Source organism: Heterodontus francisci, chromosome 19, assembly GCF_036365525.1.
Source record: "Heterodontus francisci isolate sHetFra1 chromosome 19, sHetFra1.hap1, whole genome shotgun sequence".
Classification (NCBI taxonomy): Eukaryota; Metazoa; Chordata; class Chondrichthyes; order Heterodontiformes; family Heterodontidae; genus Heterodontus; species Heterodontus francisci.
In genome coordinates, this window is record NC_090389.1 from 77,710,382 (window position 1) to 77,761,883 (window position 51,502).

General features: G+C 40.4%; 1 protein-coding gene across 4 annotated transcripts; it reads right to left on the bottom strand.

Moving 5' to 3' along the window:
* Positions 1 to 9,498: 9,498 nt before the first annotated feature.
* On the bottom strand, positions 9,499 to 51,122 carry LOC137380224 (RNA-binding protein 5-like). Of its 4 annotated transcripts, none has more exons than XM_068052048.1 (26): positions 51,014 to 51,113; positions 48,775 to 48,940; positions 45,581 to 45,656; positions 44,056 to 44,266; positions 41,938 to 42,093; positions 40,274 to 40,346; positions 35,877 to 35,950; positions 34,264 to 34,341; positions 32,500 to 32,560; positions 31,925 to 31,987; positions 30,666 to 30,826; positions 29,462 to 29,559; positions 28,652 to 28,739; positions 27,774 to 27,854; positions 27,020 to 27,113; positions 26,115 to 26,188; positions 25,693 to 25,786; positions 25,497 to 25,588; positions 23,104 to 23,274; positions 22,621 to 22,767; positions 20,693 to 20,779; positions 19,580 to 19,771; positions 18,818 to 18,892; positions 17,588 to 17,685; positions 15,951 to 16,080; positions 9,499 to 9,848 (listed from the first exon to the last, which is right to left on the bottom strand). In XM_068052048.1, the coding sequence occupies exons 2-26, from the start codon at positions 48,782 to 48,784 to the stop codon at positions 9,723 to 9,725; spliced, it is 2,610 nt and encodes an 869-aa protein (XP_067908149.1). In that variant the 5' UTR covers positions 48,785 to 48,940; positions 51,014 to 51,113; the 3' UTR covers positions 9,499 to 9,722. The 4 variants fall into 4 exon arrangements, with proteins under 4 accessions (XP_067908149.1, XP_067908150.1, XP_067908148.1 ...); XM_068052049.1 differs by having other exon boundaries at positions 25,693 to 25,771; positions 34,264 to 34,344; XM_068052047.1 differs by having other exon boundaries at positions 34,264 to 34,344.
* Between the last annotated feature and the right edge of the window lie 380 nt (positions 51,123 to 51,502).

Here is a 51,502-nt window from a genome sequence, read left to right on the forward strand (position 1 = left end):
TAATGGGGAAAGTGGTGGCTGTACCGTTGGGATGGTCTACACCTGAACCGTGCTGGGGCCGATGTTCTAGCGAGTTGCACAACTAGGGAAGTAGAGAGGGTTTTAAACAGAATAGTGGGGACAAGGGATCAAATTTAGGAAGATATGGTAAATCAAGGAGTAGAGACAAGGCAAGAGAGAAAGGTATTGATATGGAAAATGATAAACAGACTGACAGGAAGGCACAGAGCGTAAACACCTAAGAGTAAATCAACAGATAAGTCTAGAGGTTACAAAAATAATAAAAAGACAAAACTAAAGGCTCTGTATCTCAATGCACATAGCATTCGAAACAAAAAACAGATGAACTGAGAGCACATATAGAAATAAATAAGTATGATCTGATAGCCATTACAGAAACATGGCTGCAGGACAACATAGACTGGGACCTAAATACTGAAGGGTACATGGCATTTAGGAAGGACAGGAAGCTAGGAAAAGGTGGAGGGATAGCTCTGTTAATTAATTATGGTATTAGCGCAATAGAGGGGGATGACCTAAGTTCATGAGACCAGGATGTAGCAGTTTGGGTAGAGATGAGAAATCATAAAGGCAAGAAGTCACTTGTGGGAGTGGTGTAGAGGCCACCTAACATTAACCACACTGTAGTTTGAGGGAGAAGAGTGGGTCCAAGACTAGTATTTTAAACTTAAATAAGGGCAATGAGGATGGCATGAAAGCAGAGCTAGCTAAAGTGAACTGGCAAATCAGGTTAAGGGATAGGTCAATAGAGATGCAGTGGCAGACATTTAAGGGGATATTTCAGAATACACAGAATTGATACATTTCAACGAGAAAGAAAAATTCCAAGGTGCGACCTGCCATCCGTGGTTAACTAAAACAGTTAAAGATAGTATCCTACTGAAAGAAAATGCCTATAATTGCACAAAGATGGGAGGCAGGTCAGAAGATTGGACAGAATATAAAAAACAGCAAAGAATGACGCTAGGAATATAAAGACAGTAAGAGTTTCTATAGATATTTTTAAAAGTGTTAACAAAGTGAGTGTTGGTCCTATAGAAAGTGAGTCTGGAGTATTAATAATGGATAAGGAGATGGCACATGAATTGAACAGATATTTTGTATCGGTCTTCACTATTGAGGATACAAGTAACATCCCAGTATTAGCTGTAAATCAGGAAATGGAAGGGAGGGAGGAACTCAAGAAAATTGAAATCACCAGGGAAGTGGTACTGAACAAACCATTGGAGCTGCGGGCTGACAAGTAAAGGCCTGCTCAGGTCAGGAAAAAGAACCCAACCCGAACCTGGCCGATCCACAGCGGACCCGAGCCTAACCCGGTCCGAGTCCCTCCAATTTTGCCTCGCACTCGACCCAACCATCCCTTTACTTACCTTCTGACTGAGAAGCACCATGAAGCTGCAGTGCATGTGTGATGAAGTCACTCGCTCACTGCGCAGACTTAGTTTTGTCCTGGACTCCCAGCTCAGATAAGTTTTTTATTTTTAATACTTAACGGCAGAGCACTTACTGTGTGTCCGCCCGACCCGAGCCCGACAGCCGGACCTGGAAGAGCGGCCCGACCCCACCCTGACAAGTCATCAGGTCCCGTTCGGGTCGGGTAGCAGGCCTTTACTGACAAGTCCCCGGGTCCTGATGGACTTCATCCTCGGGTGTTAAAAGAAGTGGCTAGTGAGATAGTTGATGCGGTAGTTTTAATTTTCCAAACTTTCTGGATGGCAAGATGTCATGAGTGGTGTGCCACAGGGATCTGTGCTGGGGCCTCAACCTTTTACAATTTATATAATGACTTGGATGAAGGTTCCGAAGGTATGGTTGCCAAATTTGCTGATAACACAAAGATAGGTAGGAAAGTAACTTGTTAAGAGGACATAAGGGGGCTACAAAGGGATATAGATAGGTTAAGTGAGTGGGCAAAGACCTGGCAAATGGAATATAATGTGGGAAAGTGTGAAATTGTCCACTTTGGCAGGAAGAATAAAAAAGCGTATTATCTAAATGGAGAGAGATTGCAGAGCTCTGAGATGCAGAGGGATCTGGGTGTCTCAGTGCATGAATCGCAAAAGGTTAGTATGCAAGTACAGCATGTAATTAGGAAAGCTAATAGAATGTTATCTTTATCACGAGAGGAATTGTAAGGAGGTTATGCTTCAGCCATACAGGGCATTGGTGAGACCACATCTGGAGTACTGCGTACAGTACTCGTCTCCTTATTTAAGGAAGGATGTAAATGCATTGGAGGCTGTGCAGAGAAGGCTTACTAGACTAACACCTGGAATGGGCAGGCTGTCATACGAGGAAAGATTGGATAGGCTAGGCTTGTATCTGCTGGAATTTAGAAGAGTAAGCGGCGACTTGATTGAAACATATAAGATCCTGGGGGGTCTAGTCAGGGTGGATGTGGAAAGGATGTTTCCCCTTGTGGGAGAATCTAGAACGAGGGATAACTGTTTAATAATAAGGTGCCGCCCATTTAAGACAGATGAGGAGACATTTTTTCTCGGAGGTTTGAGAGTCTTTGGAATTCTCTGCCTCAAAAGGCAGTGGAAGCAGAATCTTTGAATATTTTTAAGGCAGAAGTAGATAGATTCTTGATAAGCAAGGGGGTGAAAGGTTATTGGGGTAGGCGGAAATGTGGAGTAATCAGTTCAGCCATGACCTTATTGAATAGCGGAGCAGGCTCGAAGTGCCAAATGGCCTACTCCTGCTCCTAATTCGTATGTTTACAAAACAAGGAGCGGAAGACAGCCAGACAGAAGTCAAGAGACATTATTTAGGTGAGCAGGCAGGTGATTAGTTGATGAGCTTTAAGGTTTTTTTCTCTAAACTCAGGCAGTAGTTTAAACTGGGACTGGGAAAGTACTGTATTAAATTTATAGCTTAACTAGTTAAACTACTTAACATAGCTACAAATAATTATTGAATAAAATAAGGCTCATCTAAGATATAGCAGAGCAGGTTGTGTGTCTGGACTGCAGAATATGCGAGTTTGTGGATGGCAAGACCATCCTGAGCAAACACATCTACAGTCGATGTCTCCATCTGAAATCTACCCGGGTCAGAGTCATGACAGGGGGAGGAATTTCTGGATAGTTTTATCCAGAATATAGTTACACCCCAGAGGAAAACAGAGATTCAGGAAAGGGTGTGACAGGGAACCTGGTAGTGGGAATTTAGGAGAGGTTAAGAAGGAGGTCCTGCAGACATTGGTCCTGTCCAACAGGTACAATGTACTCATTATCTGTGAGAACAAGGAGAAAGACTGCAGGGAGAACAGCCACAATGCAGACCAAGGCACCGGCTTAAGGCTGTCCAAGGTGATTTGGGGGCGGGGGGTGGGGGAGGTGATAAGCAGAATAGAAATGTGGTAGTAACAGGGGACTCCATAATTAGGAGGATAGATAGTGTCCTCTACAGCCAAGAACGAGAATCCCAAAATGTGTGTTGCCTGGCAGCGGTTGGAGGGGAACTTGCAAAAGGAAAAGGTGAATCCAGTTGCCGTGTGTTCCATGTTGGAACAAACGACATAGGTAGGAACAGCAGGGGTGGGGGTCCTGCTGAACGAGTATCAGGAGTTAGGCACTAATTTTAAAAGCAGCAACTTGAGACTAATAATCCCTAGAATATTGCCCGAGTCATGTGCAAATTGGCACAGGAGCAGACAGATCAGGAGAATTAACACGCGACTAAAGGGCTGTTGTGGGAAAGAGGGGTTCCTTTTCATGTGACAGTAGCACCAGGTCTGGGACAGGAAGGAGCTGTACCAATGGGATGGGGTCTACCTGAACTGGGATGGGGCCAGTGACCTAGTGGCAAAGGCTTTAAACTAGTAAGATGGTAGGAGCGATCTACAAGAAATGCAAGTAGCCTAAATGTAAACGAAACAGGGAAGGAGAGCATAGGAAAGAATAAAGTAAAGGATGGCATTGATGGCAAAGGAATAAATATAGGACAGGAGTCTAAGATGGTTAAACAAATTGAGGAAATTCAATTAAAAATGAGTTAAAATGTCTGTACAGCACTGCAGCATCTGTAATAAAACAGGGGAGGTGGAGGCAATCATGCTTTGGGAGGAATCAGACATAGGAAGGATTATTGAGAAATGGCTACAGGAAAAATCAGGATTGGAAATTTAACATTGCAGGGTATAAAATACTTAGAAGAGATAGAGGGGCAAAAAGGGGAGGTGGAGTAGAGGGATAGTGACATAGTACTAATGTTACTGGACTAGTAACCAAGGCTACTACTGCTTTGGGGCCACAAGTTCAAATCCCACTATGGCACCCGGTGGAATTTAAATTCAATTAAATGAATAAATCTGGGATTAAAAGCTAGTCTCAGTAATGGTGACCATGAAACTACTGGACCGTTGTAAAAACCCAGCTGGTTAACGAATATCCTTCAGGGAAGGAAACCTGCTGTCTTTACTCGGTCTGGTCTAATAGCAGTGTGGTTGACTCTTAACTGGCCTCGGAAATGGCCCAACAAGCCACTCAGTTGTACCAAGCCGCTACAGGAAAGTCAAAAAATAATAAAATTGAACAGATCACCCATCGGTCTAGGCATCTGAAACGACAATGGTACATGCTGCCCAGTTGACCCTGCAAGGTCCTCCTAACATCTGGGGACTTGTGCCACAATTGGGAAAGCTGACCCAGACTAGTTAAGTAACAGCCTGACAGAGTCATACTCACTGTATTGTACCTTAGAGCTAATGTCCCAGACTCCTCCATCACTAACCGAGAGTATGGCCTGTCCCACCAGCAGGACAGACTTGCCAGAGGTGGCAGCACAGTTGTATAGTCATGAGGGAGTTGTCCTGGGAGTCAGCATTGACTCCAGACTCTGAAGTCTCATGGCATCAGGACAAACATGGGCAAGGAAACTTCCTGATTACCAACTGCCCTCCCTCAGCTGATGAATCAGTACTCCGCCATGTTGCACACCATTTGATGAACAAAATAGAGTATAGCAAGGGCACAGATTGTATTCTGGGTGGGGAACTTCAATGTCCATCACTAAGAGTGGCTCAGTCACATCACTAAAGGACATAGCTGCCAGACTGGGCCGACAGCAGGCAGTGAAGGAATGAACAGGGAAAATCCTGCTTGACTTTGCCCTCAACAATATACCTGTCGCGGATGCATCTGCCTATGACAGTACTGGTAGGAATGACCACCACATAGTCCTTGTGGACATAAAGTCCTGACTTCACACTGTGGATACCCTCCATCATGTTGTGTGTCACTATCACATGCTAAATGGGATAGATTCAGAGCAGATCTAGCAGCTCAAACTGGGCATCCATGAGGCATTGCGGGCCATCAGGAGCAGCAAAATTTTATTCAACCACTATCTGTAACCTCATGGCCCGACATATCCCTCCACTCTGCCATTACTATCAAGCCAAGAGATCAACCCTAGTTCAATGAAGAGTGCAGCGCAGCATATCAGGAGCAGTAACAGGCATTCCTAAAAATGAGGTGCCAACCTGGTGGAACTACAACACAGGACTACATGCATTCTAAACAGCAGAGGCAGCATGTGATAGATAGCGCTAAGCAATCCCACAACAGAGCAGATCAAAGCTCTGCAGTCCTACCAAGCATGAATGGTGGTGGACAATTAAATTAACCAGAGGAGGTGAATCCACAAATATCCTCCTCCTCAAGGATGGAGGAGCCCAGCAGGTCAATGCATGAGTCAAGGCTGAAGCATTTGCAACCATGTTCAGCTAGAAATGCCAAGCGGATGATCTATCTCAGCATCCTCCCAAGGTCCCCAGCACCACAGATGCAAAGATTCAGCCAATTTGATTCATTCCACAGAATATCAAGAAATTGCTGAAGGCACTGGATACAGCAAAAGCTATGGGCAATGACAACATCCTGGCAAGAGTACTGAAGACCTATGCTCGAGAACTAGCTGCCACCCTAGCCAAGCTGTTCCAGTACGGCTACAACACTGGCATCTGACACCTGACAAATGTGGAAAATTGCCCAGGTATGTCCTGTACAGAAAAGGCAAGACAAATCCAATCCAGCCAATTACCAACCCATGAGTCTACTTTCGATCATCAGCAAAGTGATGGAAGGTGTCGTTGACAGTGCTATCAAGTAGCACTTTACATAGCAATGACCTACTCACCGATGCTCAGTTTAGGTTCCACCAGCCACTCAGCTCCTGTCCTCATACAGTCTTATTCCAAACATGGTCCAGAGCTGAATTCATGAGGTGAGGTGAGAGTGACTGCCCTTGACATCAAGGCAACATTTGACCAAGTATGGAATCAAGGAACCCTAGCAAAACTGGAGTCAATGGGAATCGGGGAAAACTCTCCACTGGTTGGAGTCATACCCAGCACAAAGGAAGATGGTTGTGGTCGTTGGAGGCCCATCGCTTTTCAGTCCCAGGACATCACTGCAGGACTTCCTCAGGGTAGTGCCCTAGGCCCAACCATCTTCAGCTGCTTCATCAACGACCTTCCCTCCATCACAAGGTCAGAAGTGTGATGGAATACTTACCAATTGCCTGGAAGTGTGCAGCTCTAACTCTCGAAGCTCGACACCATCCAGGACAAAGCAGCCTGCTTGATTGGCACCCATCCAACATTCACTCCCTCCACCACAGATGCACAGTTGCAGCAGTGTGTACCATCTGCAAGACAAACTGCAGCAACTCACCAAGGCTCCTTCAACAGCACCTTCCAAACCCATGACCTCTACCACCTAGAAGGACAAGGCAGCAGGTGCATCGGAACATCACTATCTGCAAGTTCCCCTCTAAGCCACAAATCATCTTGACTTGGAACTATATCACCGTTACTTCACTGTCGCTGGGTCAAAATCTTGGAACTCCCTAAAAGCACTGTGGGTGTAACTACACCAGACGGACTGCAACAGTTCAAGACCACAGCTCACTATCACCTTCTCAAGAACAATTAGGGATGGGCAACAAATGCTGGCCTTTTAGGGATAACAATGGCATTAGAAAAAAAGGGGCGCAGCCATCAGCAAGATGCAAATAGAATCCACATGGATAGCGATAAAAGATAATAAAGGATCACTCACCCAAATAGTGGAAGATAGGCAGAGGAAGAAATATGCAGACAAATTAGGAAACTGAATAAAAGAAAATGCAGAATAATCAACAGGGATTTCAACGACCTGGATATTAACCGGACAGAAGAGGTAGGTGAAGGGAATGGAGTTCCTACAATGTGTATAGGGCTCCTTTCCAACACAATATGTAAAATGCACAACAAGGGATGATTCACTATTGGATCAAGTAATGGGGAAGTAAAAGTATAACATCTAGGCAATAGTAACCATAATATAATACGCTTCAAGATGTTAGAGAAGGACATAAGTATGATGGAAAAACAGGTTAATAGATTGCAGAAAAGTTGATTTTGAGGGGCTGGGAATAGAATTTGGGAAATTAAAATAGATAACAATAATGGAAAACAACGATGTACAATGATTGGAAACATTTAGTGTTCAGAGTGCAGGAAAAATATATCCCACTAAAAGGAAAGAACAAACAACACTAATGAGACTCCATGGATGAATAATAAAGGAGCAACTGAGTGTTAGGAAAGAGGCACACATTAAGTACATAGACAGTAGATCCATTTTAACAGAATACAAAGATTAGGAAAGATGTCAAAAACAATTAGGAAGGCAAAGAGGAACTATGAAGTTAAATTATCAAAAATCATAAAACAAAATATTTTACAGGCACATAAATAAAAAAGGGCCGGTATGGGATTAGGACCATTAAGGATGGAGAGGATCATACCACAGGCAACGATAGAGAGATGGCAGAAATATTATTTTGCTTTGGTATTTACCAGGGAGATAGAACAGGGAGACATGAGATGAGTAATGAGATAAGTGCATTTAAAATAAAAAAGGGCTGTATTGAATAAACTAAACAAACTCAATAAAGCCCCTGGTCTGGATGATTGCATTTATTTCTATAAAATAATCTAGGGAAGAGATAGCAAAGGCATTACTGCACATATTTAATAATTTGTTACAAATAGTGCAATGCCAGAGGACTGGCGGATACCTAAAGTAATTCATATATTTAAGAAGGGGGACTGAACGTGCCCAGGGAATTTATAGACTAGTCAACTTAACATTGGTGGTAGGAAAAAGAATGGAATACTACTAAATGAGCATAGAACATCTAGAAAAGAAAAATATGAATAGCCAACATGAATTTCAAAAGGGAAAATCTTGCTCGACCAACCTTATTGAATTTTTTTGAGGAGGTAACAAAGATAGACAATGGTAATGCAGAAGATATAATTTTTCAATCTGGATTTTCAAAAATATCGATAAGGTGCTGCATAATAGACTAATGAATGTCAGGAGACAAGTGGCAGAATGGATTGCTAGTTGGCTTCAAGACAGAAAGCAGAGTGGGAGTAAAGTGTAGTTATTCAGAGTGGCAGAAGGCGGGAAGTGGTGTTCCATACGAATCAGTGCTGAACCACTGCTGTTCATTGTTCACATTAACGATTTGGACTTTGAAATCAAGAACACAATTTCAGATGACACCAAATTTGGTGTTTGGAGTCGGCCCGGGGAGGAGGGGGGGGGGGGGGTGAGAAAGATATTCAATACTGAGTAGGACTGCAACAAGTTACAGGAAGACATTAATAAACTTGCAGGAAAAAAAACCAAGCACTAGGCTTTATTTCTCGAGGGATAGAATTGAAAAGTAGTGTAGTTATGCTAAACCTGTATCAAACCTTGGTTAGACCACACTTAAGTGCTGTTCTGGTCGTCATATTATAAAAAAGGCACTGACGAGGGTACAGAGAAGATTTACAAGGATAATATCAGAAATGCGGGGAATACCTATCAGGAAAGAATGAACAGACTGGGTCTCTTTTCTCTAGAAAAATGGCTGAGGGGTGACCAAATAGAGATCTTTATTATGAAAGGTTTTGCTAAGCGGAATGTTTCCAATTGTGGGGAACAGCATGACTAGAGGCCATCAATATGTGTTAGTCACCAAGAAATCCAATAGGGATTTCAGAAGAAACTTCTTTACCCAAAGACTGGAGAGAATGTGGGACTCGCTATCACGGGCGGTAGTTGAAGCAAATAGTATAGATGCATTGAAGGGGAAGCGAAGCAACCCTAAGAGGGAGAAGGGAACAGAGGGTTACAATGATAAATTTAGATAAGGAAAGATGCTTGAGTGCAGCATAAATGCTGGCATGGACAGGTTGGGCCGAATGGCCTGTTTCTGTGCTATGAATCCTAAATTCATGTTAAAAATTGAGATTTGGTTTAGACAAAATAAAACTACTTCTGTCTCAGCTGCCCATCACATCTTCTCTGTGCAATCCTTTAGGTTTTCATTTTTAAAGGATTATTTATGGTGTAAGAGATCGCTTGATTCCTTTTGTTCTGAAAATTATATCCTTGTAAACTACAAGCTATCTACAATGAAAAATGCTTGTATTCTTTTCAAAATTTATTCTGCAAAAGGAAACAGTAGATACATTATTATACACTTGATAGACAATACAAAATGTACATTGTACATTTAACATAAATAAGATTTAACCAAAGCATCAAAAAAATTACATTTCCTACAGACAAATTGCACTGTTTACTCAAGTACATACCCAGTAGCAAAAATTAGGAAAAAGTATTTACATATTTATAACCACTCCCAAATTACTCCAATTCATTAAATCTTGTAAACATAGCTTTTTTAACAGCGTCTTTGTAGGAATCTGAAGTAGTAACACCATATGAACTTCCTCGAGCTCCCAAACCAGCACCCTTCATCCTTGTTTGAGCCTGAAATTAAACATCAATTGTTACAACACTGAGCTGCATAGACATCATGCTGATTCAAGAGTGCTTAACTGTTCTCCATGCATTCCAAAACAAAAGGAGGGTACAACAAGCTCCCAGCACCCCGACTTTTATGGAATTAATGATCAATACAGCTCCCTGGTTCATTCACCCATCAGACAGTTCAGTGGGATAGGTAGAACTACTGCCTCTCCCAACTAGAACAAAATGGAAATAAAAGCAAAACACTGCACATGCAGGAAGTCTGGAATAAAAACAGAAAGTGCTGGAAATACTCAGCAGGTCAGGCAGCATCTGTGGAGACAGAAGCAGAGTTAACGTTTCAGGTCTGTGACCTTTCATCAGAACTTATGAAAGGTTTTGCTAAACGTACAGAATGTTTCTAATTGTGGGAAAGAGCATGGCTAGAGGCCAATATGTACATACGAATTAGGAGCAGGAGGCCACTCTCAGCCCTTCGAGCCTGCTCCGCCATTCAATAAATTCATGGCTGAACTGATTGCTCCACATTTCCACCCATCTCCGATAACCTTCCACCCCCTTGCTCATCAAGAATCTATCTGCCTCTACCTTAAAAATATTCAAAGACACTGCTTCCACCGCCTTTTGCAGAAGAAAATTCCAAAGACTCACCATCCTCTGAGGGAAAACATTTCTCAACTGTCTTAAATGAGAGATCCCTAGTTCTAGATTCTCCCACAAGGGGAAACATCCTTTCTACATCCACCTTGTCAAGACCCCTCAGGATCTTATGTTTCAATCAAGTCACCTCTTACTCTTCTAAATTCCAGCGGATACAAGCCTAGCCTGCCCAATCTTTCCTTGTAAGACAGCCCGCCCATTCCAGATATTAGACTAGTCTAGTAAATCTTCTCTGCACTGCCTCCAGCACATTTATATCCTTCCTTAAATAAGGAGACCAGTACTATGCACAGTACTCCAGATGTAGTCTCACCAATGCCCTGTATAGAAGCATAACCTCCCTACTTTTGTATTCAATTCCCCTTGCGATAAACAATAACATTCTATTAGCTTTTCTAATTACGTGCTGTACCAGCATACTAACCTTTTGCGATTCATGTACTGGGACACCCAGATCCCTCTGCATCTCAAAGCTCTGCAATCTCTCACCATTTAGATAATATGCTTTGTCTTTTATTCTTCCTGCCAAAGTGGACAATTTCACACTTTCCCATATTATACTCCATTTGCCAGGTCATGGCCAACTCACTTAACCTATTTATATCCCTTTGTAGCTCCCTTATGTCCTTTTCACAAGTTACTTTCCTACCTATCTTTGTGCCGTCAGCAAATTTAGCAACCGTGCCTTCGGTCCCTTCATCTAAATCATTTATACAAATTGTAAAAAGTTGAGGCCCCAGCACAGATCTCTGTGGCACACCACTCATGACATCTTGTCAACCAGAAAATGACCCATTTATGCCTACTGTTTCCTGTTAGCTAGCCAATCTTCTATCCATGACAATATGTTACCCCCTACACCATGAGCTATTATTTTCTACAATAATCTCTGATGTGGTACACTTTATCAAATGCCTTCTCAAAATCTAAGTACAATACATCCACAGCACATGTAACTCCCTCAAAGAACTCCAATAAATTGGTTAAATATGATTTCCCTTTCACAAACCTTGTTGACTCTGCCAGATTACCTTGAATTTTTTCTAAATGCCCTGCTATAATGTCTTTAATAATAGCTTCTAATATTTTCCCCAAGACAGATGTTAAGCTAACTGGCCTGCTTTCTGTCTCCCTCCCTTTTTGAATAAAGCAGTTACATTCACTATTTTCCAATCCTGAGGACCCTTCCCTGAATCTAGGGAATTTTGGAAAATTAAAACTACCGCATCAACTATCTCACTAGCCACTTCTTTTAACACCCTAGGATGAGGCCCATCAGGACCTGGGAACTTGTCAGCCCGCAGCTCCAACAATTTGTTCAGTACCACATCCCTAGTGATTGTAATTTTCTTGAGTTCCTCCCTCCCTTCCATTTCCTGACTTAGTTAATACTGGGATGTTACTTGTATCCTCAAGTGAAGACTGATGCAAAATATCTGTTCAATTCATTTTCCATCTCATTATCCATTAATTCCTCAGACTCACTTTCTATACGACCAACGCTCACTTTGTTAACACTTTTTAAAATATCTATAGAAACTCTTACTATCTGTCTTTATATTCCTAGCATCACTCTTGGCTGTTTTTTATATTCTGTCCAATCTTCTGACCTGCCTCCCATCTTTGCACAATTATAGGCTTTTTCTTTAAGTTGGATACTATCTATAATTGTTAGGTAACCATGGATGGTGGTTCCCACCCTTGGAAATTTTCTCTCATTGAAAAGTATCTATTCTGTGTATCCCCTTAAATGTCTGCCACTGCATCTCTATTGACCTATCCCTTAACCTGATTTGCCAGTTTACTTTAGCTAGCTCTGCATTCATGCCCTCAATTGTCTTTATTTAAGTTTAAAACACTAGTCTTGGACCCACTCTTCTCTCCCTCAAACTGAATGCAAAATTCAAAGCATATTATGATCGCTGCTACCTAGGGATGCTTTAACTATGAGGTCATTAATTAATCCCATCTCATTGCACAATACCAGGTCTAGTATAGCCTGCTCTCTGGTTGACTCCAGAATATATTGTTCCAAGAAATTATTCCAAAAACATTCGATTTACTCCTCATCTAGGTTACCTCTGCCCATCTGATTTTTCCAGTCTATATGTAGGTTAAAAGCCCCCATAATTATTGCTGTACCTTTCTAACAAGCTGCCATTATTTCTTCCTTTATACCCCGTCCTGGAGTGTGGTTAATGTTAGATGGCCTGTACACCACTCCTACAAGTGACTTCTTGCCTTTATGATTTGTCATCTCTACCCAAACTCATCCCTCTCTATTGCACGAATACTATTAATTAACAGAGCTGCCCCTCCCCCCTTCCTAGCTTCCGATCCTTCCTAAATGCCATGTACCCTTAATTATGCAGGTCCCAATTTATGTCGTCCTGCAGCCACATCTCTCTAATGGCTATCAGATCGTACTTATTTATTTCTATTCGCGCTCTCAGTTCATGTTTTGTTTTGAATGCTACGTGCATTCAGATATAGCCTTTAGTTTTGTCCTTTCATTATTTTTGTAACCTCTAGCCTATCTGTTGATTTACTCTTCGATGTGTACGCTCTGTGCCTTCCTGTCAGTCTGTTAATCATTTCCCATATCAATACCTTTCTCTCTTGCCTTGTCTCTACTCCTTGATTTACCATATCTTCCCAAATTTGATCCTTTGCCCCCTCTATTCTGTTTAAAACCCCCTCTACTTCCCTAGTTATGCGACTCGCTAGAACACCGGCCCCAGCACGGTTCAGGATTAGACCGTCCCAACAGTACAGCCACCACTTTCCCCAGTACTGGTGCCAGTACCCCACGAAGTGGAACCCACTTCTACCATTCCTGTCTTTGAGCCACACATTAATTTCTCCAAACTTATTTGCCCTATGCCAATTTGCATGTGGCACAGGTAATAATCCAGAGATTATTACCTTCAAGGTTCTGCTTCTTAATTTGGTGCAGAGTTCCTCATACTGACTATGCAGAACCTCTTTCCTTGTCTTGCCTATGTTGTTGGTACCTTCGTGGACCACGACAACTGCATCCTCTCCCTCCCACTGTAAGTTCCACTCCAGCCCTGAGCAGATGCCCCGAACCCTAGCACTGGGCAGGCAACACAGCCATCTGGACTCTTGCTGTTTGCTGCTGAGAATAGTGTAAATCCCCCTAATTATACAGTCCCCTACTACCACTACATTCTTTTTTTCTCCCTCCATTTGAATGGCTTCCTGTACCGTGGTACCAGGGTCAGGTTGCTGATCCACCCGGCAGCCCCCACTCTGATCCAAGCAAGCTGAAACCACAATTCTGTTGGACAATCGCAAAGGCTGAGGCTCCTGCACTCCTGCCCTCTGGGTCCCCTTACCTGCCTCAGCTGCAACCACACTCTCCCATCCCTGACCACTGACCAAATCAGAAGACGCAGTGCTAAGGGGTGTGACCGCCTCCTGGTACAAAATGTCCAGGTAACTTTCCCCCTCCCCGATGTGTCACGGTGTCTGCAGCTCGGACTCCGGTTCAATGACTGAGCCGAAGCTCTTTAAGCTGCAAACACTTACTACTGACGCGTCTGCCCTGGAGCACAATGGCATCCAGGAGCTCCCACATGCTGCAGCCATGACACATCACCTGTGCTGCCATCCTTAATATGCTTTAGTTAACTATTTATTTTATTCAATTATTTATTTTATTTTCCTTTTTAAAATATATTTTATTAAGCTTACCACTAGTTCCTTTACTATTTTAAACGTTAGGATTAGAATGGACCTTAATCACTTACCAGATACTCACCAAATAGTGAGTCACCAACTCACCAACTATTTGTGATAGTCATCAAGAAATCCAATGGTTCTGATGAAAGGTCACAGACCTGAAACGTTAACTCTGCTTCTCTCTTCACAGATGCTGCCTGACCGGCTGAGTATTTCCAGCACTTCGCTTTTAGAACAAAGCGGATGCACGTTGCCTTACAGAAAAGCTGACAGCTAGTTTTGGTTAAGACTGCTTTCAGCTTATACCATAACACATTGATTACAATTTTATGCCCACACCACAGAAATGCAAAAAAAAAAGTTTAAGCAACCATCAGAACTACTAGCCGAATCCTTCCCCAACATGGGCTAAACTGATTTGGTACAGGTCCGTCAGTTCTACAATTATGTCCAACCAGGATACATGTATTGTAATAAATTATTATAAATGAAAACAAATGAAAACTACTTGATGATTGATAAAATTAAGAATGCTTTGTGGAAGACAATCCCCTTTTGCAAAATTGCACAATTATTTCTAAACATAATTATTTCACAGCATCAGAGTAGGAAGTCAAGAATAAATTTTCCAGAATATGTTAAACAACTAGCCCCAAAACCTTTGATTAGCTGAACAGACATTTCCTTGTCGTCATGAATTATCATTTGTAGGTATTTGAAAAAAAATCTTTGAAGATTATCGAAATCTTGTTCTCTTTACATTCTGTTCCCATCCCCTACACCAATCGTGGATTTTTTTTTTTTTTGCAAGGTATGGTCTCAGAACATCTTGGATTACCCAGGCTGATGGGGCATTCAAACTACTGGCACCCTGGTCTTCAATTACCACTCCAACTGGCTAGATCCTGTGTTGCTTTCTTCCCTACAGGAATGTGTTTAGTCTCCAGTAAATACCTCTCCACAATCAGGAACCTACATATACCCATTTCATTGGGCAGCATACTTTGTACCGTCAGTTGATCAAGATGCAGGAGAAACCACATAAGCAGATACAAGTATCGATCACACAAGTGGGTGCAGATAATATCCTAACATATTCTCAAATCACGACTTTTCTAAGAAACCAAAAATTTTCAAATGTCCTCACTTACTCCGTTCTTGAGGGTGGTGAATTAATACAGTTTTACAAGCAACGCTGTTCAGTGTTGCCTATACAGAACATAGTGAGCATATTGCGACTTGATAGTGAGGGTATCACAATTAACTTCCACCCTACTCTCTTCAGAACACACTTCAAAGCAGGAGGTCACTGGACCACAAGCATAAGTAGGGACTCTGAACTCTTGTGCCCTTTTTTTGGATCAGGATTTCCAAAATGCTACCCTAGCCAAGAATGACAAATGCAGTGCTGTACTAGGGGTAGATCCTACAACTTTGCTGGCTTGTATGGCTTAAAATGGTGAATCTATTCATGGAGGGCACAATTTTTTTTTTATTGACATCAAGGCATTAACATCCAGAGTCAAACAATCCCTCAATGAATTCTGATGAAGGGTTGCAGACCTGAAATGTAACTGTTTCTCTCTACACAGATGCTGCCAGACCTGAATATTTCCAGCACTTTGTTCTCATTTCAGAGTTCCAGCACTGCAGTATTTTGCTTATAATCCCTTGTAATTGTGAAATGCATTGACAAATGAAAAAAAGTTGAGAAATAGAAAATATAAGCCACCATACCTGTATAGGTGCTGTAATACCTTGCTGATTTCGACCTAACCCAGAGCCTTCTTTCCAACCCATAGCCTGTAGCATCCGGCTCCCAATGTTGTCGCTGTTAATACCATTTTTTGTTGGTTGCTCAAAGTCACTGTTGCAACAAAAACATCGTATTTTGATTTCTGATCGTGATAAACATTCACAGAACTCAGTAACACTGCTGTCAGAAAGTAAGTTCAATGTGCTCAGAAAATTGTGCTAATCATATCACAGGATTTCCACACTGATTTTCATTTACCCTTTTCAGCAAATGCAATTTGATATACAAGCAGCAATTCGCCAGTGCTTCCTGCCATTAAAGATGCTTTAGGTACCAATAGAATCCAGAGCATTCCATAACAATAACCAACTTCACCTTAAACTGATCCAGTCTGGTACCAGACCAACATGAGACACAAGAACAAAAGAAATAACAGTAGGGGTAGGCCATGTGGCCCACTGAGCCTGCTCTGTCATTTAAGATGATGGTTGATCCCTGACCTCAACACCACTTTCACGCCTAATCCCCCTATTCCATTTGAATCCAAAAATGTATCAATCTCAGCCCTAAATATACTCCGTAAGCATTCACAATCCCTGGGGATAGAGTATTCCAAAGATTCACAACCTTCAGTGGAGAGATTTCTCTTCAACTCAGGCTTATATGGCCAATCTCTTATGCTGAGACTGCCTTGTTCTAGACTCTCCAGCCAGGATAAGAACATGAGAGTCAAAAGCAACATTGTTTGCTGGCACAATTAGAAAATACATCTACTGCTACAGTTTGCGTCAAGAGGCAAACACCTTCAGGAAAACAGAACATTCGCAATGGAATGGTATGACTTGTAGGGTCAGATTCATTCTTTACCACCATGTGGACCAAGTTATTTTATCAATTAATTTTAGATATTTAACCGTTGATTGCATTCCTCCATGGATCATCACTTCCCTAAAAATTCAGGTGTGTACCAAGCATCAGCTGTATGATCTGGAGAAATCTGTCATGAATTTGGCTCCCGTCTACTGTGCACCTTCATATTAAACCTCAGCTTTTGGTCCTTAATTTTTTTGAATAAAGCATTCTTCTGATCAATCAAAAAAAAACTTAGCATTAAAAGATTCGAATTATCCAGTAATTCAAATTAAGCAACTGGAACAAAACAAGACTTTAAAAAAAAAATTCAAATGATCTAGTAATTCTAATTAAGTAACAATTATCTGGAGCACGTCAACATGGGTTTCACTTCTGATACTACTGATTTAACAGGTGACTGCGTGCAGCTTCTGATTCAATTCTGCCCTAGTACATTTTATTCATGACTCAGCCATCAAGTACATTCAAAAGTCAGACATGCTTTGAGATGTTAATATATTAGATGACTGTACGTAACAATGCTAGGAAGAATTTAGTTCACAAAAAGAGGAACTAACATCAGCAATTTAGAATTAAAAACGCAATGAGAGAAAATTTTCTAAAACATAACGGCTAAAAGGAGTAAATGAGGCAAACATTCCGAACTCAGATCACAAGTTCTTTTCTAGCTTTGATCAGGATCGATCATTAGTTACCTATTTTAAGACAACTGAGACAACAGTTTTGAGAACAAGACTGCACTTACATTACAGCAGCATTATTAAACCGCTTCCTCTTGGGTTCTGGAGGCTCTGGGATTCCATACTTCTCTCTTCTTTCTGCTGCCCTGTCTCTGTATTTCATCTGTGAGGGTGAAAAGGCAGCGATTAAAGGAATGTTAGGGTACCAAGTCATTTAATATTGTTTTAAATATTAAAGTAATTTGATGGAAAACTAATGTCAAAGCCAGTCATGCATTAATCTCACACTAAACTTGATTCTACCCTTTTCAGCTCCAAAGTATTTCGAATGACAAGCAACTTAGATCCAGTTACTGTAATAAAAACTTGCATTCATATAGTGTCTTTAACATAGCAAAAGGTCCCAAAGCACTTCACAGGAATAAGAGTCATAGAAATAACTGGTTAGTCAGAGGGGCAGGTTTTAAGAAGCGTCTTGAAAGCGAGGTTTAGGGAGGGCATTCCAGAGCTTATGGCCTAGGCAGCTGAAGGCATGGTCACCAAAGGAAATTGGGGATGCGGAAGAGGCCAGAATTGGAGGAGTGCACAGATCTCGGAATGTTGTAGGTTACAGAGATAGGGAGGGGCGAGGGCACGAAGTGATTTGAGATGGTTGAGAATGTAAAATTTGAGGTAAATTTGAACCAATGTATATCAAGCACAGTAATGGGTGGATGGTACTTGGTGTGACTTAGGACCCAGGCAGCAGAGTTTTGGATGAGATGAAGATTATGGAGGATGGAAAGTGGGAGGCCTAATAGATAATTGGAATAGACAAGTCCGGAAGTAACAACAGCATGGACCAGGGTTTCAGCAGCCAATAGGCTGAGACGGGCCATATCTCCAAGGTGAAAGGAGCTGGTATTTGGGATGGAAGCTCAGTTCAAAGTCAAACAGGACATAGAGGATGCTAAGATTCTGGTTCAGCTCCAAAAACAGGGGGGAGGGGGAGAAGGAGAGAACGGAGTCTACAGCTGGGAGACAATGGCTTCTGTCATCCTGATATTTAACCAGATTGAATTTCTCTCACATCCAATACTGGATGTCAGAAAAGCAGCATGACAGATCAGAGATAGTGGAGGAGCAAGAGAGACGATGGCGAGGTAGAGCTGGGTGTTGTCAATGTACAAGTGGAATCTGATGTGCTTTTGGATGCTGTTGCCGAAGGGCAACATGTAAATGATAAATAGGAGGCAGCTGCATCACTGTTATCACAAGCTCTTCGCTCTTGTTGCTTCAATTATAAGTGAACTTACCTCATTTTCTGTTTTTTCTAATGCCTCGAGTTCTCGATCAGACATTCTCGACCTTCTACGGATCTCTAAATTTTGCTGTAAACGTAAAGAGTTAGTTATGGATAAGAAATTTAATACCTGGTTGCAGTATGAAGACTACTGCTCTCACTTTATGTCCTTACACACCATCCTCACCAGAGTCAGAAGGCGAGCTTAAAGTAATTTTAATTATATCTGTTGAAACTAGCAACCAAAAAACTGACTTCCCAACAGTGTGAACTTGATTTGAAAAGAAAAAAAAGCTCTGTAAATTTACTGAACCTCACAATGGCTACAGGGTACATAGAAGAACTTTCATTGAAACTGGCAGACACTTTCTGTACAGTTTAAATTTATGGCTTTTCACAGTTGCAAAATTTAAAGTTGCAGACAGACAACTCAATCCAGGGTGCTCTACATCTTGATATCTCCCCCTGTAAACCATCCCTGAAGAATATAAGAGTTTTCTTTTATCCTTTGGTCTCAGATTCATTTCAATGCATCTTTTCTAATGTAGATCAGAGTGGTGCATGATTTTTCATCACAGACCAAAAGAACCACAGACTAACTCTCAAGTGAAGTTATTGTAATAGACTCTGTCTAGGTAGCACACTGTAAACAGAGATCAAGAAATATGGAGATGGGAATTCAGCCAAAAGTATGACTGCTTCTTTTGTGTTCTGTAGCATGGACACACGTTACAATTACACTTGATTTTACAATTATTAGTTTTGCTCTCATTACCCTGTGCAGGTCAGAGAGTTGCTGATGTCGAGTAAGTGCCTCTCTGTTGGGAAACTGTCTTCTGCACAGCAGACAGGCTATTTTGTTCCAATCGGTCAGCTTTTCTTCCAGGTCTTGAATTGTCTCTTGCTCTTCGTCATCACTCTCTCCACTGTATGATGCTACAAGTCCCTGCAGTGGACTTGACTTTCTCTACAAGATAGATACCAAGGTTCAGTTTAAAAGATGCACATTTCAGACTAAGAAGTGTCACCTTTTCAGTAAAACCTCAATTATTCACAGTAGTGAAAACTGACAAGATAAACAAGTGGCCCCAAATGACAGTCTTACATAGTAGCACAGAAGTACACCAGACATGGAAATAAAGACAAGAATGTTACAAAAGTATTTTAAGATGAAGTTATAAACTATGAAAGAAACTTTGTGCAGTTTCTCACTCAAGGTTTTGTCCAACAAAACCCCTGGACAATTTCAGTGTCAACAGTTTCAATTCCAGCATCCACAAAACCGATTACAGAAGGTGCTCTAGAGATCACTCAAAACTCTCAATTGCACAAGCCAAAGTGATTGTTCTGTTAATCAAATCCACCTGGACTTCAAAAAATAACTACTGATTTCTTTAACTTGGCATCTAATTTCACTAAGGCTTTGTATTCTCTCCAGCTGCAAGCTGAGAAAGTGGAATTGGCTTGAATAGTTCATGTGGAAGTTATGGGTCAAGGAATCTCAATACTCAGCAAAATGGCAAAGATATTACTGCAGCATGCCATGGTATACAACAAAAAAATGATCTTTGAAGCTGCTGCTTTATACAATTTCACTTCCATTTCTACCTTCTGGATCAACCTCAAATTTCAGTTGGCTTCAAATGCATCAAACATTCAGAGTGGTGCACGGTTGTCCTCCAACACTGTGTTCACCTTTCTGGTACCTCTCCATGACCATCATCACAAAGAATGAAAACCAAAGGGAATTACCCGGCTCCAAAGAAATGCACTACTTAACAGGATTTATAAAAGTAGAGGGCAGCAAAATGTTCTTCAGCCAGTCAGCGCAGACAGCTAAGAATTGAAAACTTAAACAACAAAATTGAGACTTGAAAGAAATTCAAACCTTTAATGGACTTTCATCATCATCTCGTAGGTGTTCCACAAGACCGCTGAAAGGTTCAAGTACCATTGGCTGCCGTTCCATCATTCCCTGCAACAGATGCATTTAATTCCCATTAAACTACTGCAGGTTAGAAGAACATTTAGAGAGAGGAGACTAAAGACGGGAGCTATGGACATTCTCGAACAGAATCTGGCTGTGTAAAAATGTGCATCAAGTTCGTTAACAATGGAATACTTAGGTCAGCCACTCAAGACCCTTAGCTGACTACAAAGAATTAAATAGAAATTAGAACACAAACAGGATGTTTCTCCTATTCTTTCAGTCCTAAATATTTCACATTTAATCTTACATTTATGTTCCGTCAGTCTAGGTCCATTAACCACTGAAACAGCCTGGTTCCATCTTGTCACATCCCCATTATTTTAAAACAACTATCAAATCACACGTAATGTCTTCTGTTCTAGCAAAGACAGCCCCAGTGTTAAGTTTTTCTTTGCACTCTCTCCTAACAGACAGGATGTTAGTGAATCTAAACTGCATCCTATCATTGTCTCAACATCCTTCCCATTGTGTGGAATCCAAAACAACATAAAAGTATTCCAACTGTGGTTGTACTAAGATTTGATATAGATTCACTATTATATCTTGAATTCTATACGTCTTGCCATAAAACTCAGTATTCCATTACCATTTTATGGTCTAATCTATATGAAGTACTGCTTTTAATGACTTGCAAAACGGAACCCCCAAACCCCTCTGCTCTTCCATACCATCCAGCCTTTCCTTGTTCTAAATAGAACTTGTTCTAATAAATTAAAATGTACCACCTCAAACTTACTGAAGTTGAATTACATTTATCACTCATTTGCCCATTCCACCATCTTATCAATACCCCCTGGCAGCTTCCGTTGGTCGTTAGTAGTCACTATACCTCCTATTTATCATCCGCAAATCTGGGCATCGCTGTCTAGATCTATACCCAAATCATTGATGCACAGTGAACAGCTGTCCCAAACAAGAACTCAGACTGCTACCCACTTGCAACACTGTAAATGTTGCTATCCTTTCCCATAATTCCATAACCATTAATATTCTCCGATATGTTACCCTGTCAAAGGCTTTCTGAAAATCAATGTACATATCCACTGTATTACCCCCATCCACCATATTAGCTCCTCAAAGAAGTATCAGGCTTCAGCACAACAACCCTTTCTGAAATCAGTGCTGGCTGCTTCTAATTATTTTCCCTTACTCTGGATAGATAGCAATTTCACCTTTAACATCTATGATTGGGAAATGTTTTAAACTTTAAACTAACTGGGCTATAATTATCTAGGTTAGCACAGTCGCTTTGAAATGGGTCGTACAATAGCCACTCTCCAGTCCTCCAGCACACATCATTTACAATAGAACGCTGAAATATAATTTCTTGTGCCTCCACTATTTCTTCCATTTACTTCAAGATCTTCATATATATCCTATTAGGTCCCAGTACTTTGTCCTTTAATTTTATATCTTCCTTTGATTTATAACTTTTCTCGTCTCATTTTTAGAAAATAAATTCAGGAGTTATCTCCTCCACAATAGGCTTCTCTTTGGTAAACACAGAAGCTGAGTACTGAAACTTCAGTTTATCCTCTAACTGACTCTTCTCTCAGGGGTCCCACCTCACATTTTATAAACTCTTTGTACTATATTTGTAGAAAACTTCTTTTTTGCAATTCTGACCTCATTCACCCTCTTTACTTTCCTTATCCGTCTTCAGCTCTTTCCATATTTGAAGAGCAGTTCCCCTTTACTTCAGCTTAAAGTTCTGGTACCCAATTTACAGCGCACGTCCCACAAATGATTCAGGTATTTTTGCACAACCCCCTTCACCCCCAACCCTGCAACAAAAAAAACTCAGCTTTTAAATTGCATGAACATACCCTTTTCTCAAACAAAGCAAATCCTGCATCAGCCGCTGCAGACTCTCTCCTCTCTTCCTCTTTCGATGCAATCATCTGCAAGGCGGTTTTGACATTATCTTTCTGTTTATTCAGACTCTTAGCCCATCGTTCCATGTCTTTGGCAATCTACAGGTGAAAAGAGAAAAACTGTTCACTGATGTGCCACCTTTAGTTTCCATGTACTCATCAAATAGAAGGACAGCACACAGTCACTGCCCAAGGGGCAGGTTTTTAAATGTTGGCCTATCATGTACAGAATTACACAGCACAAGTTTTAAAACTAAGCAGAGAACAAGAGCACCACAAGGAGAGGCAAGTACAAGTCATTTTGGTGGTATACTCATGTACCCTCCAGCAGGTCAAAGCAACATTTCCATTGACCTGAGAGCAATTCGTGTCTCAGCTGAAATGGTGCATAATTGAAACCCACTGGCGTTCATAACCTGACCACAAAATTCTCACCTGTTGCGCTGTCCTGCTCTTGGGTTTTTCCTTCTTCTCTTTTCCCTCTTTGCTTTTAGTCCCAGTGGTTGTTTTAATGTTTTGCTGTGCAGTTTGATCTGGGGCAGGCAAATAAGTCTGTTTCTCTCCATCCCAATACATGTACTGCTGAGTCTGTGCATTGTAATAGTACTGGAACATAAATATTTTAGAAATGCATTACTGCCCTACAATATATTATGAATGGCTCAGACTGTAACATTTATCACTGAACGTAGTCATTTTATATTGCTCACTGACTTATATAAATCCAAATATGTAACCAACCAAGGTCTGTGACTCAACTGTACACAGAATTGGTATGAGCTGACCACTCTTACCAAATCAAGAGTAGTGTCACATGACATGGATTTTATATAAGGGGGAAAAAGTTTACACTAGCTCAATAATTAGTGATCAGTTCATTCTTAGCTTGTCTCTCCCATCTTAGCCTTTAGTCTCAGCTTTGTTCCAATGCATCCATCAGATGTAGACATCAGCGTCATCCATGGCTTTTCATCACAGAATAAGGTTTTGGCAATGTAATTTGTTTTAAATTGAAGACATCCCTTTTTAACGTATGTCTCCCTCCACATTCCATGGAGACCTCAGTGCATTCTGCTCAAAACAGCACGAGAATGTATTGGTGCAGGGGACAACAACAATTTTTGGATTCTCTCTCCTTCCTGGAGAATGGCTATCTCTGGCTTTTGGATGGTATCTCAGTTGGAATAGGAAAATTAGATAACAAACCATATAGCATCCATCCTGAACATCAGACAATTTTCTGCGCTGCATGCTTAGGAAAGTTTTTTTCCAATTTTTAACCAGTATTGTCTGTGCCCGCATGTAGCAAGACCTGGACAACATTCAGGCTTGGGCTGATATGTGGCAGGAAACATTCGCGTCACACAAATGCCAGGAAATGACCATCTCCAACGAGAAAATCTAACCATCTCCCCCGATGTTTAACAGCATTACCATCACCAAATCCCCAACAACCTTGAGGTCACCACTGACTAGAAACTTAAATGGACCAGCCATATCAATGTGGTTACAAGAACAGGTTAGAGGCTGGGAATTCTGTGTCAAGTAACTCACCTCCTGACTCCCCAAAGCCTGACCACTATCTACAAAGTACAAGTCAGGATATTGATGGAACACTCACAAATGCAGCCCAATTAATCAGCACCTCATCCACCACCAGCGCACAGTGGCAGCAGTCTGTCCCACCTACAAGATGCAATGCAGCAACCCACCAAACCTCCTTCGATACCACCTTCCAAACCTACGATTTCTACCACCTAGAACGACAAGGGCAGCAAGCGCACAGGACCATCACCTGCAAGTTCCCCTCCAAGCCGCACGCCATTCTAACTGCCATTCCTTCATTGTCCCTGGGTCAAAATCCTGGAACTCCCCATCTAACAGCATTATGGGTGTACCTACACCACATGGACGGTAGCGGCTCACCACCACCTTCTCACGAGCAATTAGGGATGGGCAACAAATGCTGACCTTGCCAGCGGCGCTCACATCCCATGAACGAATATTAAAAAATTAACTTTGGAAGTGACAAAGTTAATCTGTCTCAAATACTTTCCAATTCAGCTACTGAACCCATTATTTCAACATTCAAAATTCCAAATCTATATTTTAGATTGCAAGGGTTATTTATAAACTAGTAAGCGCTGCTTAAAATAGTGCCAAAAGTTAATATAATTACATCTATGACATAACCACGGCAATCTTTGCACTTCAGGCATTAACTGGCCCTAAAAAGAAATTAGCCTTTAAAACCAAACAGTGGTTTTCTAGATTTACTTTGTGGCCTCCATCTGAAAAATGCATCATGGGACCAAAGAGGAAAAAAACACAAATATCTAGACTAGGGTTATGGGGGAAAAGCTACAGAAGTTAGAATAGGTTATGTTAAAAGCTTACAAACAGGAGAAAATGGAGGAAAAATGTCAGGAGAAGCAGCAGTTTTTTAGTTGTACGAAATTAACTGGTATTGCTGATAATAAGTATTACTGTATCTAAGATGTATTTCATTGTCATAGTTTGAGCTAAAAAACAGACTGACTGGTTAAGGGACAATCAAATACCTAGACCCTGCTGAGAGTAAAAAGGCCAATGCCAACTTAATGGAAGACAGTTACTAGGAGCAAAACGACTTTGTAAAAAATATTTTCACCTTCAGATGCACCAATAGTAATCCAGTTTAAGCCTTTGCTTTAACCCATGAAGCATTGAATGGCCTTTGTGGCACTCAACAGACATCCAATCATCAGGTGGTGTCTAAATACTGATGCTGATTACAATGAATCAGAATAGTTCTTGCATTTATGCTGCTTTGCTAGGTATAGAGGTACCTGGGAATTTGGGTCATAGTAGAATCCAGTCTGCGCATCATAGTAAAATCCAGATGATTCATCATATTGATAAGTGGACACATCTGGTACAGCTGAAACAGAAAAACAAATCAATTCCTCAGCAGCAGCTAAATAAAAAGTACTCAAATAAACCAAAGTCCTTTGTAAAAGATATTAATCTGGGTAAGATACTCACGATAACTTGTCTCCTTAGAATCTGAAGAACCATGTGGTGGGGTTGTATCTGTATGTGGAGACTGGCCTGTTTGCAGTGTCTGAAAAGAACTTATCTTGTTTTAAAAGTATAAAGAAAATGATAGAATCATTACTATTAACACTGTCCACAATGTAAAGAGTTAGTATGTCAGCAGAGTTCCCACAGTCTTATCCATAGCATCATGCATAAATAAGTAATAACTGGATAACATCTGGCCAAGGCTGGAGAGAAGGAAAATGAAAGCACACACACTAGAAACAGGGATATTTTCTGGACAGTCCAAATGAGATCAGTAAATTACTTCTGGGATTCACAGAGCGTAATCTAAAGGGTATTTTTCTATTATCTGATGTACAGTGACCTCAAAAACCCATAGTGAATACAGAAAGATCCCAACATACCTCAGACTGATTCTGTGACTGGTAGGACTGACTCTCCTGGGAAATTGTTGCAGATTTAGCAACTGTAGGAGGAGCTGTCAAGAAGAAAAAGAGAACTTAGAAATGCACTGAGGAAGGGGATAAGTATTATCCAAATGCATCAACATAATTATGCAGGTCAAAAACTCATTAGTATATTGAATCAGAAAGTACACTTGACCCAATATGTTTTAGCGATCCAAGTACATTTTCCAGGTTTCTTCCCCAACCATTTCAGGAGTCAATTTCATTCTAATGGAGGTAAAGTTTACCCACATGCTCAGTGAACAGCAAACGGCTTTGTAATTTATTACAGAAGTACTTTGTCTATAAGCACAGTTTCTGTTAAGGAAAAACAAAACTTTCTGCAGTGGGAGAGGGTGATAAATAATGGAACTGAACGAATGGCAGGGATGGAGATAATTAAAAAACAAAGACAGCAAGAAATACAGCATGGATACAGAAAGTGGGAGAAAATTGAACAAAGAACAAATTACAAGATGGTCTAAGTGAGGAAAAAAAACAAGACAGTAAATGTGAAACGAAGTGCTCCACAGGCTGGACAGCAACATCTATTCTTCTCTGCAACAATTTCAATGGGTGGGGCAGCACAATGTGCTGCCTACCAAGTGGTAAGCCTCAGGTTCCTACCATTACTAAAAGCAAACCTCTGCACATTTTCAGTGCGACGAAACATTAAGTGGAGACCAGGTAATTTCTCACAAAGAAGGAGGGAAATTGGGAGCAAGAGTTGCTCCAAGCTGTTCTGGTACATTAAGGCCAGATAAAAGATTCTTTAAGCAAACTGCCAGTTTGCACAATTGCAGAGACCACAGGCAAGTAGAATGCTATAAAATATTCCACACAAAAGAAAACAGAAGTTTCACCCGAGATTACTGCAGGTGCCTGGTAGACTGCCAGTCCTTGTTGGGTGGAATCCACTGAGCCACTTTGCTGTCCATAGTCTTGAGAATATGACATCTAAAGTAGATGCAAAAGAAAAACCATCAGTTTTTGCTTTGGCTGGACATTTCTGATCTCACATAGCATGCATTTATATAGCACCTTTGGCAGAAATGTGTCCCAGTGTAGGCGCAAGAGCCACTGGCTGCAGTTCACTTCTACCTCTGGTGATACTTTCCAAATTGTCCCTTTCATGACAACATATGTTTAGAAATATCAAACCATTAACTTAAGTTGCAAAAGCATTTAGTTTCAATTTCCAGAGACAAAGGTTATGTAAAATGAGGGAAATCAACACAAAGAGCATGTATATTTTCACAGTAATCATGCAATGTACTCAAACATTTGTTAGTTTTCATTGTAATACTCAAGTGTGAAGGCAATCCTCAGTACCAGGGGAAAATGAAAATCATTCCACTCTATAAAAAAAAAATTTTCCCCATTGCATTGTGAAGCATTTTGCAACACGAGACATAAAATGCTGCATAAATACAGCTCGCTCGCATGGAACCTGAATTGTCAAAATAGTCATATTTTTCACTTTCAAAGGGATGTACTTGATACATCTTTTCAACCTTTTGATAGTGTCCCACTATTGAAGCCATTCATCAATTTTACATTAGTCACAAAAAAGCCTCGAATTAGACACTTCAATATTCCCTCTTCTCCTCAACATACTTGTTCATACTGATTGTAGCCATCCTGTCCTGGCTGGAAGTAGCTGTAGTCAATGTTTCCATCTTCTGATCCCTGCTGCACCTGCAACAATTAAACATTTTTATGAGAAAAGGTCAATTTCACTCCCATTCACTATCCAGTCACTTGCAGACTTAAGGTGAGAACTGGATCAGCTTCAGCTGAAATAAACCTCCATAGATGAATAGTCTGATGGCACCCAGTGGCAAAGAACACACCTGGAGAACCACATAGCCAGCAAAGCAAAAGGGCACTATGCCCTTGGAACTGTAACCCTAGTTCGGGTCAGAACTCAGGAGAAAAGAAAGAACTGGAAACCATACAGTGGTCCGAGCAAACCATTGTTTACCTATCCACATTTATGACAAACTTAGGCAAATTCTTTTCACAAACTGTTCCCATTAACTAATGGTACAAGGGCTAGCGGACACAGATTGAAGGGCTTGGGAAAGATAAGGAAGAACTTTTTTTATGCAGCGGGTGGTGATGACCTGGAACTCGCTGCCCACAAGGGTGGTGGAAGAGGAGTCAGTTAGTTCAGAAGGAAATTGGATGACCACTTGAAGGAAATAAATCTGCAGGGACACGGGGGGAGGGGTGGGAAAAAAAAAAGAGTGTGACTGACTGGATAGCTGTGGAGAGCCAACATGGACTTGATGGGCCGAATAGCCTCCTTCTGTGCCATATACGACTTTAATACAGGGATTATAAATGGATTATAACCAGACCAAGGACACAGACCAAGTGAGCTACTATAGATCACACTAAAAATTCGTGAGCTGCTGTTGTCACATTAAATGACTGAATAAGCAGCGTAGATTGCACAGCACATAGGAAAACCACATAAAAGGAGTTGTTACCTGGCTTGACGACCACTGGGCTGCAGCTATAGCTGTGATCGCAACAGTTGACGAACTGATCTTATTACCATCAGAAAGGATATGGTCCCTAAGATAAACAGTTAATTATGGATTGATGAGGGCATCAGAATGAGTACAGGAGCAGCTAGTTTATACTTAGAAAGATGGAAAAGCCTGTGCAACAGTGCCCACAGCTACTTTTTCAAGGTGCAATAGTTACATCCTAAAACTCCCCGTTAGCCTGGTAACTTGTAACTCAGCAATGTCAAAATTTTTTGTGACCTTTGCAGGAATCAAAAAATGGACACCATTACCACCAGGGAGGAAGTAACTGTTAATACTGTGGTGGTGGGTGGGGAAATCAAAACAAGGAAGCACCATGTAGCATCACTAAATGGGGATGCGATATTCCCCAGTCAACTGAGGTCCCCACTGTAGCCACACCATTCTGGGCTGGTGCCAACCAGAGGTTATCCATTATAAACCTTATACCTGTTATACACAGTGTACATGTACAGTGTCATTCTTCAATCATTGGTTATTAAACAATGTGGGAAAGGAAAAAACAAAATTACAAGACTGTCCTTATGTCACTTCAACTCAGTCAGTTCAAAGTGGCACTGTTGGAAGGGTTCAGAGTGGCTCCTAATGTACCCAATCAGCTGTAGAATGATGCCTAGGATTGCACAATTTAAAAAAACTTGAATTATATGCATTAAAATACAAGATTATGTTTTAAAGCCCAGCAGTTACAGCAATCACAATAGTACAGCCATACTTAAAATGTGTTCACATTTCGAGATAACCTACTTCTTTAAAGATTTGGCAAAATCAACGTTAATAGTCCGACCATCAATGTTTAATGGCGGCTGTAGCGCAAGCAGTATCTGAATAAGATGGGAAGCTTCCTGTAAAGGGAAAAAAATTACAATTATAAAGAATGCATTCTACAGCAGCCTTTTAAAATATTTCGAGACTCAGTAAGAACCGAGTGAGTGAATGACAACTCATAAACCTGGCTGGTTCTGACATAATACATCCATATGCGCATAGTGGAACCTGTTAACCGACTGAATATCCTACAGCAGCCTTTCAATTCACTGTAGTAGTAAACTCAACGGGTCTTGCAAATGCTGAGGCAAGACACCTTTGCATGTAATCAAGCAACATACCTGTTACACAAAAAATCCTGATGGGGGTTCAAGTTTCTAAGGAACTGATCTAAAAAACAACGTTCACAGAGCGCATTATCCACAAACTTGTTCCCAAATCCTTTCAGAAGCCATGCTCTCTTTAAAACTCCCCCATCCCATTAGTAACAGCATAACATCTCACTGAGAGCAACACCATATTTATTGGTCAAAGTCACAAATGATCATTATCACCTCAGCTCGTCAACTTTATATATATTTAACAATTTATATTTATACAGTGCCTTTAACATAATAAAACATCCCAAGATGCTTCACAGGAGCATTATAAAAAAATGATAGCACATAAGCAGCCTCACAGCTCCAGCGACCCGGGTTCAGTTCTGGGTACTGCCTGTGTGGAGTTTGCAAGTTCTCCCTGTGTCTGCGTGGGTTTCCTCCGGGTGCTCCGGTTTCCTCCCACATGCCAAAAGACTTGCAGGTTGATAGGTAAATTGGCCATTATAAATTGCCCCTAGTATAGGTGGGTGGTAGGGGAATTGAGGGAAGATGGGGTAGGAATATGGGATTAATATAGGATTAGTATAATGGGTGGTTGATGGTCGGCACAGACTTGGTGGGCCGAAGGGCCTGTTTCAGTGCTGTATCTCTAAATAAATAAATGCGATATTACCAAATCTCAGTCAAAAGGTATATTATAAAACAATCATGAAGCAAAGAGTGCAGCCATACTTAAAATGTGTTCACATTTCGAGTACTTTCTTGGAGCACTAATTGCTGCAATATCTCAAGCCAAAATTATTCTGTGGAAAACAAGATCCCATTATGCTATTAGTCATCACAAAAGGGAAAACAAAACTTACAAAAGATGAATCCAGCTGAACAAAGGCGAACCCCCTGTTTAATTGGGTCTGTTTGTCCTTGATCAACCTGACATTTGCAGCAGACAGCACAGCATATGGAGCCAATGCACTCAGGATAGATTCCATTGATGTATGTGGGCCTATGTTTCTTAAAATAATCGCTGTTGACAATTAAAATGATTTTAATTAGAATACAATGGCAGCTTTTAAATGAAAGGTCAAATAAATATGGCTTCAGTGTTGCGCTATATCTATAATTTAGGTTTAAAATTGGTTATCTACAGAATATTGGCGAACAAAAGACTAGTGTAGGGCTCTACACATATTGTGAAGCAGGACAGCAACCAGTTAAGCATGAGACCAGAGCCTAAAACTTCCCATTACTTGACACTGACATTGAGACTCAGAAATGGCTAGTGGAGAAATGAAAATGTCACGTTAGTGCAGAAAGGAATATTCTGCTGAGGGTGGAGTGAAGTTACAAGGTTACTTCAGTGCAGTCACAGCTCAACTCTGTGTAACACCTACTTGGATTGTTCGATGGCGACAACAGGTGGCCAAAGTGGATTACATACATCCTGTGATCAACATACCTCAGCTTGGGCAAACAAAACTAAAATATGGGCACAGTTAAAGCTCTCATTTTAAAAGGAAAACACTCAACTGAATAAGGATTTTATATTTTTTTCTTCTTGTTTGTTCAGAATCATTATAAATTTGATTTTCCCTAACTGTTGCCCATAGTTCATGTGTAATTCACAATGCTGAATTGCACTCAATGTCTAGCAGAACATCTAAATCTTGGTTTAAACCTGCATTTACATAACACCTTTAATGTAGAACAATGTTTCTGTGACTTGGCCTTGGGACAAGAGCTTCGCTCACAGTTCTAAGTGACTTTCATGTTTCTGACAAGGGTTGATTTTAATTTTCATCACAGAAATTGAAAATCTGCAACTTAAAAAAAATAATTTGAATAGGTTCCTGCTGTGAATGAACCAAATGCCATATACAGAACATACTAAACTCTGAAGTCTAGAATTTGAAATCTAGTACAATTTGATATGCACACTCAAAAATGATGCTGGAGTTAAAATCCTTTCCCAGTTTACCAAACCTAGACTGGATCAGACGCCAAAGAGATCAAGCAGGCACCTCAGATACACCTCAGACAGAAATAAAGGTTAAAAAAAAGCAAAAATACTACAAACTACTATTACAAAGGAATTGATGGGTTTTCAGAACTCAGAAGAACTTACTGTCGTTTGCATAGTCAGACATAAATGGTTCACCTTGCACACGAACTTGCTCTTCTTCGGTTTCTGGAAATTCAGAAAAACAACTCATCACAAAAATCATGAAAAAAAAACTCGGGGTGGAGTGGGAATACAAGATCCAATGGCAGATGCTAACCCTTGAGGATTGAGGTACCCTTTCATGACCAAAAAAGTTAAAATTTTTGTTTGCTTGAGATTAAATGATCTACAATTAGAAACATTTTAACTAAAAAGATATTGAATACTCTGTGGATGACCAAAGAATCTTGCAGCACTCAATTTGAGAAAACTAGATTTTTATCATTTGTTCCCTTAATTTTCACTGACCAAGATCATGGTCTGAAAACCTGCTCATCAGTATCTCTTCACAGCCATCTAGTGAGAGGTATACAAATGAGTGATCACCCCTCGGATTTCCTCACCGAGAGTTTCTCTGCAGCTGAGATGGGAACTTTAATGAAAAAGCACAGACCTTCAGTCTACCACGTGACACAGCAAGCTGCTGAGCTATACTGTCTCCCTATACATAAGCTTAGAAAACTATCTACTCTACTTACCAGGCTTCTGAGCATCACATTTAAAGCATCTTTCTCGTCGCTTGAAGTTCGTTACTCCACACTACAGAAAAAGGGGAAAGGTTTATAGCACTAGAATATACAGCAAGAATATCATTATTACCTCAACATGGAAAAAAAATAGCTTGAAAACAAAATCATTTGTAAGAGTAGAATGCTTGAAGAGAATAACATGTAGTTTCCAAAGTTGAGAGAGGATGAATTCATTTAATAGGTTAAAACATGGCCTGTTTAAATCTGTGACCTGGATTTGCATCTGGCCTAAAACAAGTTTAAAGTCTTTATCTTCTGACTGCAAGGGACAGAGGTTTCTCAACTCAGAGTCTGGTGGACATAGCTTGTAAAATCATTCAAGGCATAGCAAGCAAAAAATCTTGAAATTAGCGTTAATGCATAATGCTGAGGCACTGTACATGGTACATGATGTGGATTGAGTATTCAATGTAGGTGCTGAGTATACAATGTGGAAAATGCCATATTCCTAACAGCAGTATCCCTCAACCCCACAAGATTCACCAGCATTGAATAAGTGCCACAGCTGCAGTCAACCTTTGAGCTCCAAACAACAATATCTGTCTTCCCCCATTCTTACATTGATAACCTCTTGCAACTCTCCCTAATTAACACTCTGGTCTTCAGAGCAACTTGGTGTAAACAGCAGCTCAATGCCACACCTCTCACCAATCTTTCCACAGGGATATCATAGGAAGGTATAAACATGCAACCAATTCTCCTGGATTTTTAAAAACTAATTGACTCTCTAATCTTAACTGGGCCATCTGATGAGACATATTCCAAATCCAAGATAGGAACCAATCTTGTGCATACATCTCTGGGCTGTTCAGAAATGAAAAAAACTAGGGATAAATACCACAATTAGGAACAGGAGTAGGTCATTTAGACCCTTAAGCTATTCTATAAAAATCATGGTAGATCTGTACGAACTCTATTTATCCATCTTAAATCCATATCCCTCGACACCCTTACCCAACAAAAATCCCAATCTTGAAAGTTCTATTTGTCCCAACATCCAGTCTTTTTTGGCAGAGAATTCCAGATTTCTACTATCCTTTGTGCAAAAAAGTGCTTCTTGATTTTCCTCCTAAATAGTCTAGCTCTAGTTTTAAGATTACATTCCATCATTCTTGATTTCCCCACCAAAGGAAATAGCTTCCCTCTTAAACTGTTAACATTTTTAAAAAACCCCAATGCCATCACCCCTCAATCTTCTATACTCAAGGAAATATAAAATGGGAAGGTGGCTTAAAAAAGGCCCCATGGAAACTCATCATAAACCTGCTCCCAACAAATCTTTTTTTTCCCCTAAGTAAAATGTATTTTGCTCCACAGACCATGCACTTGAAGCCTAAGGATGAAGGGAGAGAGAAAAAAAAGCAACCTGTCTCCTCCAAAGACGCTCACTGCCTAACATTACAATAGGCATTATAATAGATAATATTCTTCAGATAAGAGATCATTTTCTCCAATTTCAGAGCCTATGGGAATGATTTTGGTCCCCTAGACAACAGTGCTGAAATCAGGATCACAAACTTGTACCCCATTAACTTGTGGTATCGTGCACTACGATCCAATGCACAACATCCTAACAGTTGTGAATGTTTGAGAAACTTGCTTCCAAAAATCAAATCTCACTGAAACAATACAAAATTTCCACACATTAACCCAGGTCACAAAATTAAACGGCAGGCTTGAGATTGGTTGCAATGAGAATTCTATTTTTACTACCTTGTTGCAACTCCAGTCTTCAAAAGGCTTTGTGCTGTAATGCATCGAGACGGACTTTCCAAGAATTGTGAGACAACGCTGCTGGAAACAAGGGGTAAGTCAGAACCTACATAAAGTAGCACAAATTTGTCTACACAGATCACACTGGCTCCAAACAAGGGATGAAAACTACTCTCAAGATTTTTAAAAAGTCTCCTGGATGCAGACGATTTAGTCACCTAGGTAATCAAGTCATGATTTTACTTCAAAGATGAAAGTGGGTCTCAACTCTTGGAAGATGAGGGATACAGATGATATTTTTTCCTATCAAAATCAAATCTAAGCAAGCTTGGTTTAATTGATAAACAGTTGATTCTTCACTGCTATATGAAACATTACTTGGTGGCTTTTGCTTGCCTCCTATATATTCTTCCCACTTAATCTGCAAGGATAAACTGTATCCTGAGGTTATTACCTCAGAAAATAACATGAACTTTGAGCTAATCTCAATATTGGGCACGTCCAAGTACTGCACTGTTTTACAGTCTTCCTTCCAGAGGGACGTCAACTTTTTAAACTATACACAGTTTTACCATGAGAAAATCAAGGATGTGAGCATTTCCACAAAAAGCTTGAGCTTCTCATTTAAAAGGTGGAACTTAGACATTTCACTTGACAAAGATACTGTAGCTGCATATAAGTGGCCAATCACAGTCCATCTCTCAAGTGATAACCTACAATATTTACAGCCTAATCCCAAGACATAGCACATGCATAAAGTTCCATCAGAGTAGAAGCCAACAAATCTTCAACACATCCACTCAACTGATGGGCAAACTGATCAGACACCCTAGCTAACAGGATTTGTTTAAGTAAGCTGAGGTTCTCTAAGACACCTTAGACAACCAGTAACACAAAGCATGTACAGCATTTGTGCAGCCCACATGGCTCTAGTGGAATTTGTAAATAAGTTTATAGTCTTAAATATTTACACAGCACACTAGCAACATCTAGCAATAGCAAATCAGCATCTCCCCTTAAACACAATTGTCTTGAATGAATAGGAATTATGATCACAGCTCTTTGAGCTTTCTCCTCCCACTTGATATAGAAATCTGACAGAAACTACAAAATCACATCCCTGGAAATTAGGCCAGCTAAGTCAGCACAGACTGCAAATTACTGGACATTGCAACTGGAGACTGTGCATCACTCAAGTTCTTTTGCAGATGGAAGAGGGCAAGACCCAGAAAGTAGGCACTCATGATGTCAAACAACTTTTTTCACATGTAAAAGGACCTCTCCGCAACACATTAAATATTGCAGTGTTGCATTGCACAGGCATCCTTAAAACGTACTTGGGAAGGTGCCACATGACAGAGGTCATTAAAATGAGCACCAAGTAAGCACTATTTGTTTTTTTTTTATAACTGCAAGCAAAAATCAGGTTCATGGCCACAAAAGAAAATAAAAATACAAACACCCAGATAATAACGTGTATGTTTCACAAATGTAATTGAGAAGTACTGGTATTTGAGGGCAAGGATAATATTTGGTCCCTCTGGGTCTTTTCTGCAGCGTAAAACACTTGATCCTTCCCCCCTCCAATAAATCTAGACTTGTGATGAAGCAACCTGGTTGGCTTCCATCCATCTTGTTGCGTCCTGCAAGTGATTAAACTCCACGAAGGCGAAACCACGGCTTTGACCTAGAGACAGCATTCAGATATAGACGGGATTGTGTTAGTCAGCGTGTTTAAAGCAGCCATTCATTCTGTCGCCACGTGTTATGTACAAATGTCTATTTGTGTGGCATGATAGAGGCCTTATTGTCTTTTGTTTTTGCCATGGAAGGGAACAGAATAATCTGAACTAATTTTCAAAAATGCACTAAAAACTTTTTACACACTCTTCGTAGCATTTGTTACACAAGTATCAGTATCACCTATCATCTTCCAAGTTTACGGTATAAATCGCTGCAATGATTTATATTGCCAAAAATGGACACTCCTAGAATCAATTGTAACCTACCTGTATTAAAACATTTGAACCCTTCAAGTATTGTAGGCGGTTTCCAATACCATGCTATTCCCCAGTATATTCTAACACTGCTCCCCCTCCAGACCAAAATTAGGGCATGTAGCAACACGCACTATTGCGTGGTTGAAAGAAGCACCACTGGGAGATACGCAACAGTAGTCAGGAAATTAGTTACAAATTCCCATACCTACTGGGAGGTACCCAAAGTCACGGCCCCAGAATATCTCAATATGAGGAGCTCCCCACGAGCAATGAGTCCATGTCATATCAAAAAAATTAATTCTGCTTTGCAAAATATGTGAAGTCACACAGATCTACTTTTAGATCTGTTAGACCATCTCATTTAACACCTTTGCATGAGGGTTGCCAGTATTACACAAATGGATGCAGAATCCTACCAAATTAGCGTTTACTTTTAGCAGTCTGATAGCCTGTTTTTATGTAAGTGAACAGGTGCAATCATTCTACGCAAATGATTTCACTAAAAAGCTATCTTTCACCGAACTGTCGCAGAAACCTAAATGTTGGACAAGAAATACCAGTGCACAAAGCATTTTAACAAGTGAGATTATATTTTAAACTATCTAGACTCAAGATATTTTATGTCATATTCTTTCTAATCCTCCTCCTTTAACCAGATCATGGAGGTTCAGTCTGGTCACATAAATGGGAAGGACTGTTAACAGCCCATCCTTCCTAATTATGAAATCACAATGACACTCCTGTTTTAGCTACTTCTAATTTGCAGTTTTAGAACATAAATAACAAAACAGAATACGACACTACAGCCCTGTAACTATTGAAAGGGATAGTTTGTTTTTGAACATTTAGGACTGTGTGGCATTATTGATGAATACAATCCTCACCACTCCCTAAAGTAACAGACACTGCCATATGATAGAAAACCCTCGTCATGTGCAAGCTTTCATGTAAATGCAGTGATTAAAGAGTCATTAATCTCCCCTGGCCCCCAAAAGGCACAAATTCTGGGAGTCTCCCACTGTCAAGGTCAAGAGTCAGAGGTCGCTTTCCCAGTGACAGAATCCCATAAGCAAAAGCATTTCAGCAAGCACATCTCACTAACTACACGAGAAAAACTTGGCTTTTTTTCCCAGATCCAAAAATGCATAAAGAATAGTGATTCTAGGCATCGAAACAGCAAACCACACAATACTTTGCGAAATTGACTTTCACTGGTTAATGCCAATATGGACTAATTTCAAGTATCAATGCAGTTATCTCTATGTGCCCATCTGAAACCATATGAACATTCAGATAATTTCTTCTTGCATACTCATAAACCCATGATATCTGCACAGAAGTCAATACAATATTTTATATGCAATCTCATAAGATACCAACTGAAAAAGGGACGAGCAGACAATAAACTGTGGCTAATTAGTAGATTTTGACCATAATATGATTTACTGATACATTTAGAAAGCTTTAGATTTTGACACCCAAGTATAATGGATGTAATTTATTAGCTTCTCATTCTGGCTGAATTTTTTTTTAAATTTAAAATAAAATTCTGCTGGTGCACGCTATCATTTAGAATGTGAAAATTCTGCTTTTTCTATCGTCCTTGTTTACTGACCATTTAACATGGTATATACAATGCAATGCAAAAAACACTTTTTTATAGCTAGTTTTAATTTCCCTTATATTAGAACACAAATAAAACTAATAAAAAGAATCTGGAGACTCACTTGTTTTGAGCTGGTTTTTAAATATCCTGATCAGGAATTGGGGAAGGAGGCCACAGCAACCTAGCTTAAAACTATCCAGCTCCCTTCCTATTGGGCGTTAAGGTGGAAGCTGCTTCAGATCTTATTCCAGGAGAAATGGAACTTTGTGATCCTAAGTAACACCAGACCCAAGCAACTGCATCACTTCATTGTTGAAAGGAAAACTCGAGGCTACAGACAACATTTCCCTATATCTAGGTACCATAAATACACGTAGACAGTAAAAACAAGTTTCAAAGAGGGTACCTTCCACATCAATTAAGGCAGCAATTAACTGCTTTAGGAGAAATCACCAGTCCTTTGTCACCCTTTCTTGGCTAACACACAGAACACAAACTGTCAAGTCAGCTTAAATTGATTTCTCTTGAAAGAAAAAAAACTCAACATAAAAGTTCCCTGAGTTAATATTCCTCGTCTTCCCCATGTATCTTGGCAAGCTGCACTCATTAACAGGGGATAAAAGGATTAATACTACTCCCTAAAATTGTCACTTAATTAAGACTAATCAGTAAATGAAAAGATTTGCTTCATTAACAAGAGTTTTTAAATACAGAACATGTGTGGGTAGTAAACAGCACAAGATATTGTTTTATTATAGAAGATAGCGAAAACACTATTTAAAAAACCCTCGAGCCTTTCGTGGACACTACACCCTCCAAATTTCGTAAATAATTTCCCTCCATCTTCTGAAGCATTAACAATTTATCCTGCCCAACTTAAATCGAAGGACAAATTTGCTATGAACTGGATTGATGTGATCAGAAATGGGAGGGTTGCTGAGTCACCTTTTGTTGATAACTCCTACGATAGTCCTTAATATTTCCTAACTGTCCTACCAGATGTCTTGCATCATCCATGCACAAGTACCTCTCATATCCTGCAGAATAGGATCTTGTGCCAAAATAAATCCTAGGAACTAGTAAAGACCATATATCTACACCATCACGAAGACTGGCCATTCCCACCTGTGACATCACTCAAGTCCATCCCTGCCAGAGCTCATCCATGCCTCAAACCCTGCTGCTCACTCAGCCATCACCCCTGTGCTCACTGACCAACATTGGCTCCTGGTTTAGCAAGTCCCAAATTTAAAATTCTCCTCCTAGCTTTCAAATCGCCCTGCCTATCTCTAATCTCCTCCAGCCCTAAAATCCTCCAAGATAACCTGCACTCATCTAATTCTGGCCTCAGGTTTCCCTGGTTCCACCATTGATGGCCGTGCTTTCAATTACCTAGGCTCTGGAATTCCCTCCCTGAATCTCTCCAGCTCCTACCTCGCTTTCCTCCTTTTAGACGTGCCTTAAAACCTACCTCTGATCAAGCTTTTGGCCATCTGCCCTAAAATCACCTTACTAGGTTCAGTGTCAAATTTTGCCTTATAAACACTGCTGTGAAGCGCCTCGGGACATTTTATGTTAAAAGGTGCTATATAAACACAAGTAGCTGTTATTGGAATTAAATAATCTTGATGCTAACTAAAAAAGGCACCGCAGAGAAATAACAAACAGCCTGCCTAAGAACCTAATTATGAGACTCATGGGATTATAGAACACAAACTAATAACACTGTTTTGCAGTAGCTTGCATTTCTCTTTGAAGAGTAATATGAAACTGTGTTTTGGAAGTGAAATGCGAAGGTCAACAGGTTCAAGCTGGCAAAACTTCCTTGAAATGAAAGCGCTCAATTTTAATAGTTGAAAAGACCTCAAAGTACATTAAAAAGGCTCAAATCACTCTACAAAAATAGAACGATTAAATCCAATCGAATGAGTAAAAGTTCTCAAGGAAAAAAAAATCTCTTGCTAAGCAAGAGGAGTTACTGGGAGTAACCAAATCTCAGTGTACTAGTAATAAATAAACTGCCCCCCTAAAATTTTTCAAACAATTTGCCTCATCCTAATATTGCAATACTATGAGTGCAGATGAGTGAGGGGTTCTGGCAATCTGAATGCTTCAAGGGGCTGCACATTGTGCATAGAATAACTTAGCACGGTTGTTTTATGAACACAAATGTTACTTTCAAAATATAAGTTATTGACTTCTTTTGTTCAAAAGAATCCCCTTGTTGGGCAAACTATCAATGCCTGCAACCTATCCATTACAAATCAAAGCATGTTCGCTTTTACCTAGATTATACAGTAACATGTTCCTCGGCCATGGCAAAGGTCTTGGTCTTTCCTGAATCGGGAAAAGGAAATGGGATATTTTTCTCTGAGGACACGTGCAAGAGCAGCTAAAATCTCACCTGATACTTTACACTTCATCACTCGCACGTCTTTGGGCTGAAATTCATCACTGTCCTGAAATATTTCAAGAATCTGAAAGGAAATTTTAAAATCAATTGCTTTATTTTCCCAAAGATTTTAAGAGCTATGTAATTGAAAATATCTATGCATATTTTTATTAATTAAAAAATAGCTTTGACATGCAGATATGGGCAAGTCCCAGGTTCAATTGCTACACTGTATCAGGGTGGTAGGTGAGCACATTATGATGCCGTCAGCTTACACGGCTGGACATGATGCCTCCTGAGGCTAAATAATCTGCTGACACTCACTGTTATAGCTCACACAAGAATACTGGCCAGACATTGGAACACAACTGGTTACCTCAGCAAAGAATCAAGGTCTTTGGCAGACAGCAATAAAATCTGAGAAAATGGTGCTTTGGACTGTAACACAGTGAATGAGTTACAACATTTTCTCCAGCTTGCAAGGCAGTCTGAACCTAGCCCTCCTCCCCAGAGTGCAAATCCATTGTATAAAACTGCTTATACTTCAGCAACCTCAAAAACCTAAGAATGGCTGCTCTTAATGGAAATGTCACACTGGTGCAGCAAAAGCAGCTTTAGTTTGGGATAAGGGAGAGCTTTCTTCACTTAGCCATACCTGAACCAGGGGCACCTGATACAGTTCCCCCAGAATCTAGTAATAGAAAGTCCATGCTCAGAAAACTAGAAATTGGATGTGACAAAATTCCAGCTTGCTTTGTAAATTCACAAGCAGAATGTATGGACAATGGTGAATGCACTTGTCCATGCAACATATAAATGCTCTGTAACTCCCACTATTTACAGTATCTGTGTAGCTGCTTTTGCATTGGGGTTAGTGGGGTGTTAGAGCTAGTGAGAAGAACAAAAGACAGAATGAAAGAATACAGGCTTTGAGACAGACAAGAGTATAACCTGTTAAGAAAAAGTAAACAGGACCTTTCTTGGTTCTTTCAAAAGTAATGAATTTGAAGGATGGTGGTTTAATACCACAAATATTGACTCAGGACAATGAGTAATTTGGCCAGAAAAGACGTGTCTTTTTAGGAAGCCAAAGGTGACCACAATCTGTAGGACTGAACTTCACTGTTGCCATCAAATACCCAAATATCCACCCTTCCCACAAAAGTCCTGTGACAGTCCACACTTTGCATCACAATAAGACTGTATCTGCCAAGTCCCTGAATTTTGCAACAAATGTGACATTTTGCTATGCTAGCTTCCCACACAGTCTGCAACAGGATACTATGTGCTGCCTTGTACTCAAGTAATATCCCAGAAAGCAAACACTAGAATAGTTTTTGCTGTGGTGGTGAAACACTTTATCTTTATGTTTTCCAAATCAAACTGCTTGCCAGATGACCATTTCACAGCAGAAAATTAAGTTACCAGTCACCCATTTTCAGGTAAAGTTGCAGTTAGTTGCTTAGTAATTCTATATATATGGATTATAAATGTATTTCATTTCCCCACCACCTCCAAAAAAAAAGTTTTATTACATGCTGTTCTCCTCTAAAACTAGACATTATTGGCATTTTAACACTCAACTACATTAAAATTGTTTGGAACCCTTCCCTCCAATATTCCTGGAACCCCAATAAACCCAAATGCTAGTAAAATGTCACTAAACATATACACACATCCTCCCTGGTTGTTGATGGCAGAAGACCTCTTAACATAATTGTTTTGTTCTCCCTCTCTTCAGTTCCATCGTTTCTGTAATCATGGTCCTTGTAATCACCATCATAGTACTGGCTTCCCTCAGGTCTTTCGTATCTGTTGTCATCTTCACAATTCTGGAAGCAGGCACATTTTGTTCACTGTATAAAATTTCCATTCTTACTACAAATAAGTACATTTTACTTTGTATCAACAACAGAATTCTAGTAAAGCAGAATGGTAGATATATGAAATTTTGATGTAATGTCAATTTGAATGGTGAAAAGCATTAAGCAGCAGAGTTAGCAATGTTTTCCTCCCAACCTTTGTTTGTGCCTGGAAACATGTTTGGTGCATAACACTCAGGTGAAGCATGGCTGGTGATAACGCCATGAACAATTTGAGGTGAATCAAGAGGTCACACAGATAGAGAGTATGGTTTAAGCATATTGTGCTAATTTGATTTTCTTGAATACTGGTGCCACTACACTAAACCCACCTAGAATATTAACCAATTAAAGCTATAGCTAAACTTGGGGCTAAGCAGATAAAATAACACACCCAAGAGTGATTACCAGAGAGGAATCTCATGAGTTTAGCTGATGCTGTAAACTACTGGATTAAAGCCCAAACTATTTATAACTGCCACCTGAACCTGATTAGATCATGGCCTTGAAATCTCTTGCATAGTGTTAATAAAGGTGTGGAATTCAGGGCCAGATTGATTTCATATGTCAACTTTTTTTTTTTGACAGACGTCGACAGGCAAGGCCAATGCGCTTTGTGTAAACGAGGCATGAAGGGTTAACACCGTCATACAAATGTGATTACCATGAAATATCACTTTTTAAACTCTGAATATATGCAACCACAAAAACAGGAGGGGAAAAAACTGTTGATTAAAAAACCTTTAGCAAGCTACATAGTGACATCAGATTGAACACCAAATCTCAGGGTCCAGAGAGCAGACCAGCCAAAAATCAATTGGGAAATAAAAGGAATAAAAAACACACCACCCAGTAAATGGTTGGAGGATAATAGGATGAGGAGGCTGAACAGGGCGACCACCCACCCACCGCCAACACCACCCACCCACCACCTGCCCTTTCATCCAGGACTGAAACAAGGAGGAAGCTACATTTCTGCTAAAAACTTCAATATTTAAAAACCCACAGGATACAATACCAGTAATAGGATTACAAAGTAATAGGATGTTGCTTTGAATTCCTATCAGAGGGAGGCACTGGTTAAAATCCACACTATTACCTACAGAATAGCTGGTCTACAAAAGACTAAAAACTAAGGTTGCTGCCAATAACTGTCAACAGCATCAAACAAAATGTATTCACCAATAACTGCTCTCAGACATTGAATTTCTGTTCCTGCAGAAATGCTCAGCTCCAGACTTCAGACATGATTGCAAGAACTAAATGCCAACGCAGAGGTGACATCGATCAACCTTAGTATAAAGACAGAATTCAACAGAGCATAGCACCAAGGAACCTCAGCAAAACTGAAGTCAATGCAGAACAAAGGGAAAACCCTCCAGTGGCCAGCACAAGAAACAAAGACAGATGACAAAGATAGATGGGTGGCTGCCAGAGGCTAATCAATGCAGCCCTACGACATTACTGCAGGAGTTTCTCCAGGAAACATCCTTGGACCCACCAGCTTCAACTACTTCATCACTGACCTTCCCTCCTGTCACAAGACCAGGAATACATTTATTTGCTGATGATTCCAGTGTTCAGTTCCATTCACAACTTATATAAAGCTTACAGCAGGAGTTATGCTGAAGTACTTTGTCATAGGTAACATTCAGATGATGACTATTTCCAATAAGAGAAGGCTCAACACTCTCCCTCATCTTCACCCACATCTCAAGAACACATTTAAAATATGTGTGGTCACTGAAGGCCTGGCTCCCCCTCCAGCAGTAATATTTTTAAAAACTGCACTGACAAGAAAACTGGAACAGGCCATCCACTTGCCCTTTGGGGGCTACACAAGGAAACCTAAAACAGCAGTTTTGGCTATGACCAAGAAAGATACACAGGAGTAACGCCAACTACAATCCCTACACAAGCAGGGATGCATACCTCAGAATTCTCGTAGTTCCTGTAATCTTGATGGCGGTCATTATTCCGATAGTCACTGCGGCGTCTATCACGTTCATAGTCTCTGTGATTTTGTGGAGCACGATAATCAACATCCTTATAATCATAGTCACGTCTACCGCGTGACTCTCTATGCTCATCTCTGTTCCATTCAGAGCCATAACGACCACTCCGCTCACTTCGACTGGTTTCACTGCAAAAAAGCAACGCATTAGCTTTGCCAGAAAGTTTTAATTTGAACAATTTACGTGTCTAGACTGACCAGTGATGAAATTGTAGGTTCCATATTATCCTCATTATTCCCCATAAACATCTAATCAACTTACTGTGCAGTTAAAGTACTAGAAAAATGTTCCTCATTCTAGGAAAATGCAGCTGTACATTACAGAGTTGAGAGGCTTCCCCAGTGGCTCAGCCAGTTTAATCAGCAAGTGACTGAGCCACATTGACAAGTCCCCGGTTCAATCTTCACTTTGTGCTGTTAGCTGATTTCAGCTGTAGAGGTGGTATAGAGGCAACTGACCTTGTCTTCCCTAGGTTTGGCAGGGACCCTAGGTGGAGTAGGGTGAAAATTTGTTCCAAGTTTCCTACTGCAACAGTGAACCCGCACCCCCCCCCCGGCCTCCCCACTAGAGCTTATGTGGGTATAGACACCTACGGTATGGTCACTTTGGCTCAGTGCTACACCAGGTGGTGCACTAGTCATCAGTGGGGGAAACAATTTCAATGTGACGTTTAATATTAGTAACTCTAGTCAGCTACAAGAAATTTCGGGGCAATTTTAATTACAAAAATACACTTACCTTACAATTAAATTCAATTTTAAGAGATTATTTTGATGTCGTACTGCAATTTGTTTCATATACTTCAGAGTATGTGAAGCAGGGGCTGTTATTAGGACTTTCCACTGAATTCACTCAAAAAAGTTAGCTGACATTTTCAGGTAACTAATTTGGAAAATGTAGAAGAGTCATTTAAAATTTAAACTGTACAATAATTCTTTTATGGGATTTAATCTCCAAAAAGGTATTGTTCCATTAAATACCTGCCAAGCATATCCTCAGTTTTGTTTGACAGTGCATGGACTATAGTAATTTAGTACTAAGCAGCAAAATAACCAGAACAGATAATTATGCTCCATGCCAAACTCTAGATGCATTACAAATGAGGCCTGTGATTGGGAAGCATTGTGGTAAGCTTTTTCCCTCCCAAATCAGGAAAGATCAGCTAGCATAATGATACAATATGCATAGAACAGTAAAGCAAATAACTTATGATTTTCCACTTACAGTCCACATAGATTCAAGGTCTTTTCCAAATGCAGGAATGAATGTTTTAAAGATGGCTTTGTTATAAAAATAAGTCCTTTCCTTTACAAAATTTTGCACCGCCTTGCAGCCAAAAGCTTCAAAACAGTCCTATCACCCATTCAGGAGCAGTGGAAGGGGTGGAGCGCGATGGCACAGTGCATAAAGGAAATAACTGAACAGTTTTAAACAATTCTTACCGTTTATCATATTTGTCATAGCCCATTGTAACTGCTTGTGAACTCAGCTCTTCCAAAGCTTTTGAGTAGCAGCAATCTATGGTGAAAAAGAAAAATATTTTATCTCCATGCTCTTGCATTAATAAGCTGGAAACTGAATTTCCTTGCAATGTACAACACAGTCCTCCTTCCTATTCTCCAAAAAGCAGTTAAAACAACTTTCAGATCTTATGTCACAATATTAGCAAAATTCCTTTCTGCATTGCTGCAAAATATCTCAATCTGCAAAAAATTCAGCAAACCTTTGCACAAAAAAACCTTAAGCACTTCACATTGGGAAGCGATATAACACATTGCATGGATCACAAATGCCCTAAAGGAAATGCTAGGCAAGTCGAATTCGAGGCTTTAAATGAGGAATATAAATTAATCTGGGTTAATTCTCTCTGAATAGTGCCAGTAAAATCACGTGATTCAATAGCTGCCCTAAACACAATGTACCCATTAGTCTCTATTAGCCATGCCTTTCTGCAGAAAGTGACTGTGGTCCATTATCATGAACCTACAGGATCTAGCAACTTGGGCCCACCTTTTAACAGCTACAAATTCAGGATCACGATGTAAAAAATGGAGGGCGCAAGTGTTATCTGGCATAAAAATATTAATTTGTGTGGCCTGGAGAGGTTATGTGACGCACAACCTGAAGAATAAATGCTAGGGATTGTTACTCCAGAATTCAAACTAGACATTATAATCAAAAGAACACTAACTCTAGCGTCTTGAGTGATACAATGCAGACTCAGCCTTGCCATTCCTCCCCGCCCCCCGCTTAAGTTTTTAACCTGTGCCACTATATAGAATACAAGCCGAGGTCTGTCAACCAGGCTAGCCAGTCTCCACGCCCAACTAATCACAAATAGAGCTGCAAACCCATGAGGTCTCCTGCATATGGTTATTACGCAAGAGAAAGGGCGCAAAAATGGATAATTCTCAACAAACCCAGGTACTCTAATTATAGGAGCAAGACCAGGTGGCAACCAATGCATGAATTATTACTTTACTCAGTAAACCCCACACACAGGTTTAGTGACCAGCAACTTCAGTTCTCAGTTGAAGCTCCAGCAGCTACACTATTTAATCCAGCAATTTCAAAACAAATTCCAATGTACTGAAGTAAAAATTCTTTCACAGCACATCCAACAGTGAGCTTTGCATGTTTGCAAAGGTTTTATTCTTTACCCGGTTAGTTAACACTGAAGACTAACTTTATAGAATACGATATGAACTAATCTATCGCCCATGACTTTGCACTCAGGAAATCTTCAGGTGAAACAAGGCTAGAAGCCAAGTAATAATTGGACCAGATCACATAGGCATAATAGGAACATAGGAGGAGTAGGCCATTAAGCCCATCGAGCCAGCCCCACCATTCAATATAATGGCTGATCACCCACTTCAATGCCTTTTTCCCACATTATCCTCATATTCCCTAATGTCATTTGTATTTATAAATCGATCACACTCTGCTTTGAACCTACTCAACGACTGAGCTTCCACAGCCCTCTGGGGTAGAGAATTCCAAAGATTCACAACCTTCAGAGTAAAGAAATTTCTCCTCATCTCTGTCCTAAGTGGCTTCCCCCTTATTTTGAAATTGTGTCCCCTGGTTCTAGACTCCCCAACCAGGGGAAACATCTTAGCTGGTCTATCCCTTTAAGTATTTTGTAAGTTTCAATGAGATCATCTCTCATTCTTCGAAACTCTAGAGAATACAGGCCCAGTTTCCCCAATCTCTCTTCATAGGACAGTCCCGCCATCCTGGGAACAAGTCTGGTGAACCATCGTTGCACTCCCTCTATGGCAATAACACCCTTCCTAAGGTAAGTGCATCAGAACTACACACAGTACTCCAAGTGCTGTCTAACCAAGGTTCTATACAACTGAAGCAAGACTTCACTACTTCTATACTCAAATCCTCTTGCGATAAAGGCTAACATACCATTAGCCTTCCTAATTGCTTGCTGCACCTGCATGATAGCCTTCAGTGACTTATTGACAAGGACACCCAGGTCCCTTTGTACAGCTACATTTTCTAATCTCTTACCATTTAAGAAATACTCTGCACATCTGTTCCTCCCAAAGTGGATAACCTCACATTATATTCCATCTGCCACGTTATTGCCCACTCACAGACTGTCCAAATCCCCTTGAAGCCGCTTTGCATCTTCCTGACAACACACATTCCCACCTAGTTTTTTTGTCATCCGTGAACTTGGAAATACTACATTTGGTCCCCACATCCAAATCATTGATATATATTGTGAACAGCTGGGGCCCAAGCACTGATCCTTGCGGTACCCCACTAGTCACAGCCTGCCTACGTGAGAATGACCCGTTTATTCTTACTCTCTGCTTTCTGTCTGTTAACCAATCCTTAATCCATGCCAGTATATTACCTCCTATCCCATGTGCTTTAATTTTGCTAACCACCCTCCTGTGGGGACTTTATCAAAAGCCTTCAGAAAGTCCAAATATACCTTGTCCACCGACTCCCCTTTATCAATTGTGTTAGTAATATCGTCAAAAAACTCCTACAAGTTTGTCAAACATGATTTAATTCAGACCACATTCTAAAATCATACATTTGGTCCTTCATTTTATACCTTCGTCATAATTCTAACATTCATACTGATAATGGAAACTTCTGGCACTATAATCGCACCCTCCCAACAGGAGCAACATTGCAGTGCTTCGACTGGGGAGAGGTATTACAGCTTAACAAGCTTTCACAAATCGGTTCCCATTACCAATGTGAACACTGGCATTCATCATGTAGCAAGTACATGCAGGCACAAGACTTACATATCGCAGTGAAAACTTCAACCCCAATTTCCCCTTCATCCCAAGGCACAATCACAATATGCGTCGAACCAAAACCAATGAACTCTATCTCCTTGCAAACTATTTACTTCCCAAACTATGCTTCCAAGCCTTTCTCAGCATTAAAAATATGTTCTGCAAATGGCTTGTTAGATTCTATGCCATGCTTTTGCAGAAATAATTCAAGCATACCCTAAGTTGTTGCTAACTGACATTTTCCTAAGGAACCCTCAATACTTAATCAACCCGCTTGTGCAATTACTATTGAGTAAAAAAAATCTGCATGCATACTGTAGGTATTGTTTTGCCTAAGTAGTCTAAGAGATAATAATCACCATTCAGCATTTTTTGTGTGAACCTTGTGCTTGAGGTGGTGTGTCTATATTGGAAAACGGAACACTTTGCATTTGAGACATCAGACACTAAGCAAGATTGGATGCTGAGCTCCTTATACTATGGCCCAACAATGTTCCAACCTCACAAGTGCATTCATATCACTATCTGTGGAGAGAAAATATTCAAACTTCACATTCAAGATTAGAGAAGCATTAACAGAATCAAAAATAGAGGGGAAGGACATAACAGAGCAGTACAAGCAAAATGACTGTTGATTAACAGATCTCAGTCAAGTAATGGAAGGAAGCATTAAAGAAAAATAACATGTGAATAACAAAGGCAGTGGGACACTCAAGGGAAGGTGAGAAAATTGAACAACTGGAAAACAGGTCTGCCAATTTTAAAAACACTATCTAGATACAAAAATTTAATTGAAAATGGAAGTTAGAACTAATCAAGGGAACTCTTGAGCAATTAGCTTAATGCTGGTTGTAGGAAAGATGTGAACATTTGGCAAAAAATTTCATAATAGACCATCTAAAAACACAATTAAAAAAAGTTAGCATGGATATCTAAATGGAAGGCTTTGTTTAAATAACCTTATTGAATTCTTTCAAGAAATAAAGAGTAAACAAGGGCTAGGCCAGTGGACGTGAGCTTTCACAAGACCTCCAACAAGGTGGCACAGGAGAGTCTCAAGACAAGGGCACATGCATTTAGGGACAGGTAGCAGATGGGTTAGAAAGGTGCCTAAAAAAAATCATGAGCTAAATTTCTCAGATATATAAATGATTTAAACCTGGAAATTTGAGGTATGGTGGCACAATTTGCAGATACTAAAGTGTGGGGAACACCAAATAGAGGATTGCACCAAAATACAGGAAGACGAACAGTCCGAGTGGGTGGTTAAATGACAAATGAAATTCAATATAGCAAAGTGTAAGCTTATTCATTTGGGGAGGAGGAATAAGGAAATCACATTCCTTGCAAGGTAAGAAACTAAATGGGGCAGAGGAAGAAAGTGATCTGGGAATACAGATAGATAAATTGCTAAAAGTTGATAAGGCCATAATGAGTGCAAACGAAGCAACAGAGGCTTCATTTCTAGTGGAAAAGAATAAAAATGCAGGGAGATCATTTTAAATGCGTATAGAGCCTTAGTTAGCCTACTACTGTGCAGTTTCAATCTCTGTACTCCAAAAGGATACTGAAGTACTGGAGAAATGCAGGAAGATTTACCAGGAATTTACCAGAATTAAGGAAGCAACTATCAGGAAGGCTGAAAGAAGCTGAACCTCTTTCTCAGGAAAAGAGACCAAAAGACGACCAGATAGAGCTATTTAAAATTATGAAGACGTTCAACAGAGTGGATGTGGAGACTGCTTTCACTTGGGGGGGGGGGGGGGGGGGGGCGGAGAGAGAGGAGATCCAACACAAGGGGGCATAAATATATGATGGACACCAACAAAAGATTTGGGAGGAATTCAGAGAGGGTGCAAATCTGGAACTTGGTGCCAGAGTGGTATTGATGTATAAATGAAGGAGACAAGAATAGAGAAACATAGAGACAAATAGGCAGAGGTAATTAGAGTGGGAGGAGGCTCATGGGAGTATAAATTCTGGTACAGACCAGTTGGGGCAAACAGCCTGTTTCGATGCTGTAGACTCTATATAATTTCCAACTTTTTGAGATTTGATTATATTTATATATACATGACAGACACAACTCTCCATCATGTATAATCTCTATAAAATTTAGCAAAGAGAACACAAAAACATATGAAAGCAAAATGCTCGACGTCAGCGTCAAACTTTAACAAAAAAGGCGTAATACATAAAAAAATACAGCTGCCAGCCATCTCAAACAGGCTGAATCTGCAAAATTACAACAGATTACAAAATAAATTTAAATATTTTAAAAGATGCACAACGTAAATGTGTTTAAAATAATTCCTTCCCACTAAATAGTAGATTTTAATCGAAACTAATTAGCAATTCGAGATTATTGTCTACCGTGGTATGCTGCAAAATGGTGTGAGGCAGTGCCCAGAGGCTGAGGCTTTATGCATCGGCCGGGATTTCGATGGCTGCATCCTCCCATTACAGCCCCAGTCTACTGTCGAGCTCCTCACCGCGTTAAACACTTATTTTTCCGCGAGAATCTAAACCACAGAGGCTGGGGAACGCAACCAATCGCTAAAATGTCTTCAACGCAGTGCTACAACGGCTGACACTTACCCAAATATCGAAAAGGCGCCACGTCCTCCGGCTTCTCGCCCTTCGCAGCCAACACCGACAAAATGGCGCTGAGTCTCCGTCGAGTCGGAACCAAAGCCGCCGCCCGGCACGCCGGGAGGAAGGTCAACCTATTCCATTGAACGGGCGATAGGCAAAGAGGGTGCCGCACGGCACGCCGGGAGAGTAAGGTCAGCCCACTCCCTTCAGCGGGCGTTGGGAGTGAGGGCGCCGCGCGGCACGCCGGGAGGAAGAAGGTCAACCCATTGTCTTCAACTGACGGTGAGGGCGTTGTGCGGCAAATGGGAGGAATTCTACCTCAGCAAGGGTCACGAAAACAAAATGTCATTTGGGTCAAGTTGGTGGGAGTTGTAGTTCTGTGTTTGAGGGACATAATTCTGCTTCTTCAATCTTGGAATGGTTACAGTACAGAGGAGGCCATTCGGCCCGTCGTGTCTGTGCCGGCTCTCTGCAAGAGCAGCTCACCTAGTC

Excerpts from the sequence above, each read along its gene's own strand:
- LOC137380224 (XM_068052047.1), bottom strand. Across the intron at positions 44,267-45,580 it reads TATGACAAATATGATAAACG|TGAAACCAGTCGAAGTGAGC; the intron begins GTAAGAATTGTT and ends GCTTTTTTGCAG. Across the intron at positions 40,347-41,937 it reads CATCAACAACCAGGGAGGAT|ATTCTTGAAATATTTCAGGA; the intron begins GTGTGTATATGT and ends ATTTCCTTTCAG.